General features: G+C 37.0%; 1 protein-coding gene across 1 annotated transcript; it reads right to left on the reverse strand.

The window, feature by feature from the left end:
- Nucleotides 1-44,969: 44,969 nt before the first annotated feature.
- LOC140878947 (uncharacterized) lies at nucleotides 44,970-46,612 on the reverse strand. The gene is made up of 4 exons (XM_073282572.1): nucleotides 46,118-46,612; nucleotides 45,623-45,683; nucleotides 45,424-45,508; nucleotides 44,970-45,339 (listed from the first exon to the last, which is right to left on the reverse strand). The coding sequence occupies exons 1-4, from the start codon at nucleotides 46,610-46,612 to the stop codon at nucleotides 44,970-44,972; spliced, it is 1,011 nt and encodes a 336-aa protein (XP_073138673.1).
- Nucleotides 46,613-72,089: the final 25,477 nt, after the last annotated feature.

A 72,089-nucleotide genomic window follows, 5' to 3' on the forward strand; every position in this document is an offset into this window, starting at 1 on the left:
ACAATGTATCCCAAGAACACTAAACACAGGGCGTGAGCGACAACGCTCAATACGAAAGAAATGATATATAAACTAATATGCAGCAAGCAAATTATTTTAAAATCCTGGGTAAAACAGTCTGCTCAGGGTGCCACCGAATATACAGTACCATGCCAAAGGGCGACTCCACTAAGGTACTCGTATATTTACCCTATCAACTATAGCGTCAACTCCACCGTCTTGGTCGCTTCTAGTAATGGAAGAACCAGGGGCTGAGCCTCCCCAAAACCAGACACGAATCCAAAACAGGACACAAAGATCACATGGAAACTGACAATACCTGACTCGAGTCCATGATGAGTTACAAGCTCCCTATGGAAACTGTCAATGACTCTCATCTCAAAAGATGTAATCCCGTATAAAACATGATGCATGTGCTAAAGCAGTAAATCATGGAAAACATATAGCACATACTCATGAAACATATAAGCATATATATCATTCCAGCTATTTTGGTTTGTACTTACGTACCTCTAACACTGCTGGTCAAAGCCTAGCTCCACTGGCCTAGACTCCAAGCCTACAAGCCTTATTGCGACTACAATGCAAACACCCATGCATCATTAAATAAGCTCTAAAATCCTTAACTAAGCTATTACATACTCCTAAATATTTTTAGGAAGCCAAAGCTATACCTGCATCCGTTGTCAGCCCTTTGCTGCCGCTTGCCTCAAAACTAGGCCACAGCTCAGCTACAACGCCTGGACCGCTATGCCACTTCCGGATTCCTCATAGGATGCCTAGAACTCCCTAGATCTTAGTTAGAAGTCCTAGGAATCTAAAGATAAGAGAGGAAAGGTGCGAGTAAAATGAGCTCTCGGACCCTCTATATATAGACACAGAACGGAACGTCTGTTCTCCCATCGTTGCATCTGTTCTTGAATGGAACGTCCGTTCGACCTTCGTTGCGTCCGATTGTCACATCACGGTCGTAAAAAATGATGTCATCTTGATGATGTCACGGATGAAATCAGATGACCAGAACGTTGCATCTGTTCCCCAACGTTGCTTCTGTTCCACTCAACCATCCGGGCCATTTCTGATCATTTTGAGTTCGTTTCCGTAGTTCTTAGACTCATCTGAAGCTTCCTTAATCCCGTTTTCTTGATAATGACTTAGTGATTAATGCTTAATCACTTAATTTGGGTACGGGTTACTACATTCTCCCCCACTTAAGAAATTTTTTCCTCCAAATTTAAGTTTAGAGGAAAACACGAAAAATCAAGCAAATGTTCTTTATTACAACTGAACATTACATAGTACAAATATTTCTTACAAGGAAAAGTACAAAACATCAAAATAACTCTGGATGCTAAGCTCGCATCCGGCTCTCCAACTCCCAAGTTGCCTCTTCAGTTCCCATACGCTGCCACTACACCATCACTAGAGGTATGCGCTTGTTGCGAAGCACCTTGTCCTTCCTGTCAAGAATTCTGAGAGGTCTCTCCACGTAGGACAAATCCTGATCCAATTGCACCTCAGTCGGATGCAAGATGTGCGACTCATCTGCCACGTACTGTCTCAACAAAGACACGTGAAACACATCATGGATACTGGAAAGATACGATGGCAAGGCTAAAAGATAAGCCACGTCTCCAACCTTCTCAAGAATCTCAAACGGACCAATAAATCTCGACGACAACTTTCCCTTGAGTCTAAATCTCATCACCTTCCGGAAACGTGACACTCGCAGGAATACATGTTCCCCTACCTCAAAATGTAACGGTCTGCTGTGAGTGTTAGCGTAGCTAACCTGTCAATCCTGGGCTTCCTTAACCCTCTTACGGATCATCTTCTGCATCAGTCATCTGCTGAATCATCTATGGACCTTCGACTTGACGTTCGCCAACATTGTCCCAAAACAAAGGCGTACGACAGCGGCGTCCGTATAAAGCCTCAAATGGTGTCATACCAATGTTGCTGTGGTAACTGTTATTATAAGAAAACTCCACCAATGCCAAATGGTCATGCCACGCTGGTCCAAAGTCCATAACTGTCGCTCGAAGCCCATCCTCGAGAGTACAGATAGTCCTCTCACTCTGTCTGTCAGTCTCCAGGTGGTAAGCTGTACTCAAACTCAGAGTAGTGTCAAGAGCTCGCTGGAAGCTACCCCAAAACCTAGAGGTAAACCTCGGATCTCTGTCGCTGACAATACTCAACGGAATCTTGTGTAGACGAATAACCTCTTACACGTATAGACGTGTCATCCGATCAAAAGTAAAGTCCCGATTATACGGAAAAAAATTCAAGGACTTCGACAATCGATCAACAACAATCCAAATAGCATCACAATTCCTAGAAGACATCGGAAAGTGGGTGAAAAAATCTATCGTCACATTCTCCCACTTTCACTCAGGAATCTCTAAACTCTGGAGCAATCCACTGGGTCTTCGAAATTCTGCCTTGACCTACTGACATAAAAGGCATCGTGTCACAATCTGATACACACTGCGCTTCATTCCTTTCCACCAGAACCTCATATGTTGATCTTTGTGCATTTTCATGTTGCCTGGATGCACATAAAATCTACTACGGTGAGCCTAAGACAAAATCTCTTCTCGTAGTGTGGAATCATCATGAACCACCACACGTCCAGAGAGACACAACAGACCGTCATTCTGCAAATGAAAACCAGAAGTATTTCCATCCTGAGCCAATCGGGCTAACTTTTGCATCTTTGGATCAACGGCCTGCGACTCACGTATACGAGTATACAGCGCTGGTTCGGCAAGTATAGATGAAACGCAAATTCCATGCTGTTCTTTATTGTGTCAAAAAGTGAAGCCCAAGGAACAACACTCCTCTACCACTCGCGCAATTAAGCTGGTACGAAGCGAACTCACATACACTTTGCGGCTAAGAGCATCCGCAACTGGATTAGAAGAACCTGGGTGGTACTTGATCTCACAATCTTAGTCCTTCAGCAGATCCATCCAACGACTCTGCCTCATGTTCAACTCAGCCTGAGTGAACAAGTACTTCAAACTCTTATGGTCAGTGAAGATCTTGAACCTCTAACCATACAAATAATGACGCCATATCTTAAGAGCAAAGACAATGGCCACAAGCTCTAAATTGTGTACGGGATAGTTCTCCTCATGAGTCTTCAATTTCTTAGAGGCATAGGCCATCACATGACCTCTCTGCGATAACACACATCCCAAACCCTGGAGAGAAGCATCGGTGTGAACTACAAAGCTACCTGATCCAGACGGTAGAGCCAACACTGGAGCTATAGTCAGACGGCGTCGCAACTCATGAAAACTCTCCTCGCACTCCGACGTCCAAACGAAAGGAACATCCTACCTCGTCAACTGTGTCAAAAGCTTAGAAATCTGAGAAAAATTCTCCACGAATCTTCGGTAGTAACCTGCCATCCCAAGGAAACTACAAATCTCTGAAACTGTCGTCGGACGTGACCAATTCAAAATGGCTTCCGTTTTACTAGGATCAATGGAAACACCGTCTCGTGAAATCACATGACCAAGGAAAACAATTCGGTCAATCCAGAAATCACACTTGCTCAAATTAGCGTACAAATGCCTCTTTCTCAGTAATTGCAATAATGTGCGGAGATGGAAAACGTGCTTGTCAATACTACGAGAATACAAAAGGATATCGTCGATGAACACTACCACGAACTTATCCAAAAAATTTCAAAATACTCTGTTCATCAAATTCATGAAGACTGCTGGAGCATTCGTCAAACCAAACGGCATCACCAAGAACTCGTAGTGACCATACCGCGTACGAAATGCTGTCTTAGAGATATCCTCCTCTCTAACCCTCAACTGATGATATCCCGAACGTAGATCAATCTTCGAGTAAACAGAAGTACCCTGCAATTGATCAAACAGATCATCTATCCGCGGAAGAGGATACTTATTTTTCACCGTCGCTTGGTTAAGCTGTCAATAGTCTATGCAAAGACGCATCGAACCATCTTTTTTCTTAACAAAAATGAATGGGGCTCCCCATGGCAAGACACTCGGCCGAATGTAGCCCTTATTAAGAAGATCTTGAAGTTGATTCTGCAACTCTCTCATCTCAGAAGGTGCTAAACGGTACGAAGCTCTGGAAAAATCGGTGTTGTCCTCGGCACTAACTCAATGCCAAACTCGATCTCCCTCACTGGTGGTAATCCTGGAATCTCCTCCGAAAACACATCGGGAAAATCATGGACTACGGGTATCTCCTGGATGTGTGGTCCCTCCAAGGATGCATTGATGGCCTAGATAAGGTAGCCTTCCCTGCCAGACTCTAAAGCACGTCGAGCTTTCAGAGCAAAAACCACTAGCATCAAAGGTCGCGCTCCCTTACCATAGAAATACCATTCCTCGCCATCCTCAGGACGAAACTGAACAAACCGCTTATAGCAATCCACTATAGCTCTATAGGTAGTCAGGAGATCAATCCCAATAATACAGTCGAAATCCTCCATAGCTAGAACCATCAGGTTAGCACTAAGCTGATGTGTAACGCCTCACTGTATCAAGACGGGTCTTTTCAGCGTGCTTATTTCCTCACTCACACGCACCCTGGAAAACTTTCCAGGGAGTCACCCATCCTATAATTGCCCGAAGTTAAGCACGCTTAATTTTGGAGTTCTTATGTGATGTGCTTCCGAAAAAAAGATGCATCTTCTTGATATGAATAGTACATATAAAATCTTTTAAGCCCTCCTCAACCATGTAGTCCCATACCTACACAGTCTCAGAATCCCTCTCATTCCGGCATGGGATCGGTTCATTCATGTCTCCCTCCGCCTAGAAGCCTACCAGGAGCCGCTCATTGTTCGTGCAACCTCTTGGCACCGGCGATCACTCCCTGTCTCTTCAGCCCCGGGCGTCACATGATGCCCCTCAAAATCCAAAGAGCAACCAACCACTAGACGCTTAGCAAAAACCTCGCTATCCATCGGAGTAGAGACCAATAACAACACATCTAAAGGAACAAACGGCAATCTATACCTCTTAGCAAAACATGCTGATATGAATGAGTGTGACACACCCATATCAATCAAAACATACGGAGGAAAACCACATAAACTACAGGTACCTGCATTCATACGGTCAGTGTCTGCCTCCGCCTGCTCCTGGTTCAGTGCAAAGACCTGCCCCTGAACACGTGGTCGTAAGGAAGAATGACCTTAAGAAGATGTCTGTCGCGGCAATGGCTACGACTGCTGATGCTGATGCTGCACAGATGCCTGAGTGCCTATGGATCCACTCGCTGCTCCTACCAGAGTAGGACAGTCCCTCTTCATATCCCCCTCCTGTCCGCAATGAAAACATGTGCTGGTCACTCAAGGACACTGACCTGCAAGATGCCTCCGTCTGCACTGCTGACAACGGTTCCACTTCTGACCAATAAATCAGTTCACTTCGCCGGATCCAGAGGAATAAGAAGAATTCCCTCCCTGTTTCTTGAAAGACAGGCCTTTCGGCCCCAAAGAGCTGGTCGGTCTGAAAGAAGAAGAACTCATGGCCCTGTTCCTCCGAATGCTGTCCTTTGCCTGGTGACAACGGCTCACCAAGTCCTCATAAGTCAGATCACCACCCACAGTGGCCATCTGGTGAATCTCAGGGTTAAGACCCTGAAGGAATAGAGTATACAGTGTCGTAGAGATACCGGCGAACTGTGAACAATAAGGGAGAAGCTCGATGAACTTCTGCTGGTACTTGTCGATAGTCATCGTCTCCTGCCGCAAGCTCAACAACTCGTTGGCCTTCGACTGCAGTAGGGCTGGAGGAAAATACAACTTCTTGAAAGCTGCCCGGAACTCTGCCCAAGTAGCAACTCCTCTGGCTGCTATGATCAGTTTAGAAACAGTTCTCCACCAATTTTTGGCATTGCCTTCTAGTAGGAAACCCAACGTCTTCATCTTCTGCTCCTCGGTACACTGATACTGTCAAAATCAATTCTCTAAGCGCTCAATCCAGTCCTCGGCGACTCCAGATGCCTTGCCACCTATCAAAGGTTTCGGACCCATCTAAAGGAATCGGTTCATGTTGAAACTCCTTCGCTCCTTGCGATGTCTAGGACGATCCCGTCTACGGTCATGACGATCCTCCCAGTGACCGCTTCCACTGCCATGACTCTCATTGTAATATGCCATCTGTTCAATAATAATAGATAAGGTATTAATCCACTTTTCTTAATTCCCAGTTGCAATGCGCTCTGATACCAATAAATGTAGCGACCCTACGATCCACTACCTAATCAGAGCTAATAAAGCGAATGCAATAATATTAAAATCTTGAATAGCGGAATACATCAAAATACAACAAATCTGATCGTCAGAAGACAACCGACGATAACAAAAGTGTATAAATACTCTTATACAAAAAAATCGAAAGTTCATAGGGTCGTAACCCTACCACTAACTCTCGCTGCCTCCAGCACCAGCCTCACTCCTGATGCGAGCCTCCTGGACTGTCTAGCCTCAAACCTGCCTTGCCACAAGGTATCCCAAGAAAACCAAACAAAGGGCATGAGCGACAATGCTCAATACGAAAGCAATTATATATAAACTAATATTCAGCAAAAAAATGACTATAAAATCTTGGGTAAAACAGTCTGCTTAGGGCGCCACCGAATATACAGTACCTTGCCAGAGGGCGACTCCGCGGGGGTACTCGTATATTCACCCTATCAACTATAGCGTCTAATCCACCGTCTTGGTCGCTCCTATTGATAGAAAAACCAGGGGCTGAGCCTCCCCAAAACCAGACACGAATCCAAAATAGGACACAAGGCTCACATGGATACTGACAATACCTGACTCGAGTCCATGATGAGTTACAAACTCCCTATGGAAACTGTCAATGACTCCCATCTCACAAGATGTAGTCCCGTATAAAACATGCATGTGCTAAAGTAGTAAATCATATAGCACATACTCATGCAACATATAAGCATATATATCATGCCGGCTATCTCGGTCAATACTTACGTACCTCTAACACTGCTGGTCAAAGCCTAGCTCCACTGGCCTAGACTCCAATCCTACAAGCCCACTCTATTGCGACTACAATGCAAACACCCATGCATCATTAAATAAGCTCTAAAAGCGTTAACTAATCTATTCCATACTTCTAAATATTTTTAGGAAGCCAAAGCTATACCTTCATTCGTCGTCATCCCTTTGCTGTCGCTTGCCTCAAAACTAGGCCACAGCTCCGCTACAATGCCTGGATCGCTATGCCACTTTCGGATTCCTCATAGGATGCCTAGAACTCCCTAGATCTGAGTTAGAAGGCCTAGGAATCAAGAGAGAAGAGAGGAAAGGTGCGAGTGAAATGAGCTCTTGGACCCTCTATATATAGACATAGAACGGAATGTCCGTTCTCACATCGTTGCGTACATTCTCGAATGAAACGTCCGTTCGACCTTCGTTGCGTCCGATTGTCACTTCACGGTTGTAATAAATGACATCATCTTGCTGACATCACGGATGACATCAAATTACCAGAACGTTGCATCCGTTCCCCAACGTTGCTTCCATTCCACTCAACCATCCGGGCCATTTCTGATCAATTTGAGTTCATTTCCGTAGTTCGTAGACTCATCTGAAGCTTTCTTAATCCCTTTTACTTGATAATGACTTAGTGATTAACGCTTAATCACTCAATATGGGTACGGGTTACTACAAATGCAAAGATAGGTTCTTTGTAAATCAAGGAAAATACATTAAATAAATTCTGAAGAATTTTGGCATGGAGAACTCGAAATCTTCATCTACACCAATGAGCGCATCAATCAGACTCGACAAAGATGATAATGGTAAACCTATAGATCAATCTTTATTTCATTGTATGATTGGTTCCCTACTCAATGCTACTGCTAGTAGACCTGACATTATGTTTATTGTTTGCTTGTGTGCATGATTTCAATAATGTCCAAAGCAATCACATTTATTTGCCTTAAAATGCATTTTTAAATATCTTTAAAATACTCCAAATCTCGTCTTATGGTATTACAAAATTCTTTCTTTGATTTAAGAGCTTACTGTGATGCCGACTTTGGTGGATATAAGGTGGATAGGAAGAGCACTAGTGGAACCTGTTTCTTTTTAAGAAATTGTTTGTTGTCTTGGTTTTCAAAGAAACAAAATTGTGTTGCGTTATCAACTACTGAAGCCTAATATATGGATGTTGGTAGTTATTGTGCGCAAATTCTTTGGATGAAGCATCAATTGTTTGACTATGGTGTATCGTTTTTTTCTTAAATTCCTATTTTTTGTGATAACACTAGCTCCATATGTCTATCAAAGAATCCTATTCAACAATCCCACACTAAACATATTGATATTCGACATCATTTTATTTGTGATCACATCGAACGAAATGAAGTTGACCTTCAATATGTTGACACCAAAAATCAGCTTGCTGATATTTTTACAAAACCACTAGATGAAAATACTTTTATTTGTTTGCATGGTGAACTTGGTATAATTTAATTGTAATCGCATGCAGACATAAATTAAAATTAATGTCAAATTAAGGGGGAGCTTAAAAATAAATTCGAGCAATTTAATTCTGGATAATACAAATTAATTGTATTTATTCAAAATTATAAGCTCACATATATGTGAATTAATTGTTTGAGGACTTAAGTTGCAATTAATAAAAACTAAGGGTCAATCTTCAAAATTCTGCATTCAGGTAGTTCGGAGCCTCCGAACAACGTTCGGACTGTCCGAACTGCATGCCGCCAATTCATTCAAACTTTTCAAATTTACCTCCAAAATATCCAGATCGGATCGTCCGAACTAGCTTCGGACCATCCGAACCTTAACGCGGTAAAAATTCAAATTTCAAACTTTTCACCGCCCAATCTTCATACCGTCTGATCCACTTCAGACGCTCCGATCTTCTAAATTTTATCAGATCCAGTCAAGCTTCATTTATTTCCTAGGGTTTATAAAAAGTTCGGACGATCTGAACACCTTCGTATGATATTCGTCAAAATGTTATCAGATAGGGTAAAATCTTATCCCTCAGTAAATGGGATCGGACCGTCCGATCCCATGCCTATATAAAGAGCTCAGACCCTCCGATTCTATTCACTCCAAAATCTCAATTATTCCTTTCTTTTACTCAAAAAATTCTCTACTAAATATGCCTCGTCACAATTTAGAAGTTGGTGGGTCGATTCGCAACATTCGACCACGACTCGAATCTCAGCCCATGATCCTACCCAACCAGCCGTCTCTCGCCCTATCCCCGATGAGTACCCCGAACGTCCTATTTTACCTGTCCGTAATCTCGATACTGCCTACCTTGCCACATCTCATCTCCTACTGTTGACGTTATCACCTCTCAGCATTGGGAATCCTTTTTCCTACCTTCTATTCCCGATCTTATTTTCCCTTCTCTTATTTTTGAGTTCTACGTCAACCTTGAACTTGAACTTGGCAGTGATCTTCACATTGTCACAGTTGTTCAAGGTCGGCATATTCGCTTTTCTTCTGTCGATCTCGCTGAGTGGTTCAACCTTCCTAGGGACAGACCAAGTCTCTTCTTTTCTCAGCTTTGACCTCAAAATGATCCTACTTTTGATCGTGACGAGGTCTTATCTACTATTCTCGATTGATCGGCCACTGCCGCAGACGATCGTTTCCTATCAAACAACTCTGTCCCGATTTTCAAATAGTTCAAAAACTTATCACCACTTCTATCATTCCTCGCATTGGAGACACATCCACTTGCAAATATCTTGATTTATAAGTTCTTTTTCATATTATCTCTTCCCGTACTTTCAACCTCCATCGCTTTGTTATGCAAGTTATGCATAGCACTGCTGTGAGACCTCGGTTCTAAACAACTAATCTCGGTATTAAACAACAATTAGGCAATCAAGAACCAAGATTAAAAGCAATAAAAATTATTAATTTTTTTTTAAAAATGAACAGTGCTCCGCTCGATCAGCAAGATCTTGCAGATCGAGCGAGCCAAAAATCTCAAGCCTCTGTCCGAGGCAAAACAGCCCTCGCTCGATCCGCAAGATCTTGCGGATCGAGCGAGCCACAAAAATCCTAAAACAAAGGACTGAACGTTTTCTCTCGCTCGATCCGCAAGATCTTGCAGATCGAGCGAGGACAGAAACAGGGCAAAAAAAGAACAGCATAAGCTAGCTGAAACTCAATCTCACACATTCAATATACAATCATGCATCAAAACATACTATCTCCAATTAATACATGAAGTTCTAGAGTCGATCAACTATGCATATGGAAATAACATGAAATCGAGGAGCTCGCATAATCGATACAACATAAACAACGAAGTTCGAGATCTAAACATGTTCTAACATAAACTAGGTAGACATGCCGACACGACTTCTAAACCGAGTCTCACTTCTACATCTTTCCCTCGAAGCTAACCATGCCTCTTCTGACTTGGTCTTGCCCCACCTGTTTCCAAGTACACATACAAAACAAAGCAACAGCCGGATAACCGGTGAGAATGATAATCCCAGTAAAAGCAACATAACAATTAATAAATAAACAACATGCTATCAAGACAACATATTCAAGTCAAGGTTAATGATATGCATGTCTTAAAAAAACCAGGATATCGATTCTGATAAACAAGGGATTGCTGCAACGCTTTTGGGATCCCGAGGATGAGATCATGTAACGACTCACCAACTCTCCCAATCGAGGTGATGCCACGTATCCCACTCCTCTAGACTTTGAGCAACTATAATGAGTATGCTAGCACCAGGAGAAATGACTACGACCCAGGCCACTCAATCATAGTTCCCAAACGTCTAAACAAAAAGGGCGGTTCTGCCCGCTGAAAGCAATATTGGCTCAAGATGAATGCATAACAGAAACATAACATAAGCCACATAACCAAAGTCCAAGAAATCAACAAGACACAAGTTCTTCATGCTAGAACAAGTGTACAAACAAGTATGTGATTTAAAAAGGGAAACTCAAGAACTAAGCTGTCTCGAGTATGCTATCCCGCTACGATGACTGCTTTTACCTTTCAATGCAGTAGCTCCAACTCTGGCTAAGCTCCAACAAAAGATTGTATCAAAAGCTATACAATCTAAACAACAACAACGGTTCAAGGCGAATCTCTTTACCATTCTTCGTCCAATCTCTTGACGATCAAAAAGCTGATTAACACTGGCTTCACAAACTCCAAACGAATCTGTACGGAGACAAAAAGTGATCAACAACAACGTTCAACTCAAGCAAAAGTCCAACAACCCAAAAACGGTTCAAATCTCTAAAACTCAAACCGGCGACATAACGGATATAACTGAACAAACCGACAACGCAGACAGCAGTTCAATAGCGATATAATCTCATAACAATGCTAATACCACAACAACAAGGCCATCCCAACAAAACTCAAAACTCAAACTTTCGAAAATGGCTTCCAAAAATCATAACAATTCCGAACGTCGCTCTATTTCAAAACCGACAGATAATAAACGATCAGAACACTGTAGAAAACAACATACTCGAATCTATAATGATTCTAACAACATCCAAAAACTAGAATGCGTCGGATCGAAGGAGAACTTACGATATAACGAAGTTCTCGTTGCCGTGATCGCTAATCTGCCTTCAGAAATAATTTCCAACGGACGGATCGAGCTCGGACTGAAATCCCAAGGCTTGGAATGAGAAGGGGGCGGCTCTAATGGAGGAGGCGAGCAATGAGGAAGAAGGAGAAGACTTCTCCAATCAAATCCAAGTGTAGATAATATAGAAAAATCAATATTTGCGTTTTAGTCCCTGAAATTTCCAAAATTTGCAAAAAGGACCCTGATCAAAATCAAACCGGCTCGAGACTCTGTAATCTCTGATTAACTCAAATAAACTCATTTAAGATAAAAACAGGGCGTTACAACAGCTAAATCATCAAAACAGGTAACTCTTCCTTTTGCTCATTTTATTAATCTCATTTTGACTCACTTTGACATTTCTTTTGATGGCATGGAACACTTACCCATTCCTGATTTTCACATCTTCAATCATTCCACTATCACCAAGATGGATATATCTTGGAATCCTGTTTTCTCTCGTTGGGTCGTGCCTTTTCCAAGTTTCATCCCGTTACTGATTTCTTCATTTCTTATTCAGATCTTCTTCCTTCTGTTCAGTCAAAGGGATTTCCCAATGGACCTCATATCGAAGACGTTCCTTCTTTTTCTAGTTTTTAGTCCTTTTTGGGTAACATTGGCGATCTTCCTTTTCAGACTCCTGAGGTCCCTCCAACCCCACTAAACCAATTTTCTTCCGATCGAATTTATGAGACTCTTCATCGTCTAGAGACGAATGTTGGTCTCATTGAGGGGAGCTTAGTCAGCCATTTTGCCACTTTCACAGCGTCTATCGATGCTCTGACTGCTAGAGTTGCTAGGTTGGAGACTCGATTTGACCACTTTATTGCTCATCGTCCGCCGCGTGACGAAGATGATCTTTAGATTTTTTTTTTTTGCATTTAAGTTGTAATCTTTTAAATTTGTAAAGTAATTTCTTTAATTAATGAAATTATTCTATGTTTTATTTCTCTCTGATATTTTATTAATCTTTTTGATTATCGCAAAAAGAGAGAGAATTAATAAGGTTAAATAATAAAATAAGTTGTTAATTTGAGGGGGAGTTACATAAACATTTATTTAAAATGATATTTTATTTTTTTTCATGATCTAAATGTTTAATTGTTATTTAATTCAATTTTTTATGATTATTCATATTTTATTTCTCCTATTTAACCAAGTTTTGTGATCATCAAAAAGGGGGAGATTGTTACGCCTTAAATGCATACAAATCTCGTGTTGTGATATTAATGTTTTTAATGCTTTAACAAAATTTCAAATAATATGTTTTGATGATTACAAAACTAGGTTAATTTTACTAATATTTTAAAGTGAGAAATTGGCAGATATTAAAATTTCTTGACTAAGAAAAATATTGGAATCAAGAACCGATAGCTAAATATTGAAGAAAAAATTAAAGTGTTTGGAATTGCAAGGGTTCGGACGGTCCAAAGTATGTTCGAACCGTCCGAAGAATTTCCAGAATTTAATATTGTTCGGAGATGGATCAGAGGCTATGAATTCAAGGACTTCGAACGATCCGAAGTGTGTTCGGACGGTCCGATCTCTTTATGGCATTGATAGATTTTGTCGGAAGAATTTTGACAGACAGTGAATTTAATGCAGCCGATCGGACGATCTGAAGTGCAATTCGGACGATCAGAACAGTTCCACAGCCGCATATTTTTGAATTTGAATCAGTTGAGTTCGGACAATCCGAAGCCAGTTCGGACGGTGCGTTTGCACCCGAATCTGCACTATAAATAGAAGGCATTCCAAGGCCATTTTCACTCAAGAAACTCAAATAATTCTCTTCTCTCATTCAAGTGTTCAATCAAGAGTTTCTATACATATTCATTCAATTAGAGAGTTGATTGTAAAATCATTTGCAAGTTATTGAGCCATTTTTGTATACTCGAGTGTGAAGCCGAGTGTGTTTTTGAGGCTATCTTTGGAGCCCTTAAGGCCAAGTGTGTGAGTTGTATCGGCTATCCTTGGAGCCATCAAGGCCAAGAGACGCGGTGATCATGTTGTTGTATCGGTTATACTTGGAGTCATCAACGCCAAGTCAAAGTGCTAGTGGATCCTTGGTTAATCGACCTTAACCAAGAAGGGAAGACATAGACGATTTATCGTCAAACTTCCATAAACATATCCTCTCTTATCTATCGTTTTATTTACTAATCTCATTTATTTACTTATAATTTCTTTGATTATTTTGATTTCTTTAAATCTTCGGCGTGCGTATTTGCAAAATCATTTTAAATTGCTAAATGGGCCAATAAAACCTAAAACCCCCCCCCCCCCCCCCCCCCATTAGGTTCTAACATCATAGCTGTTACCAAGTCCATAAAAAAAATTATGGTTAAAAGGGATGATAGCGGAGCTTTGTTTAAAACAAGATCAAGTAGTAGTACACTGTGATAACCAAAGTGCAATACACTTGACAAAACACCAAGTCTATCATGAACGTTCGAAACACATAGATGTGAAAATGCATTTTGTCAGAGATTTCATTGAAAAAGGAGATGTGATCCTTGAGAAGATAGCATCAGAAGAAAATCCTGCAGATGTTATGATGAAGTCACTGCCGTATGCTAAGTTCAAGAAGTGTTTGGACTTAGTTAATGCGGTGATTGAAAATTAGCCAAAGGAGGCTAGGATGGAGAGCATCAGTCAAACTGAAAGAATCAAGGTGGAGATTGTTGGAGTATGTTTCTGTCAGCTCGACTGGAAAGGAAAGAAGATGAGATCAGATCAAATAGTTGAGGTCAGATGAGCTCAGTGATCAGATGAGTTCATGTCCGATCGAGTACTGGGGTCAGATCGAAGTTTATGGGTAGATGATTTCTTCAGATGAGTTCAAGCAGATCGAGTGCTTGGATACTATGAATTGGTTAGAAGTCAGATTGATTGACCATAAAGTTGAATAGAAGTTTGAAGGCAGATCAAAGTGAGAGTATATCAGATTGATTCATATCAGAAGGAATTTATCGGAGTTGGGCCTTGTTGACTTTAAGAGTGGCCCGAAGAAAGTTGTTGACCTAAAAGCCCAAGATGAAAGTCGATGTATTCTCTATATAAGCAGATGGAAGCTGACATAATATATTTACGAAATCATAACAGAATCTTCAACCTCAAAAAAAGATTTTGAGAAATAGAGAAAGAAGAGAATTCCGAGAGAGAGTACTGGGGCGCAGATTGTGACAAGATTATTCAAGGATTTGAGTCTTGAATTGAGTCTGTATCTAGCGTTAGAGTGATCTAATCTGAGTTGTAATAAGCTCTGGTTTGAGCTTGGATTTTTTCTCTTGTTCATGATCAATAAAAGTATTGTGTTGCTCTCCCATGGATGTAGGCAAATTTTTTGCCGAACCACGTAAATACTTGTATTGTTTAATCGCTTTCGCGTGAGTTGGAGTTTGATCTGTGTTGTGTGATTTTATTCAAAATACGGGATTGTGTTCTTGAGTTTGCTGTGTGCGTGGTGAATTATCAGAATATCGAATTTGTTCTGATTGATTCCTAACAATTTCTCTAGTCCATTTGAGTTCACAATATCGGTAAAAATTATTGACATTTTGTACTTTTTTTCAGTAGTTCAGTCGTTTTTAATAGTTGAGAAAAAATGTCTTGTATAGCTAAAAACTTTCAAGACCGACTCAAGAAATATTTGAATTTTGCATGAAAATTTTAAAGTGTTTTGTCAGTACCCTTCCCTCTAACACGTTATCGATCATAATAATTTAGTTTATGCTTTATATTTTGGGATGTAAGAATATATTTAATTATGTAATTATATACTGGTTTTTGGTTAAATTATATACTATGAGGCTTGTTGATTTTAATTTTATTTGAAAGCAATGTCGATATCACCGGCTCCGGTCGCGGTGCTTGACATCCGAGTTTTCCTAATTCAGGTGACTATTTTATATAGTTTCACACACACACACATATTAGCGACTCAACACACACGTTGTGTATGTATTATAATATATGAATATTATGTGTAACACATATTTTGTTTATCAATTTTAGTTTATTATTTTAAAAATTAAATATGATATGAGATTTTAGTAAGATGGTTTTTCTATAATTATGAAATATGAAAATTTAACACATTATAATTAATATGAATTAAAAAATTATAAAAAATAATAATTTAATAAATAAAACGCAATCATTTTTCTTATTTGAAAGAGTTAAGTGAAGAACAAAATATACATAATATAAATCAACCGAACCAGAGCCGGACCTGAGGGGAGGCTCAAGCTCTTACTCCGGCATAAAACAGAAATCACCTATCAAGTATACGTGTGTGTATCATCTATCTGTATATTATTCAGAGCCGGACTTGAGAGGAGGCCCAAGCTCCGCCTCAGGCCCAAAAAAATTAGGGCCCAGAAAAAAGTAGTTATATATTTGTTAAGTAGCTCCAAAAAATTTTAATTTTTTTTATTCCCAAGAAACCTTACTATCCAACTATATTGAATGTCCGAAAAAGTGTTATTGTCTTAGGTGCTCACAATCTACTCCACGTGGTTATCTGCCAAATGCTTTATATTTTGAAGAAAGTGTACTTTTTCATATTTATGTGTTAATTTTTTTTAAGTACTAACTAATTAATCTAGTTTTGTATATATGTTAGTGTTTCTTTTGTTCGATAAGATTTAAGAATTTGGTATTTGTGGGCAATCCAGAGATTACAACATTGTTACTTAATTGACTTGAAAGTACTCGAGTTTTCAAAAAATGCTAGGAAAATAATTGATCACAAACTTTTATTTTATTTTATGAATTCTAATTTATTTAGCAGTTGCAAGTACATGCACTATAATAATTCATTCATATATTTATGTTTAATAATGTGTTTATGACTCGAGTTAGAGTCCTTAAAAAAAATCGAATTAGACTTAAAGTATTTGAGTTAATTGTTTACTGAAAATTAATTCAATAATTTATGTATTCTAATATATTTGAAATTTTATATTTGTATATGTTTTATTTTAAAGAAACGTCTTATTAATTAAAAAACTCATCTCAGACCTAAAAAATATCAGGTCCGACCCTATATATATATATATATATATATATATATATATATATATGCACGTAAGTGACACGTGGATAATTAACCATTTAAACATGAGCAAAAAATTAGATAATATATATATTTCAATTAATGGTGGACTAACAAAGAAAAATATGAGGGGTTTCATTAACACATAATATGAAGAAAATGAAGGATACAAGATGAAATTCATAATTGAGTGATATATTTATATGTAGTAAAGTAATCTTAGATATATTCCAATTAAAAAAGTAACTTGAAAACAACAGAAAGAGAAATTCTACCTACAAGAACTTGAAAAGGGCCGTGTCTATTTTTCTACGTCTTGTGTCTCTTTTTCTTGGTCCTTTTTTTAAAAACAAGTCGGCCATGTTTTAGCTTATGTAATCTTTATATTCAAAATTTGATGAGATAAAATGAAAATAATTTTATAATATACCGACAACATTGATGACATCGAATGCCTGTTTGAAAGCAAAATGTTCGTGCATGTATGAAGATTTGTTATTTGTCTAAATGTCTTCGTTAAATGTCTGCTACACACTTCACATCTTCGGTTTTAAATAATATATCTCGAAATCGTTTTTCCATATATTTAGGTGTATCACCTATATTTTTTCTTTTACTAAAATGATTCAAAGAATTTATTGGATATTCTCGCCATCTCAAATATATAAGTTTTTTTTGTTAAAAATTAAGAATATCATTGAAAAATCCAATTATACAAAAAATTTCATATTTTATCCTTGTGAATTAACTACATAACATACCCATGAGAAATCTCTCAATTGCTGAAACCACAATGACTACTAACTTCGTCTTGTACATACGAAACCCTGAAAATTTGAAAACACGTACAGACAAGAGTGTGTATATATTCAAAATCTGAAAATCTTGGGATGTGTGTTCTCAAGATAAAAATACAAAGAGTTAGCTTAAAAAAAAAAAAATACAAAGAGTTAATAAATCATTTTTTTATGAAGAGTTTTTAATAATAATAAAATTAGATATAATTAACCCTAATTATTATTATATACAAAAGTCAAGAAATTCATCTGCATGCTCATAAAGAACTAACCAGGGGCGGATCCACCATAGGACCTCGGGGGCCACGGCCCCCCCAAAAATTAATTTTTTTTATTACTATATAACTAAAATTTTTATGAAACTAAATATATATCAACAACTCCACTTAACAACAACGAAAGTTTTGTAGCTTAGTGATAAAAGACTCCTTAAATATCCCTTACCTATCAAGGTTCTAATCATCCTCCCCTCAAATTTTCTTGTCTTTTTTCTCTCTTTTGTTTTCCTTCTTCTCTCTCACATCCTATTTTGTTTTCTTATTTCCTTTCCTTTTTTAATGTCACCAAATATCTAAATTATTATTATTATTTAACCAATAATTTTCTTATTTCCTTCTTCTTTTTTAAAGTCACCAAATATCTAAATTGTTATTATTATTTCACTAATAATAAATTATTTATTTACTTAAAATTTATTCTCAAAAATTATGTAAAATATAATGACATTATAATAACAAATAAAATAAAAAAAGATATCATATTAATCGAAAAAAAAATTTTAAATATCTAAAATATTTATATATTTATTGATATCTTTAAAATTTATCTTCTAAAATTACACTATGTTTCTAATATAATCAATTTTTTTATATTTTTTTCTAAAATATATAAACTGGTACAATAATTAATAATATTTTTTCCGCTTTTTTTCATTAAAATGCTCGTATAATTAATTAGACTTTCATTAAATATATAGATTACTTTCAATAATTTTTTACACCATATAAGTATTCATTAAATTAAACTTGAAAAGTTATTTACAAAAAAAAATTGTTGATATTTATGAAAAAGAAATAAATATATATATGGGACGAATTGAGTATAAAATAAAATGATATATATATATATATATATATATATATATTTAAAAAGCAATAAAAAACATATTTGAAATAAATAAAACGAGGATGATTTTTTCTTGGATGCATTGATGATATGTATTGAACGAGAAATTGCTAAAAAAAATTGTATTGATGTTATCATCGAAACTTTAAAAATTCTAATGAATCTCGAATTTCTTAATTTATAAATATTTTGTTCAAAACATAAATTTGATACTTAATTAGGTGAATATAACCGATACTGTGATTTGTCTTTTCTGTTTAATCTTGTGTCTAGCTTGTTGGCGCCCCCATGACCGAAATCCTGAATCTGTCCCTGAAACTAATGACTATGGTATAATAAGCATAACGTATCCGACGCCCAAGTGTGTGAAATTCTTTATGTTCACCTAATAAAAATAAAATTGTATAAAAAAAATAAAAAATAAAATTGTGCTAATTAACAGTTACAATCTTTATCGAAAATATAAAGTACTTTATCTGAATTACGCGGATGTCTAAACTCTAAAATCCGACCCATCATATCCCCTTATGGTAGCCTTTGATCATAATGTCACAAATATATGAATTCAAAATCTCTTCACACAAAGGATAAACGATCGCACACTCTTTTTTTAATATTATTCACCCAAAAAAATTATATATATATATATATAGCTTATTTACCCATTACGGGAGAAAAATGAAGTACAAAATTCTAACAATTGGAAATAGTTGGTAGAAAAATGAGCCTTAAAAAAGTCGCAAAGTACTCTCAATATGTTGTGAGTTGTGACGTCCGTGATTTGGATTAATTTTGTCTGATTTTTATTGTTTATTTAGGTATTTAGTTATTTGCTATTTCGTTTGCCGACAACCTTGTTTGTCCTATTGTTATATGTTATCTTTGTGTTGGTTAATGATAGAATGAGACACCAAAACGGACTAACATAAATTGAGCTCCAATATGATTTAATAAAATACTTTCGGAGATTACACTTAATTATATTGGTGATTTTTGGTCCATAGTGTAGCGATGATGTGAATGCAGTACATATTGAGGGATTTTAGTGTTAATATTTTAAATTAGACTAATTAATTTAGTGTATGTTCGATGACACGGGATATGAAATGAATGATGAAATAAATTGAATTAGGAATCTCACAAAGAATTAATGCATTTCACTTGAACTTATTATATTTATTCATTTTTAATCAGTTAATTTGTTTGAAATGACTAAAATTATAGTTTAAATAAAAAATATTTTTTTTACGCTCAAGCGTACGCTTAAGCTCGTAGTAATCGTGCTTAAGCTTAAAAAGCTTGAAGTTTGGCTCCTCCTCCAACGCTTCGATACGATTCACGTTTTTTAGAACCTTGATTAGTGGTATAAAAATAATAATTATCAAAGAAACCGATATACGGTTTCTTGTTTGAATTTATTTATTTTTTTAAAAAAAGACACTAGATTATTAAATAATAATAATAATAATAATAAGTCTACCATATTTTCAAACATTAAAAGTCAATAATATGGCCAGAACATGGCCGTTGAGTGTCAAGCGCAAGTAGCTCATGCATTTGTTCATTTAATCCAATTTCAAACGTTTGTTGAGCAACTCGAACCATAAGGTTTATTTATTTATTAATTATTATAAAATATTATTATTTAAATTATATTATTTATTCATTTTTTGATAATTAAACTCGAACATAAGGTTTGGTTGATATTACGAAAATGACAAAATTGTGAATCAAAGTCAAATTCATGATAGACTATATTATACAAACGACTTTGAGTCGTTTTCGAGGTCGATCGAGAAATCCTGATTAGTATAAGCAATAATAATGGGAAAAAAATTTTCTTGGTGGTTTTGGATTTGATGGGATTTAAATAAATTCAAGTTTAATACAATAACAAAGGAATTTTAAATCCAAAATACCTATTTATATACTAATTGTTGCGGAGTTGATAGTGTGTAATTGTCTCAGATAAGTTGGATAGAGTTTTTTAGAGTTTTATATATGGATTTAGACAATCTTCTCCGCATAAGATTTTTTTTTTGGGGTTGAGTTAAGACAAATCCGCCTTTAATTATAAAATGGTATCAGAACTCAGGCCCCCCGCTAAGTGTTGGACTGTCCATAGTCGAGCTATCCGTTAATGTCTCTAGACTATAGATGTTCATTTCTGAGCATGAGAGTGTGTGTTAAGATGTCCCACATTGACTAGATATAGTTCATGGAAGTTTCATATATAAATTTGGACAATCCTCCTTTTAGGGTTAGAGTTAGGTTAAAGTTTACAATTCTCAACATGGTATTAGAGACTAGACTCATAGTTATGTGTTGGAATTCCTATAATTGGGTCACCTGTTAATGTCTTCACGCTCACGTGAGGGGTGTGTTAAGATATGTCATGTCTCACATCGACTGGATAGAGTTGGGCCACCTGTTAATATTCATGCTCCAAATGTACATTCATAGACATGAGAGGTGGTGTGTTAAGATGTCTCAACATCGGTTGGATATATTTTGAGAGTTTCATTTGATAGAGTTGGACAATCCTCCCCCTTGACCAAGCTTTTGGGGTTGGACTTTGGAGTAAGTTCAAAAGTCTACAATTCTTAACATGGTATCAGATACCAAGTCCACCATTATGTGTTCGACTACCCATAGTTGAGTCACCCATTTATATTTCCACACTCCAAATTAATGTCATACCTAGACTTGGATAAATCCTCCTCCCTTAAGCTAGATTTTGGGGTTGAGTTTAAACCAATTAATCCACCTTTTTAACAAGAGCAATAATTGTTTTCGATGGGAGAATAATCAAAACGTGACGTTTGAACTGTTTAACGGTTTAAAATATTGGAGTTTCACTATACGAGATATATCTTATGATACATCGACAAATGCTTAATCATGTACAAACTTTTTCCAAACTTTAAACTCATGACTACGTGTGGGCCTCATTTGACGTTTTACATAGATCTTCTGTGAGACGATCTCACGTATTGAGACTGGTCGAGTGGATCCATATATGGTCCCTTGTGAAATCAATAACAATTTGTGTTAGATCGAGTAGAAGATATGTCTCTCAAAATAACATGTGAGACAGTCTAATGTGAATTTATTGCGAAAATTATTATAAAAGTTTATATAATATAATAATAAATATATATTCAACTTATATAGTCAAATATTAAATAAAAAAAATTAATTTACGTTACATGACTCCAAGTACGGTGCAGTACACCTTTTTTAAAGGCATTGAGTGGCCTGCAATAAACCAAGTGCCGCTGACTTTTGATTTCGGGAAATTAAATAATCGTTTTACTTGTTATTATGACGTATCATATTATCGTTGTTAAAAAATCACATTGATTAAATATGACTTTCGAAAATAATGGATTTATATATATACATTGATTAAGTATGACTTTCGAATATAATGGATTTATATGTATATATATATATATATTTTGTAGATCCGAAATTTAAGACAAAAAATGAAATTTGAAACTCAATTATAAAAATTTTCTCAGGCTACTGCGCTACATACGAACCGTATTAAAAAGATTCTACAATGTATGAATGCTATTTGGCAATCAGTAATAACCATATAACCATTCAATCTATTTTCTTCATTTATTTTTATTTTTATTTTTCCTTTTCCTTTTTTTTTATTTATTTTTTGCCTTTAATTAATTGCTTTATTTTATAAATACATTATTATTATAGATGATTATCTCATTAAAAATATGTTATCAAGATAAATATGTCAAGATAATATTTATAAAGATTTGTATCTTGTAATATTTTTTTATAAATAGGGGTGATTGTGTTCAATGAAAATTGCACGTGAGTATTGACTCATATGAATTTTTTCTACTCATCTCTCTTTATACTTTTATGATTTATAACACGTTATCAGCACGATGCTGCTGTAACCAACTGAGAACAAAAATAATTCTCGTTTTATTGATGCTATTGGAATAGCACAACATGTTGTCAATACTCAATTTTATGAGAGATATATTTATTGGTGCTCTAGAAGTTGCACAATGATAATGATTGATATATTAGTGCCCATTAAATATCATGAATATGTTGTGGCTCTACAGTAGCATAACATGATTTTATATTGAGAATTTGAAGAAATTCATGATCATGATATAATATATTGATAATTTTGAGAGATTCATGATTACAATTTTGATATATCGAAAGATATTCATGATTATGATATAATATATTGAGAATCTAAATAGATTCATGATAAAGATATGATATATGATTTCGTATATCAAAAAACTGAAGAAATAATGATTGATATATGATATGATATCCAAGATCTATAAATATCATTGAAAAAATAGATCTCATGTCAAAGTGTATCAATATTGAAATATTGATGAAAAGATGTAAGATTTGATAATATTCTTGAAGAATATTAATATAAGATCCAATATTTATCAATATTCTTGAAGAATATTAATTTAAAGTGTCTTTGGTTGAATGATTTTTTGAGGATCTTATAAATAAATAAATTCATCGAAATTTTTTAAAGAATATCGATGTGTGATCTAAAATTGTCAATATCCATAAGAAAAAGTTATTAAAGATATATGTGAGATATATATCAAAAGATATTGACTTGATATCGATTCAAATCATATATTCGTTCTTAATGCTCTAGAAGAAGCATGATCTATTATTTGTCATTATTTTTATAAATAGCGACTTGATATTCAATGATGAACTGCATAGACTATTGATTGAAAATTATGAATGTGCGATAGTAAGATCTCAACACTATCAACCGAAAAAGAAAAATAAATGTTAAACCCAATGAATTGAACCATCATCTATATTGGGCAACGACGATGATGGATTGATGGTAGCCTATGTATGATAATGTCAATGGGTTGATTTATGACTAACTTCAAGTCATTTTATTTATTTATTGAACTAATTTATTTTTGGTAAATTAAGTTTGTATTTGTTTAAACTAAATTGTGGAAAACTCTAGCATGTGTTTTGTTTTGATTCACATAAATTATTTTGATGATATAAAATAAGATCTATAAAATTTGTGAATCTATTCTATTGGTTAATAAATTGCATGAGATGTCACATTAATTGAATATTCAATTTGATGATAATTTTTTCTGATTTAATAATTTTATAGTTTAAGGATATATTGGGTTGTTAAATATTTATGCCATAAATTTTGATTATGAATTTTAAATTCCTCAATTTTGATTGTGGATATAAATTTTGGATTTTTTTCAAAATCATTTGATTAAGCTATTACTTTTTTAAATGAATGATAAAATATTTTTATCATATGTTATTATCTTACATGTTTTGCAAATGTAGGAATACAATTCAATGTGAAATGATATTCGTGATAGATCGAATGTTATTGTTGAAAGTAAAAGCTCAATTTGGTGCATACAAGAATTTGAAATAAGATACACTTGATTTTTCAATTTCAATTCTTGTAATATCTTATTTATGATATTTTGTTCAAGGAAAAAAATATGAAAGATGTCTGATTAATGTTGTCCATTTTTTTAAAAGAATGTGGCAGTGCGAATGAACACAGTTGATACACTGTAGAATAATGGAGGCTGGTCGTTGTGACAAGGAATTAATGTCCTGCAGGACCATATCTTATATTACTTGCAAGTAAATGGAAAGGACGCTAGAAGCGTTAACGACCAATTATTTCAATGAATCCAATTTGGATTATGTTATTTTTGAAGAATAACAAGTATATAAAAGATGAGAATTCACAAATTATTTGGGATCGAAATGATATAATAATTCGTGGGTTTTGCTATTATACAAAATAATGATTATTTTGAACAACAATTTGTAGAGATTGTCAATAACAAATTATTGACGAGTGACATGTTGCATATGAGCAAATATTAGCAAAGTTTCTCAAAATATTTCAATTAGATTATGAGAAAATATTTGCACTTGTCATGAATGCACTGATTTAACGGTGATATATTTAGAAACATCATCGAAGAATTTGATGCTCAAAATATTGTTTTTGTCAACTTGAAGAAGAATAAAATATATTTAGTCTTGAAGTACCATATCTTTCACAAAATCAGCATCTGAATCAATTTTTGGCAAATAAGTGCATAAGATTGAAATATTAATAGTTAATAATTTCAAGTGATGCTTGCAAGAGGGGGAGCAATCAAAGTTGTACTTTTTTCCCTTGTCTATGATTTTTCCCACGTGTTTTTCATAACAAGGTTTTTAATGAGACAATTAACAAGTATCGCGAGAGATGTTGTACTCTTTTTCCTTAATTAAAATTTTTTCCATTGAGTTTTTCCTAATAAGGTTTTAATGAGGTGCATCTATCGTCGGAAAGACATCCAAAAAAAGTATATGTTGTTGTACTCTTTTTCTTTCGTACAGATTTTTCCCAAGAGATTTTACTGTCAAGGTTTTAACGAGGCAACACTTGAGTTCTGATGAAGTTCCCGAGCATCCATCTTGCCAAATAGAGATTTTGAAGAATTGGTTACTTGTGCAAATAATCATTTAAGGGGAAGTGTTATAAATACATTATTATTATTATTATAGATGATTATCTCATTAAAAACATGTGATTAAAATAAATATGTCAAAATAATATTTATAAATATTTGTATCTTGTAATCTTTCTCTATAAATAGGGGTGATTGAGTTCAATGAAAATTGCACTTGAGTATTGACTCATATGAATTCTCTCTTCTCTCATGAATTCTTTCTAATCATCTCTCTTTATTCCTTTATGATTTATAACACTTTAAGAATGTTTACTGTTTTATAAATAATCATCATTATTTATAGCAAGATAACTAAATTTTTTTTGTTGTGTATCGTGTCAATGTTCTGGCATGTAGAATTCGAATCTTCATATATTTTCAAAAAAAAATTATCAGAAAATGTTATCAAAATTTTAAATTATTTGATTGATACAAAATAGTATGTTTGTAATTATAACAAATAAAATTAAATATTAGATATATTGAATTAATTGTTTAAATAAATTATATAATTTATTTTTACATAATTTGAATATGTAATATATTGATAAATTTAAAGATATTTGATGTAACATAATAATTTCTCAAAAAAAAAAAAATTAAATTATGTATCTTGTGAGACGGGTCAACTTTGATCATGTTTAATTACAATAAAAAGCAATGTTCTAAAAACTCGTAGGTGACAGGTGAGAGGTCACCCATAGAGATGACAATGGGACGGGATGGGGACGGGGATGTCTTTCCCATCCCCAACCCCGAATACAAAACCCGTCCCCATCCCCGTCCCATTCCCGTTACCCGCCGTGTTTCGAATTTTTTCTGCGGGTCCCCAAACTCGTTGGAAAAATTGTCATCCCTAGTCACTCACCTCCTAATTCCTAAACGCTTAGACTGTCGCATAAGCGGGATCTAGGAGGTTTTTTTTATCCCAAATATATAATTTTCCTAGATGGTTTTTAGCATAAATATATAATTTTCGTAGATGATTTTTTATTTTTATTCTGGATATCTAATTATTCTTATTCATCTTAATATTTATCCAATAATTTATTTTTATTGAATTCAAACTCAACGTTCAATCGCATATTTATCATCTTCATCTGATACGTACAAATTGATCAGAAAATCTGTCAAATAATAGTTTTTAAAATTTAAAATTTGAAAAATATATTATATATTAATCTAAGCTGTCACCTAGACGGATTTTGAGCCTCCTAAGAGAAAATTAGGCGGTCTAAGCGACCGATTAATGAAATAGCACCCAGAAGCGTCCACTGTCTAAAAATTGGGATGATAGGCAACCGCTTAGCTCCTAGGTGGTCTAGACATCGCCTTTTAGAACACTGATAAAAAAAATAATACTTTTGATATAAAAAATAATATTTTTTCATGGATGATCAAATCACAAAATTGACATGTGAGACCGTGAAATGAGTTTTTTGTGAAATATATATATATATATATATATATATATATATATATATATATATATATATATATATATGAGTATTCTAAAAATATTCAATATGAATTTTATTTTGGGTGGAAAAACATATTTATTTTGATATAAAACATAAGCTAAATAAAAATAATATCTATATCATCAATCTATGTATATTATATACACTAGTGGAACCCTTTAAAAGGAAGACATCAAAAAACAATTTTTTTTCAAAATTTTTCTTATGTTATATAAGTATATAAATTTTATTTTATGTATAAATATTTTTCATATTTTTCTCAACTAACTATTATAAATAAGATAAATGACCTTTTAATTTATTATACATTACTTTAAAAAAAAAATAAAAGGTCAAAAAATAATAATAAACTAAAAGATACAAAATTTTATAAAACTATCTCACAAGTTAATTTTGTCAAATAGATCTTTTCTTGACCCCACATAAAAAAATATTAATTTTTTATATCAAAAATATTACAAGAGACCTAGCTACCATTTTAATCATAACTAAACGAACAATTGAAAAATACAAATATTATATATATATATATATATATATATATATATATATATATATAACATATAATTTTAAATATATTATATTATTTTATGCACATGCAACATTATGTGTGCGCAGTTATGCTATTGATTTGTAATAACTCAGGGTGTTAAAAAAATTGTTTTGGTGTTGAAATAAAACATCAAGATATACTCTATTAAAGTTAAATCCTTAATATTAAACATTTGCAATATTTTTGAAATATTTATACTTATCCCAATAACATCCAAAGTCTAACACTTTTATTTTCCCTCTATACAGTGAAGAATTTACCACACACACCGTTCTTACAGAATACGACAATCATCTTCAATATACAATGATTTTCATTTTGTAATAGGAACACTCCAAATTAAAAAAAAAATAAAAATCGACGAGCTTTAAAATGTTTTTGAACTTTCAGAAATGATGAACAAAATTGAATGCAAAAATATTCAGTGGACGAAAATAATGTATTTTCGAGTTTCTGAATGTCTAACCCTATTCCACCGTGACATGATATATTTATTGCAATCCAAGGACTGTAGGGACCTTCTCGCTAATAGTTGTATCCTTAGGCTTCAGATTTAATCTGAACCGTTAGATCTTAATCTAATGGTATAGATCACACATCTTTTGATAGGTTACAACCATTGGATCACATACCTTGATCAGATTGAATCCGATGCATCCATTTGAATTGGACTATCTAGATCACACCTCTCTGTTGATCACACTCCTTGAATGCAAACCTAGATGCACGTAGTAACCCATTCCCATTTTATATGATTACATGGTTAAACTTAATTAAGTGATTTTAATTTGATTAATCAGACCAAGAAATCGACTCCAGGACGTCAGAATGGTCTAAATGTCGAAGTGGACTTGGACAAGTCCGGAAAAGGTCCGAACGAGATCGGAAGATCCGAAGTGATCGAATCAAGCGATGGTGTTCGGAAGCTAGATCGGAACGTCCGAAGGTGAGATCGAAACTTTCAATCGAGTTAGGCCATGCTCACTTGTGACATGTCGTTGACGTTTGAACACGTAGCTGTATGCATGAGATCGGAACTTCCAAAGTAGGGATCAGAGCTTTTGATAATGACAGTTTGAAACGTGGCATGCATGCGGAGATCGGAACGTCTGATCGGGAGTTCAGAACGCCCGATCTCCGTCTATAAATAGGGGTCCAAAATTCAGATTTGTGCACCAATTTCACCTCTTACCTCTTGTTTCTTTAGTGGTTTTTAAGGATTTTAGTCTTCTTTGGCGAGGGGCGGGCCTTGGCGAGGCATTTCCAAAGTCGTAGCGGAGTTGTGCCTAAGTTTTGAGACAATCGACATCAAAGGGCTGACGATGGATGCAGGTGTCTAGATTCTTATTAGCTATTGGAAGTAGCTAATAGTCTAGTTAAGGTTTTTAGATCGATATTAGTGATACCAGATTATCTTGACTTGTAGTGCAAGACTGTAGATACTGGAATATCTAGGACAATTGATCAGCTACAGAAGTACTGTTCGAGATACCCTGACTCAGTATGCATGTATTATGTGTTGCATTATTTATATGACATGATTTTATCTGTATATATTATGTCACGATATTATGATTTATGCATATTCATATTGAGCTTTTATCCTTGAGATAGCCTGTATTAGGTGGTTACTCTAATGTATTAGTGGATGGTTGGACACATGTACTCATGATCAGGTCATTCATATCCACAGTAGGTTGTGTGAGCCACCTCCTGGTGCGACAACACAGAGTGATGCATACCTTGGCGCCGAGTCTGTTTGATCAGAGTTTCTTGACCTTGAGTCTTGGTACCCCGTACACTAGCATTCATGTTCATATAATATTTGTATACTCATAATCTCGTACTGACATTAGTCGCTCACGTCCATATTTATGTGTTTCTTGGATACCCCATTCGACGGCGCAGGCCTTATGTTGGATGGAGTAGGAGGCTCAGGACAGACTTAGTTGCAGGGTTTTGGCAGCTGTTGGGAGTTTTGTTTATTCAGAGATTGTATCAGAAATTCTCAATTTCTAGAAATTACACCAGATTCCTCTAAATTCTCCGGAGATCTTAGAGAAATTCAAAAGACGATACAATTTTACAACAATCAGCTGTATGAAATACCTCGGCATATTGAAAAAATTCTTAAGGAACAAGAAGAAATTCTTGGAACTCTAAAGGATCTTCAATCAAAAATCATAAATCTAGAACACACTTCTGGTTCTAGAAAAAGTAATACGGGAGGAAGGTTACCACTCTCGTTTGGTACTGAACCTTTGTTACATCAGAAAGGTAAAACAAAAATGGTACAAAAACCTTTAATTGATGATGAAATGATGATTAATCTTATAAAAGCAGTATCATAGAAAAACACTATCTGATGACTACTTTAGAAAGATTAAATCTCGAGGATCTACAAGATCTTGCGGATTCATTTGCGAATCTCAAAGTAGTAGATCTGAAAATGAATTCCCCTGAGGGTGAACAACCCATCGGGATTCCCCCAAGATATGTGGTTAAAACAGAAGAACCACATAGAGAGTTCCATGTTGGGGAAAATTCATATCCAGCAGAAACCAGGTCAAGAAGGAAACAGACATTCAAATTCAAGATAAGCCGGTTCTATACAGAGACCTTAAAATAGAACCTCGAAGGTTATCTTTCCAAGGAGACCGAATGACAAGTCGAAGGTGGGAAAAATCTCCTATTCAGGAAATTCCACCCGAAGAAAAGGAGTTTTCTATAATAGGAAAACTTAGATCTCCAAAAGGATGGAAAGAAGTCAAAATAGTATTCGAAATTACAATCCACAGGAACCAATTTCCTTGTAACTCGATATACTATTAAGAACATTAAGTAAAAGGGACTTACAAAGGATTAATAAAGGTTGATGAATAGGAAGTTCAAATTTCGGGGATCCCGGGAAAAGAAATAGATCAACTAATTCTTGGCTTAGAATTCCTAGAAGATCATAAACCATGGAAACTCCTTGGAAAAGGAATAGAGTTCATGGCAAAAGAAAAAACTTGGAGAATTCAATAAGAATCCTACGAGATGGAAAAACAAGAGAATTGGATAAGAGACAATCCCTTAATCAGATTCGAAAACTTTGTTCACAAACAGAGGAAAAAGCAACTTTTGAAATTAGTAAGTCATGAACATGATTTACTAGGACGCATTGAAGAAGTAGAAAAGAGTAACACTACTCTACTACTGAGGCTTTAGAAACATTAAGACTAAATAATCTTAATCGGATTACAGAATTACAAAGCAGTTTATTAAAAATTCCAGGACCATTTAGTAATCCATTCAAGTAAAATTACAACAATCCCTTTCTCCATATACATTCCAATTGGGATGTTGTACAAACAATATAAGGCTGGATACTTTGCAGCTTATATTGATTCAGGATCAGGAATTTGTACAGCAAAGAAAGAAGTCTTTCCTGAAGGATGTGGAGAAGAGTTATCAAAAATTGTTGGACGAGATTTCTCTCGAAGAATTTTAATTCTTTTCAAAGGAATCAAACAAGCAGAGATTCTTATAGGAGGAGCAGGTGAGACACCATGTTATAAGGTAAAGACACCTCCAATATATTTTCATGATACAGGAGCCGATATCCTGTTGGGAAACAATTTCTTACAAATGTTTAAGAAGTACACACAAGATAATGAGTTAAGAAGACTTATGTTCACTACAATTTGTGATCATAAAATTATCGTCCCAAGACTCAAGATTGCTTTTTATCGACAAATGTCGATAATGTTCCGCAGCCAGCGTGGTGATAATAAAGGACAACTTTTTCACCCAAAGATGAAAGATTCAAGAAGATTTGGAGAAATCATGTTGAAGATAACAACAGAACAAGAACTCCAAACATATGATATGGAGCTTCTCAAGGTAACTCTAACCAAAGAGATATAGAGTTAGAAAATAAGGTATCCCTCAAATATGTCAAGAAAAGGCTCAAAGAAAGTTATAATGAGCATCCTTTGGCATGGTGGGATTGAAATCAACTCAAAGCCAGACTTACTCTAAAAGAAGGCAAAGAGTATGAATTCGTTAGATATAAGTCTATTCCGATGAACATAACAGATCAAAGGGATATGAGGATGATTATCAAGGAACATTTGGACCTTGGTTTAATCAAAGAAGGAGTTTCACCATATAGCAACCCAGGTTTTTTGGTCAGAAATCATGGTGAAATAAAAAGAGAAAAACCCAGGTTAGTTATTAACTAGCAAGGAATTAATAAAATCCTGAAGTTTGATGGTATGAAGTATTTTAGATAAAGTCCAAAAACAAATCCATGAGAATTATACCCAACATAGATAATATTATACCATTGTGAATAAATGTGGCTTTCATCGTATAACAAGCGATATCAGAGCTGTGGACTAGATCTAGTCAAACATGTGGGTGGAATGCTTGGATACATAAATGAAATATGTGACAGATCCAAGTAAATCCGTGATGATCTCTAGAGACAAATGGTGTTTCAAATATTTCATTTAAGGCGTGTTCTCTCAAAGCAATGGAGGTGAGTGGCCTCAATTGGATTATATGATCCTACAAGTGAAAAGAATGGATGGATAGGGTTGAGGAGAGGCCCCCTGATCTTGACAATAATGGTGGTCTTTTTCTTGAAGGAATGATTGTTGAGAATACAACCAAAGTCCCACATTGAGAATACTTGAGGAATATCGTGAGTTATTAAGATGGAGAAATATCTCAATTGATATGACGTCTGTAGCGACCCTACCCAAATCCACTACATAATCAGAGTTTAATTAGCGGATGCTTTAATATTAAAAGCGTAAAGAGCGAATAATTAAAAATACATCAAATCCAATCGGCAGAATACAACCGATGACAACAAAAGTGTATAAATACTCTTATACAACCAAATCGAAAGTCTATAGGATTACAAGCCCTACCGCTAAACTCTCGCTGCAACTGGTAAAGAACTTAACCCTGCTGCTAGTCACATGGACCATCCAGCCTCAAACCTGCCCCGCCACAAGGTACCCAAAAAATACCAAACACTGGGGCGTGAACGACAACGCTCAATACGAAAGCAATGATATATAGACTAATATGCAGCAATCAATGGACTTTAAAATACTAGTTAAAATATTCTACTCAGGGCGCCATGAATACACTGTACTGAGCTAAGAGAGCGACTCCGCGGGGTACTAGTGTATTTCCCTATCCACTATAGAGTCTACTCCACCGTTGTGGTCTCTCCTAGTGATAGCAAAACCAGGGGCTGACCTCCCCAGACACGAATCCATAAGGAGTAACTCATCACCGATGGAAACTGTCATGACTCGCATCATACCAGATGCAGTCCAGTGTAAAAACATGCATGTGCTAAAGAGGTAAAACATGGTAAAACATATCGCACATACTAATGCAACATATAAGCATATATATCATGCCGGCTATCTCGGTCAGTACTTACGTACCTCTAACACTGCAGGTCAAATCTTAGCACCACTAGTCTAGGTCCCACGCCTACAAGTCCACACTAAGATGTCTACAATGCAAAAACCCATGCATCATTAAATAAGCTCTAAAATCCTTAACTAAGCTATTTCATACTCCTAAATATTTTTAATAAGCCAAAGCTATACCTGCGTCCGTCGCCAGCCCTTTGCAGCCGCGTGCCTCAAAACTTGGCCACAGCTTCGCTACGACGCCGGGATCGCTATGCCACTTCTGGATTCCTCATAGGATGCCTAGAACTCCCTAGATCTGAGCTAGAAGGATGAGGAATCGAGAGAGAAGAGAGGAGAGGTGCGAGTGAAATGAGCTCTCGGACCCTCTATTTATAGGCGAAGTTCGGAGACTCCGAACCCGACTTCGGATCCTCCGTTCTTGACTTCGGAGCCTTCGATCCTGTTCGGAGCCTCTGATCCTGACTTAGGATCCTTCGAATTCCCATCAGCGTTGTCACCAATTACGTATTATTCTCGGACAGCTGGCCATGAAAGTTTTGAGCCTCCTAACCTGGTTCGGATCCTCCAAACCCTCCGAACCCTCGGAACCTTCCCTACCAGTTTTGAGTGTTTTGGACCCATTTTTGAACTCCTTAGGTCCTTTTGGAAATCCCTTAATCATGTTTTACTAAATCTAAATATGATCACTTGATTAATTACTCATTAATTATTTATTCTGGATACGGGTCACTACATTCTCCCTCCCCCCCCCCTCCTTAAGAAATTTCGTCCTCGAAATTTAAGTTTAGAGGAAAACACGGAAACTCAAACAATGTTCTTTATTTCAACTGGACATAGTACAAATCTTTTTTACAAAGAAAGTACAAAACATCAAAACAACTCTGGATGCTCAGCTCGCATCCAACACTCTAGTTCCCATGTAGCTTCTTCAGTTCCGCTACGCTGCCACTGCACCATCACAAGAGGTATGCCCTTGTTTCGAAGCACCTTTTCCTTCCTATCGAGTATCCTGAGGGGTCTCTCCACATAGGACAAATCCTTATCCAATTGCACCTCATTTGGATGCAAGATGTGCGACTCATCTGCCACATACTGCCTCAGCAAGGACATGTGAAACACATCATGGATACTGGAAAGATACGGTGGAAAACCTAAACGATAAGCCACGTCTCAAAATTTCTCAAGAATCTCGAACGGACCGATAAATCTCGGCGAAAACTTTCCCTTGAGTCCAAATCTCATCACCTTCCGAAAAGGTGACACTCGCAGGAACACATGTTCCCCTAGATCGAAATGTAATGGTATGCAGTGAGTGTTAGCGTAGCTAGACTATCGATCATGGGCTGCGTTAATCCTCTTACGGATCATCTCCACTGCATCAGTCATCTGCTGAATCATCTGAGGACCTTCGATTTGACGCTCGCCAACTTCGCCCCAAAACAAAGGTGTACGACAGCGGCGTCCGTACAAAGCCTCAAATGGTGCCATGCCAATGATGCTGTGGTAACTGTTGTTATAAGAAAACTCCACTAACGCCAAATGGTCATGCCACGTTGGTCCAAAATCCATCACTGTTGCTCAAAGCATGTCCTCGAGTGTACGGATAGTCCTCTTACTCTGCCCGTCAGTCTCCGGGTGATAAGATGTACTCAAACTCAGAGTAGTTCCAAGAGCTCGCTGGAAGCTACCCCAAAATCTAGAGGTAAATCTCGGATCTCTATTGCTGACAATGCTCAACGGAATCCCGTGCAGACGGACAACCTCTTGCACCTACAGACGTGCCATCAAATTGAAAGTAAAATATTGATTATAAGGCAGGAAATGCACGGACTTCGACAATTGATCAACAACAACCCAAATATCACCACAATTCCTGGAATACATAGGTAAGTAGGTGACAAAATCCATCATCAGGTGCTCCCACTTCCACTCAGGAATATCTAAACTCTGAAGCACTCCACCGGGTCGTCGAAATTCTACCTTGACTTGCTGACACACAAGGCACCGAGACATAAACAGATAAACATTGCGCTTCATTCCTTTCCACCAAAACCTCGTACGTAGATCCTTGTACATTTTCATGATGCCTGGATGTACAAAAAATTTACTACGACGAGCCTGTGACAAAATCTCCTCTCGTAACGTGGAATCTTTGGGAACTACTACACGTCTAGAGAGACACAACATACCATCATCCTGCAAATGAAAACCAGAGGTATTCCCATCCTGAGCCAAACGAGCTAACTTCTGCGTCTTCGAATCAACGGTCTGCGACTCATGTATACGCGTATACAACGCTGGTTCGGCAAGTACAGATGAAACGCGAATTCTCTGTTGTTCCTTCTTGTGTCGAAAAGTAAAACCCAAGGAACAACACATCTCTACCACTCGCGCAACCAAGCTGGTACAAAGCGAACTCACATACAATTTTTGGCTAAGAGCATCCGCAACTGGATTAGAAGTGTCTGGATGGTACTTGATCTCACAATCGTAGTCCTTCAACAAATCCATCCAACGACGCTGCCTCATGTTCAACTCAGCCTGAGTGGTCAGTGAAGATCTCGAACCTCTCACCGTACAATTAATGATTTCATATCTTAAGAGCAAAGACAATGGCCGCAAGTTCCAAATCGTGTAAGGGATAGTTCTCCTAACGAGTCTTCAATTGCCTAGAGTCATAGTGTAACGCCCCGTTTTTATCTTAATTGAATTTATTTGAGTTAATCAGAGATTACAAAGTTCTCGAGCCGGTTTGATTTTGATCAGGGTCCTTTTTGCAAAAATTGGATTTTTCAGGGACTAAAACGCAATTATCGGTTTTTATAGATATTTATAAGGATTTTGGACCCACTCTCTTCTCCATCACCTTTCTCTTCACGCCTCCCTCCTCCATTGTTGAAGAAATCGATTCTTCAAGCTTCCAGATTTCATCCCGAGCTCGATCCGGCCGTTGGAATTTATTTCTGAAGGCAGATTATCGATCACTGCAGTGAGAGCTCTGTTATATTGTAAGTTCTTCTACGATCGGATACATTCTAGTTTTTGGATGTTGTTAGAATCGTTCGAGATTCGAGTATGTTGTTCTAGACAGAGTTCTGATCGTTTATTATCTGTCGGTTTTGAATTAGAGCGACGTTCGGATTTGTTATGATTTTTGGAAGCCATTTTCGAAAATGTGGATTTTTAGATTGATGGGTTTGCTTTGTTATTGTTGTTTTGGGCATTGATATGAGTTGATATCGGTATTGAACTGCTGTCTGCATTTTCGGTTTGTTCAGTTTATAGCCGTTATGCCGTCGGTTTGAGTTTTGGGTTTTCGAATCGTTTTTGTATTGATTGAAGTCTTGGCGTGTGAGTGATCGTGGTAGTTGATCAACTCTTGAATTCTTACAGATTCGTTGGAGTTTATCGAGCCCTGTGTTAGCAGCATTGTTCGTCGAGAGTTGGACGAAGAACGGTATAAAGAGTTTTCCTTGAACCGTTGCCTTGTTGTTGTTAGATTGTGTAGTTGTTTATACAATCTCTTTTGTAGCTTATCCAGAGTTGGAGCTACTACATTGAAAGGTAAAAGCAGTCATCGCAGCGGGATAGCATACTCGGGACTGTGGTTCTCGAGTTTTCCCTTTTGAAATCACGTACTTGCATCTACACTTGTTCTAGCATGAGGAACTTGTGTTTTGTTTGATTGTTTTGGCTTATGTTTTATGTTTCTGTTATGCATTCATCTTGAGCCAATCTTGTTTTCAGCGGGCAGAACCGCCCTTTTTGTTTAGACGTTTGGGAACTATGATTGAGTGGCCCAGGTCGTAGTCGTTTCGTCTGGTGCTAGCATACTCATTATAGTTGCTCAAAGTCTAGAGGAGTGAGATACGTGGCACCACCTCGATTGGGAGAGTCGGTGAGTTGTTACGTGATCTTACCCTCGGGATCCCAAAGGCACAGCTGCAATCCCTCGTTATCAGATTTATTATCCCTGTTTAAAGACATGCATTCATTACGATGTTATTGATTTTGTTATTGTATTGAAAGCATGTTTGTTACTTGTATTACTTGTTATGTTGCTTTTACTGGGAATGTCGTTCTCACCAATTATCCGGCTGTTGCTTTGTTTTGTATGTGTACTTGGCAACAGATGGGGCAGGAACAAGTCAGAAGAGGCATGGTTAGCTTCGAGGGCAAGTAGTAGAAGTGAGACTCGGTTTAGAAGTCGAATTAGCATGTTTATCTAGTTTAAGATTGGAGCATGTTAGAACTCGAACTTGATATGTTTTGTATTCGAACTCTTTCTTGTAATTGAATACTTCGTTGTTGAAAAGTGTTAGTTGGATCATGTCGGAGCCTTTCCGGGTGTTGGATTGCACTTTTGGAGCCTTATTTTGAGCTAAAACAGCAGGCCATGCGCGCCCGCGCCTGGTGAGGAGCGCCCGCGCGTTCTGCTCCCTTTCTCGGAGGCCCGGGCAGCTCTGTATGCGCGCCCGCGCCTCGGGTGGCGCGCCCGCGCGTCACCCTGTGTAAAAAAAAAAAAAAAACTTTGCTTTTAATCTTAGATCTTGTATGCGTTATTATTGTTTATTCTGAGATTAGATGATTAGAATCGAGGTCTCACATTAAGTGGTATCAGAGCATTAAGATTCTTGGTCGAACTAGAGTGAGCGGGGTAGATTGAGTCTGTGTGCAATGACTCCTCGCATGTGTTTGAATTATTTAATTGTGTACTTAATTCCATGCGAGCATGCTTTATTGTTTGAGCATTATTTGAATTACATGGTTGTGTGATTTAAATTAATAAAGCATGATCTACTTGAGATATAACTGTTTCTGTTCTCGACTGGTATTCGGTATTCCAAGCGGTTGTAAGAGCACTGATGGTAGCAATTGAGATATCTCGTGTGCTAACCTTTGATTATCAGATGGGTCCTCGTCGAGTGATAAACAGAAACACACCACCAGTTATCCCTGCGACTGAGCAAGCTAGCACTGAGGTTGATCAGTTGGATGCTTCAGCGACTCCTATGGAAACCTTGCTGAAGAGGTTTCAGTCGTTCAATCCGCCATTGTTGATGGGTTCAGAAAATCCAGTGGACTGTGAGAGTTGGTTGGATGATATGGATCAGTTGTTTGATTCCATTGACTACACAGATGACCGCCGAATCAGGTTAGTAATTCATCAGCTGCGTGGTGGTGCTAAGAGCTGGTGGATCATGGCAAAGAAAGCAATTGAGAGTAGAGGTACAGAGGTTACTTGGACTCTTTTTAAATCTGAGTTTTATAAGCGGTTTTTCCCTATCTCGTATCGTAAGGATAAGGGAGCAGAGTTTGCAAATCTGAGGCAAGGGAATCTGAACATTGAAGAGTACGTGGCTAAGTTCGATAGTCTGTTGCGTTTTGCACCGCTAATTGCCGGAGATGAAGAAGCTAAGGCAGATCAGTTCATCAACGGGTTGAACCCCGATGTCTTCACGTTGGTTAACACCAACAGGCCTAGCAACTTTGCGGATGCCATGAATTACGCAAAGGGAGCAGAAGCAGGCTTATGGAGGCAAAGAGGTAATCAGGGGGCACCTCAGCAGCAAAGGCAGTATCAGAACCAACCATCTCAGTACCAGAATCAGCCACCTCAACATCAGAACCAGCAGCAGAGGTATGAAGGTGGAAACAATGGGGGAAACAGAAAGGATCAGTACAAGGCAAGAGGTAAACAGTTCAAGAGACAGGGGAACAGTTCGTCCAGTTCCAGTGGTTCGAAGCAATTCGGTTCAGGACCGAGTTCTGGGTCATCATCCCTGTACTGCAGCAAGTGTGGAGGAAGACACTCACCGGATCAGTGTGTGGGAGTCTTCGGAAATTGTAACACTTGTCAGCAACCGGGACACTTCTCTAAAGTGTGCCCTCAACGTAATAGAGATAGAGCTCAGAGTGGGAGTTCGTCTAGACCTGCAGCTCAGCCGGAGAGGCAGTCGTCTGCAGTGCACTCTTTCCAACCCCAGCAACAGCAGAACAGACAAGGAGGTAGCTCTAGTGCAAATCAGCCTCCGAGACAGCAAGCACGAGTCTTTGCATTGACAGAGGATCAGGCTCAGGCAGCACCTGACGATGTCATAGCAGGTAACTGTTCGATTTTCGGTCATTCTGCTCATGTCTTGATAGATACAGGTGCTTCCCATTCCTTTATCTCTGAGAAATATGTGTTATTGCATGCTTTGCCAACTGAATTGTTGCCTACTGTAGTAGCTGTTACTTCACCTTTGGGTGGAGGAATTGTTTCTGTCCGACTAGTCAGGAACTGTGAACTTTGTTTTGAGGGAAATTTGTTAGAATTCGACTGTATTGTACTTGGACTGTCAGATTTTGATTGTATTTTCGGGATAGATGCTTTAACCAAGTACAGGGCGACAGTTGATTGTTTTCTGAAGGTTGTCAGGTTCAGACCTGAAATGGCAGACGAGTGGAAATTCTTTGGTAAGGGTTCTCGATCTAGAATTCCTTTGATTTCAGTGTTATCTATGACTCGTTTGTTATAGAGAGGTGCAGAAGGATTTTTGGTTTATGCGGTTGATGTACTGAAATCTAGCCCAGCTTTGGTTGACTTACCAGTGGTTAGAGATTTTGCTGATGTGTTTCCGGAAGATGTTCCTGGATTGCCACCCATTCGAGAAGTCGAATTCAGCATTGACTTAGTGTCAGGTACTCAACCTATTTCAAAAGCTCCTTATCGTATGGCACTTGTTGAATTGAGAGAGTTGAAGGAGCAGCTTGAGGATTTGATTGCCAAGGGATACATCAGACCTAGTGTATCGCCTTGGGGTGCTCCTGTTCTATTCGTTCGGAAGAAGGATGGTTCTATGCGGCTCTGTATCGACTACCGCCAATTGAATCAAGCTACAGTTAAGAACAGATATCCTTTACCCCGAATAGATGACTTGTTTGATCAACTGCAGGGTTCTTCTGTCTACTCTAAGATTGATCTGAGGTCAGGCTACCATCAGCTGAGAGTGCGAGAGGAAGATGTTCCTAAGACCGCATTCAGAACGAGGTATGGTCACTTTGAGTTTATAGTCATGCCGTTCGGTTTGACTAACGCTCCAGCTGTTTTTATGGGTTTGATGAACCGTATCTTTCAGCGTTATTTAGATGAGTTCGTCATTATTTTCATCGATGATATTCTTATCTACTCGAAGAATCGTACTGACCATGCAGAGCACTTGAGAATCGTCTTGCAGATTTTGCGAGTTGAGCAGTTGTTTGCCAAGCTATCGAAATGCGAATTCTGGTTAGATCGAGTTGTCTTTCTCGGTCATATTATTTCTGAAGATGGGATTTCTGTCGATCCCAGCAAAATCGAAGCGGTTATGAATTGGCCTAGACCGACATCAGTACCTGAGATCCGAAGCTTCATGGGTTTAGCTGGTTATTACCGTCGTTTCATCGAGGGTTTCTCGTCTATTGCCAAGCCTATTACCCAGCTGACTCAGAAGAATGCGCCTTTTGTCTGGACTCCAGATTGTGAGGCTAGCTTTGTTGATCTAAAGAGGAGACTGACCAGTGCTCCAATTCTTTCTATTCCGAAGGGTACTGGAGGGTTCACAGTCTATTGTGATGCTTCTAACCGAGGCTTGGGTTGTGTTCTTATGCAGCATAAGCATGTGGTGGCATATGCATCAAGGCAGCTGAAACCGCATGAGACTCGTTATCCGGTCCATGATCTTGAACTAGCTGCGATCGTCTTTGCTCTGAAGATCTGGCGTCACTATCTTTATGGTGAGTCTTTCGAAATCTTTTCTGACCATAAGAGTCTTAAGTACTTATTTTCTCAAGCAGAGCTGAATATGAGACAGAGGAGATGGTTAGATCTGTTGAAGGATTTCGACTGTGAAATCAAGTACTATCCGGGGAAGTCTAATGCAGTTGCAGATGCCTTGAGCCGAAAGCTTTGTTCTTTATCTCTTTCTACTATGGGTGTTTCCCAGCTGATCGATGATTGTTGCATTTCTGGTTTAGAGTTTGAAACAGATAGGGGGACTATCAGAGTGTTTGCTATTCAAGCCGAGCCAGAGTTGTTTGTTGCAATCAGAGAAGCACAGAAGTCTGAGCCGAGCATCCAGATTTCAGTAGAGAAAGTCAGATCGGGCCATCAGTCTAAATTCCAGGTTAGAGATGATGTTTTGTTCGTGAATAATCGTATTGTTGTGCCTGATATTTCGGAGTTGAGACAGCGTATTCTCTGAGAGGCTCATTGCAGTCGGTTTAGCGTTCATCCTGGAGGTCGTAAGATGTACAACGATCTGAAGAGTCAGTTCTGGTGGAAGAGAATGAAGGACGATGTTGCGAGATTTGTATCTCGGTGTTTGAATTGTCAGCAAGTGAAAGCAGAGCGGAAGCAACCAGGTGGTCTTTTGCACAGCCTATCTGTTCCTGAATGGAAATGGGATCACATTTCTATGGATTTTGTCACGAAGCTACCACGATCCGTTCGAGGATGCGATGTTATTTGGGTAGTGATCGACCGATTGACGAAGTCTGCGTGTTTTATTCCGTACAGGATGACGTATCGTCATGATCAGATGGCTGAGTTGTATGTTAGCAATGTTGTGAGATTGCATGGTGTGCCGAAGTCGATCGTTTCAGACAGAGATCCTAGATTCACTTCTCACTTCTGGCACAGTCTTCAGGGGGCACTTGGTACTCGATTGCATCTGAGTACAGCTTATCATCCTCAGACAGATGGACAGTCAGAGCGGACTATCCAGACGTTGGAGGATATGCTGCGAGCGGTAGTGCTAGACTTTGGCACTAGTTGGCAGGATTCTTTGCCTCTTGTCGAGTTTTCTTACAACAACAGCTTCCAAGCGAGTATCGGTATGGCGCCTTTTGAGGCTTTGTATGGTAGAAAGTGCCGATCTCCATTGTTTTGGGATGAATTGTCCGAGTCACCAGATTTGGGACCGGAGATGCTTAGAGATATGGCAGAGCAGGTTAAGATCATTCAGACCAGAATGAAGTCAGCTCAAGATAGACAGGCGAAGTATGCGAATGTCAGACGTCGACCTCTGAGTTTTGAGCAGGGAGACCGTGTATTCCTTAAGATTTCTCCGTTCAGAGGCACCGTCAGATTCGGTAAGAGAGGAAAGTTATCTCCGAGATTCATCGGTCCGTACGAAATTCTCGAGAAAATAGGCGATCTTGCCTACAGACTTGCACTTCCTCCGTCTTTATCTGGTATTCACGACGTTTTTCACGTCTCTATGCTGCGAAAGTATCAACCAGATATTTCTCATATCCTTCAGCCTGACGAAGCCGAGTTAGACGAGACCCTGAGCTATTTTGAACGACCGATTCAGATCCTTGATCGGAAAGAAAAGCAACTCAGAACCAAGTTGATTCCATTGGTGAAAGTGCAGTGGAGCCGTCACGGCGTTGAGGAAGCGACTTGGGAGACAGAATCTGACATGAGACAACGATTTCCGGAGTTATTCGGATGACGTGAGTTCTTCTTACTGTCTTTAGTTCTTTATTCTATCTTATGAGTTATAGTTCTTGTGGATTCGAGGACGAAATCTCTTCTTAGTGGGGGAGAATTGTAACGCCCCGTTTTTATCTTAATTGAATTTATTTGAGTTAATCAGAGATTACAGAGTTCTCGAGCCGGTTTGATTTTGATTAGGGTCCTTTTTGCAAAAATTGGATTTTTCAGGGACTAAAACGCAATTATCGGTTTTTATAGATATTTATAAGGATTTTGGACCCACTCTCTTCTCCATCACCTTCCTCTTCACGCCTCCCTCCTCCATTGTTGAAGAAATCGATTCTTCAAGCTTCCAGATTTCATCCCGAGCTCGATCCGGCCGTTGGAATTTATTTCTGAAGGCAGATTATCGATCACTGCATTGAGAGCTCTGTTATATTGTAAGTTCTTCTACGATCGGATACATTCTAGTTTTTGGATGTTGTTAGAATCGTTCGAGATTCGAGTATGTTGTTCTAGACAGAGTTCTGATCGTTTATTATCTGTCGGTTTTGAATTAGAGCGACGTTCGGATTTGTTATGATTTTTGGAAGCCATTTTCGAAAATGTGGATTTTTAGATTGATGGGTTTGCTTTGTTATTGTTGTTTTGGGCATTGATATGAGTTGATATCGGTATTGAACTGCTGTCTGCATTTCCGATTTGTTCAGTTTATAGCCGTTATGCCGTCGGTTTGAGTTTTGGGTTTTCGAATCGTTTTTGTATTGATTGAAGTCTTGGCGTGTGAGTGATCGTGGTAGTTGATCAACTCTTGAATTCTTACAGATTCGTTGGAGTTTATCGAGCCCTGTGTTAGCAGCATTGTTCGTCGAGAGTTGGACGAAGAACGGTATAAAGAGTTTTCCTTGAACCGTTGCCTTGTTGTTGTTAGATTGTGTAGTTGTTTATACAATCTCTTTTGTAGCTTATCCAGAGTTGGAGCTACTACATTGAAAGGTAAAAGCAGTCATCGCAGCGGGATAGCATACTCGGGACTGTGGTTCTCGAGTTTTCCCTTTTGAAATCACGTACTTGCATCTACACTTGTTCTAGCATGAGGAACTTGTGTTTTGTTTGATTGTTTTGGCTTATGTTTTATGTTTCTGTTATGCATTCATCTTGAGCCAATCTTGTTTTCAGCGGGCAGAACCGCCCTTTTTGTTTAGACGTTTGGGAACTATGATTGAGTGGCCCATGTCGTAGTCGTTTCGTCTGGTGCTAGCATACTCATTATAGTTGCTCAAAGTCTAGAGGAGTGAGATACGTGGCACCACCTCGATTGGGAGAGTCGGTGAGTTGTTACGTGATCTTACCCTCGGGATCCCAAAGGAACAGCTGCAATCCCTCGTTATCAGATTTATTATCCCTGTTTAAAGACATGCATTCATTACGATGTTATTGATTTTGTTATTGTATTGAAAGCATGTTTGTTACTTGTATTACTTGTTATGTTGCTTTTACTGGGAATGTCGTTCTCACCGGTTATCCGGCTGTTGCTTTGTTTTGTATGTGTACTTGGCAACAGGTGGGGCAGGAACAAGTCAGAAGAGGCATGGTTAGCTTCGAGGGCAAGTAGTAGAAGTGAGACTCGGTTTAGAAGTCGAATTAGCATGTTTATCTAGTTTAAGATTGGAGCATGTTAGAACTCGAACTTGATATGTTTTGTATTCGAACTCTTTCTTGTAATTGAATACTTCGTTGTTGAAAAGTGTTAGTTGGATCATGTCGGAGCCTTTCCGGGTGTTGGATTGCACTTTTGGAGCCTTATTTTGAGCTAAAACAGCAGGCCATGCGCGCCCGCGCCTGGTGAGGAGCGCCCGCGCGTTCTGCTCCCTTTCTCGGAGGCCCGGGCAGCTCTGTATGCGCGCCCGCGCCTTGGGTGGCGCGCCCTCGCGTCACCCTGTGTAAAAAAAAAAAAAAAAAAACTTTGCTTTTAATCTTAGATCTTGTATGCGTTATTATTGTTTATTCTGAGATTAGATGATTAGAATCGAGGTCTCACACATAGGCAATCACATGACCTCTCTGCGATAACACACATCCCAAAACTTGGAGAGAAGCATCGGTGTGAACTACAAAGCCATCTGATCCTGACGGTAGAGCGAATACTGGAGCTGTAGTCAGACGGCGCCGCAACTCGTGAAAACTCTCCTCGCACTCCGGCGTCCAAACGAAAGGTACATCCTTCCTCGTCAACTGCGTCAAAGACTTAGCAATCTGAGAAAATTTCTCCACGAATCTCCGATAGTAGCCTGCCATCCCAAGAAAGCTACGAATCTCTGAAACTGTCATCGGGCACGACCAGTTCAAAATGGCTTCCATCTTCCTAGAAGTCACACTTGCTCAATTTAGCGTACAACTGCCTCTCTCTCAGTATCTGCAATACTGTGCGGAGATGGAAAATGTGATCGTCCATACTGCGAGAATACACCAGGATATTGTCGATGAACACTACCACGAACTTATCTAGAAAGTCACGAAATACTCGGTTCATCAAATCCATGAAGACTGCTGGAGCATTCGTCAAACCAAACGGCATCACTAAGAACTCTTAGTGACCATACCGCGTACAAAATGCTATCTTGGAGATGTCTTCCTCTCTAACCCTCAACTGATGATATCCTGACCGCAGATCAATCCTCGAATAAACGGAAGTACCCTGAAGCTGATCAAACAGATCGTCAATCCGTGGAAGAGGGTACTTATCTTAATGGTCTTCTAATTGAGTTGTCGATAGTCTATGCAAAGACGCATCGACCCATCTTTCTTCTTAACAAAAAGGACTGGGGCTCCACATGGCAAAGCACTCGGCCGAATGTAGCCCTTATCAAGAAGATCCTAAAGTTGCTTCTGGAGCTCTCTCATCTCAGTGGGTGCTAATCGATACGGATCTCTAGAAATCGGTGCTGTTCCTGGCACTAACTCAATGCCAAACTCGATCTCTCTTACTGGTGGTAAGCTTGGAATCTTTTTTGGAAACACATCGGGAAACTCAAGGACTACGGGTATCTCCTGGATACCTGGTCCCTCCAAGGATGCATCGATGGCATAGATAAGGTAGCCTTCCCCACCAGACTCTAAAGCACGCCGAGCTTTCAAAGCAGAAGCCACTGGCATCAGGGGTCGCGCTCCCTCACCATAGAAATACCATGCCTCACCATCCTCAGGACAAAACTGAACAAAACACTGATAGCAATCTACTATCTCTCTGTAGGTAGTCAAGAGATCAATCCCAATAATTCAGTCAAAATCCTCCATAGCTAGGATCATCAGGTTAGAACTAAGATGATACCCTTCAAAATCCAACGAGCAATCCACCACTAGACGCTTAGCTAAGACCTCGCTACCCATCGGAGTAGAAACCAATAACATCACCTCTAAGGGAATAAACGGCAATCTATACTTCTTAGCAAAACATGATGAGATGAATGAGTGTGATGCACCAGTGTCAATCAAGACATACGCAGGAAAAAAACATAAACTACAGGTACCTGCAATCATACGGTCACTGTCTGTCTCCGCCTGCTCCTGGTCCAGTGCAAAAACTTGCCCCTGGACACGTGGTCATAAGTAAGAATGACCTCGAGAATAAGTATTTCGCTGCGATGGTTGCAACTGTGGGCGCTGCTGATGAGAAGGCTGCTGCTGATACTGCCGTTGCGGCTGCTGCTGCACAGATGCCTGAGAACCTCCAGAACCACTGACTCTTCCCATAAGAGTAGGACAATCTCTCTTTATGTGACCCTCCTATCCGCACTGAAAACATGCTCCAGTCGATCAAAGACACGGGCCTGGTGGATGCTTATGCCTACACTGACAACATCGGCTCACTCCCTGGATACTGAAACGATGCACTCTACCAGATCCGGAAGAAGAAGAAGAACTGCCTCCCTGCTTCTTCAAATACTGACCCCTCGGACCCAAAGAATTTGTCGGTCTGGAACGGAAGAAATCATAGAACTATTCCTTCGAAGACTGTCCTCTACCTGGTGACAACAGTCAACCAAACCTTTGTAGGTCATATCACTCCCAACAGCAACCATCTGGTGAATCTCAGGGTTCAGAACCTGAAGGAAATTATCATACTTGGCCAAAGAACTCTCCGCGATGTGTGGACAATAAGATAGAAGATCAAAAAACTTCTGCTGATACTCCTCAATAGTCATCGTCTCCTGTCGCTGTCCAAGCAACTCACTAGCTTTTGCCTGATGAAGGGCTGGAGTAAAATACAACCTCTGGAAATCAGTACAAAACTTTGTACAAGTAGTTGTTCCTCTCGCTGCTACAAACGGTGCGGAAGTAGATCTCCACCACTTCCTCGCTCGACCCTCTAGCAGAAAACCAAGAGTCTCCATCTTTTCCTCGTCTGTGAAACAGAACTCTCTGAAGAAATGCTCCATCATCTCTAGACAGTCCTCAGTAGCCTCCGGGGTCTCGCCTCTTGCTAATGGCTTAGGGCCCACTCGCATAAACCTAGGCATGCTAACTTCCCTCCGCTCTTTGCGGTTACCACGACAATGTCAACGACCATCTCCGCCGTCCCAACGACCATCACCTCCACTGTCGTGGCTCTCGTGGTAATCTGCCATCTGTCAATTAATAACATATAATGCATTAATTCGCTTTACTAATTCCCAATTTCAATGCGCTTTGATACCAATAAATGTAGCGACCCTACCCGGATCCACTACCTAATCAGAGTTTAATTAGCGCATGCATTAATATTAAAAGCGTAAAGAGCGAATAATTAAAAATACATCAAATCCAATCGGCAGAATACAACCGACGACAACAAAAGTGTATAAATACTCTTATACAACCAAATCGAAAGTCTATAGGGTTACAAGCCCTACCGGTAAACTCTCGCTGCAACTGGTAAAGAACTCAACCCTGCTGTGAGTCACCTGGACCGTCCAACCTCAAACCTGCCCCGCCACAAGGTACCTAAAAAATACCAAACACAGGGGCATGAGAGACAACGCTCAATACAAAAGCAATGATATATAGACTAATATGCAGCAAGAAAATGACTTTAAAATACTGGTTAAAACAGTCTACTCAGGGCGCCATGAATACACAGTACCATGCTAAGAGAGAGACTCTACGGGGTACTCGTGTATTCCCCTATCCACTATAGCGTCTACTCCACCTTCCTTGTTGCTCCTAGTGATAGAAAAACTAGGGGCTGAGCCTCCCCAGACATGAATCCATAAGGAGTGACTCATCACCGATGGAAACTGTCATGACTCGCATCATACCAGATGCAGTCCAGTGTAAAAACATGCATGTGCTAAAGCGGTAAAACATGGTAAAACATATAGCACATACTCATGCAACATATAAGCATATATATCATGTCGTCTATCTCGGTCAGTACTTACGTACCTCTAACACTACAGGTCAAATCCTAGCACCACTGGTCTAAGTCCCATGCCTACAAGTCCACACTAAGGTGTCTACAATGCAAAAACACATGTATCATTAAATAAGCTCTAAAAGCCTTAACTAAGCTATTTCATACTCCTAAATATTTTTAAGAAGCCAAAGCTATACCTGCATCCGTCGTCAGCCCTTTGCTGCCGCATGCCTCAAAACTAGGCCACAGCTCCGCTACGACGCTTGGATCGCTATGCCACTTTTGGATTCCCCATAGGATGCCTAGAATTCCCTAGATCTGAGTTAGAAGGCTAAGGAATCAAGAGAGAAGAGAGGAGAGGTGCGAGTGAAATGAGCTCTCGGACCCTCTATTTATAGGCAAAGTTCAGAGCCTCCGAACCCGACTTCGGATCCTCCGTTCTTGACTTCGGAACCTTTGATCCTGTTCGGAGCCTCCGATCCTAATCCGAAGTCTCATCAATGACATCACCAATGACGTATTATTCTCGGACAGCTGGCCATGCAAGTTCGGAGCCTCCGATCTCATGTTCGGATCCTCCGAACCCTCCGAACCCTCGAAACCTTCCCTGCCATTTTTGAGTGTTCTGGACCCATTTTTGAACTCCTTAGGTCCTTTTGGAAATTCCTTAATCATATTTTACTAAATAAACATGATCACTTGATTAATTGCTCATTAATTGTTAATTCTGGATACGGATCACTACAACGTCTTTTAGGTAAAGTTCTAAAACAAATACATGAAAGCCCAAAGTGGAAAATATTATATCATTATAGAGATATGTGAGTTTTATTATACAAAATTTTATAAAAATCTTTGAGCATAAGAGAACAACTTCATTTTCTAACAACTTCAATGTCTACAGCAATTAAAGATCATTGAGATCAATGTGAAGCAATATGTTGATGCACCACTTCCTCAACCTCCACACCAATGCTGTTAATAGAATGAACTGGAATTTTAGTAGAAGTTAAAATGAATCTTCATGCTTGTCTGGAAGATTAAGTGTAAGTCAGTTGGGGCATTTTATTTTTATGATTAAGTATATATAACGTTTTTTTGTAAAATTCAATTGGTATCACAAAATCTGGTTACTAAGGTTTCCATGCTATATATATACACCTAGATGCATGATAGATACATTCAAAAAAAATTCTTGTTAGATCGTATTACGAGTTAATTTGTGAAACATATATCATATTTTGACCGATCCATTAAAAATTATTATGTTTTATGCCAGAAGTATCACTTCTCACTCTAAGTATGGATCAGATCGACCCATTTCATGGATATAGATCCCTGAATCCGTCTCATAGGAGACCTAACCATACATTTAAATATAACATTATAAGATTACTACTGTAGTTAACAAAATTCCATTTTACGCGATTAAAATGTCAATGAATTTTTATTTTAAGGTAATAAAACATGATTAAGGAGTCCTTATTTGGGATAAATAAATAAATAAATCAGCTTCAAGACGTCCGAAAAATATTTCAGAGGGCATCAAGGGTCTGAGTAGTTCGGATGGTCCAAACAGGTTCGGATGGCAAGGGTGTAGTTCCGAAGAACAAGGAAGCTCGGAAGGTCCGAACTCAGTTAGGCCATGCACATTAGTGAGTGCCAACAGTGTACAGACACGTAGGAGTTCGGAAGGTCCGAACCCAAGATCTGATGGTCCGAACTCAGCTGTCCCCCGAGGTGTCAAAATGTTGTTGACACGTGGGAAGCAGAAGAGTTCGGACCTTTCTAACTCACGATCGGTGCTTCCGATCGAGGTCTATAATAGGGGCCAAGACTTCAAATTTTAGTGTGTGATTTGTGTGTGTGGGTCATGAATTCGGTTTAGTATTCTCGAGGGTCGGGCAATAGCAAAGTGCTACGGGTCTGTAGCAGAGCTGTGCTTGGGACAGGGTATTCGACATCAGCGGGCTGACGATGGACGCAGGTTTAAGTATAGACTCTTAGTATGGTGGTATGTTATTCACTTGACTTTTATGCTTGGACTATAGACAGATGTACTGCTAGACCAGTGAGTTGAGGTAGAAAAGTATTATCCAAGATATCCTGGTTGAGTATGAATGATTATGTGTTGCATTATATATTATATGTCATATGATGCAAGATATTTCTATTCATGATTTGTATGTGGCATTGGCATACCATGTTGAGCGTGTTATTCTTTAGAGATAGCAAGTTGTTCTAGGGTCGCTCAGTCCTAGTGTTTTCCTTGTGTGTTGGGTGCCATGAGACACCAACTAGATCTATGGGGCAATGTGTGTGATTTACCCAATATGGTGATAGTTTAAGATCGGGTTCAATATGTGTGGTACCAACTGGATATTGCGGAGGCAACGTGCACATACTGAAGATGCCTACGTTTTTTGAGCATGATATTTCAGATCTTGATCCCAGGGTACCAGAGCATTCATTTTTCATGCTGCATGCATCATGTAGACTGTATAATCTTATTTATGTACTGAGCATTAGTGCTTACGTCTCTTCTTTTATCTCGAACAACCCATTCGACGGCGCAGGTTTTCAAGTTGACTAGGAGCTGATTCAGTGTTCGATCGCTGACCAAGGCTTGGGAGCAGGGGTTTCCAGTGGTTTTAGTTTAATCTTTTATTCGGTATTATTTTTTATTCGATTGCGTTGTATATTATTTTATTCTTGGGTTTTCAGTTACTTGTTCCAGTTGAATCCTTTCATATTAGTATTTGTTTAAGTTGCCACTATTTCATCTGATTATGGTTTTGTTAAGTTAATTGCATACTAATAGTTTTGTCAAGTAGGTGATCCAGGCTGGGTCAATACAACTACAATTAATTTAACGCATAATTTATCAATTTTCAGTTAAATTATTTTCTCAAACAAGAATTATAATTTTGGGTTAATTACATATGTTACCCCTGTAAAATTTCAAGAGTGTTGATATAGTAACCCGATTTCAGAAATAAGAGATTAACTATCTAAGAATGTATAGAATGTTTAAAATATGATTAAAAAATTCTCATATGATATTATTTAGTATAAAATCGGATTCAGAACGTTCGAAAATGGTCATGGGTTCCAAGTGTTTGAGCAGTTCAGAAGGTCCGAACTTAGCTAGGTTTAGATCGGTGGTTCTGATCCCTTCGGAAAAAAATTTTGAGTTCAGTATCTCCAGGCAGCTCGGAAGCTCTGATCCTGAGTTTGGAAGATCCGAACATTTCCTTGGTAGGCAGATATGGGCTTTATGAATGGTGACTTGACTTGATTGAACAAGGTGGAGTTTGAAAGCTCCGATCTCCTAGTTTGATAGGTCCCAACTCAGTAAAAAGCTTAGTTGTCCTATAAAAGGACACACATTCGATGGAGGAAGCCCGAAATAATGATCGGAAGTTCCGAAGTGCTTTCGGAAGGTCCGAACGAGAGATTGTACGTTCCGATCGTGGTTTATAAATAGGGGCCGAGAGTTCATTCTCCTTGCACATTCCTTCTCTTATCTCTCTTGGTCAAATGTTCTTATAGTGGGTTTTTAGTGTTTTAGGCATCTTATTGGAGGCCAGTCGATAGTGAGGTGCTATCTAGATCGTAGTGGAATTGTGCTTAACTTTTGAGGCCATCTCCATCAAAGAACTAACGACGGATGCAGGTATATTTCTAGACTTTGATTAGCTTCTGTGAGTAGATATTTGTCTAGTTAAGCCCTTTAGTAAGCGATAAATGATATAGTAGTGATTATCTTCCAATAGGCTTGGACTTGAGTACCCCAAGTGGCTAGGTTGCTTGATTTGAGATACGGACGTACTATCCGAGATATCCTTGTTGAGTATTCATGTTCTATGTTTGCATAGTTTATATGACATGGCTTATGTGCATTTATGATGCCATAGTTATTACTGCTACATGCATTATCACATTGAGTCTATACCTTGATGTTACCATGAGAGGAATCGCTCGGCCCCAAGTTATTTTGTGTATGGATTCCACGAATTTTGGTCCTGATATTTCCATAATTTATGGTATGGGAGCCACATCATGTTGCTACGGACGACCCAACGTGCTACATAACATGGCGCCTTCAGATTGAGCTATGATTTTACTGTGATAGGTTTTTGGTACCCGTTCATTTTTATTTGAATTCATAGCATGTGTATACTCATACCTTTGTGTCGAACGTTTTTTTGCTCATGTCCATGTATTATCCTTGGACATCCCATTTGACGGGGCAGTTGCAGGTTTTCCAGGTTCGGGGACTAGTGTGAAGATTGGAGATGGTGACAGCAGAGCTAGTTAGGATTTACCCTCTTGTGCATTGGGGTTTTCTATTAAGTTGTATATTTGGGTTGCAATTATTTACCGATTGTATTCTGACGGGTTAGTAATTGATTTAAGTTCCCGCAGTTATCTCTGATTATTGTTTTTTAAGTTTTAATTGCTTGCTTAAATCTCTATTAGTAAGTGATTCCGGAGCGGGTCACTATATTTATGGTATCCGAGCATGAATTAAATATTTTGGATATAGAAACTTCTGTTAGGCTTGATTTTCATTGGGACATTATAATTATGGATAAACTCGACGATGAGAGTATCCATGTTAGTGAAAAATGTTGGGGTGATGACCAGAGGCATCATTAAGACCGTCCTCACCTGAAAGATCGTTGTAGATTTGATCTGCATAGATCTATCCGGTTGAGGCCTAGACCGTTGGTGGGAAATGAGACACTGGAGGTTGCAGAGGATTGGTTTGGATGCATGGAGTGGTGTTTCCAATCATTTCCAGATCGGAGGAGAAACCTGTGAAATTTCTCCACAAGAAGTTGGAGAGATTGTCATGAAGATCCTGCCTTATCTACCAGATAAAGGACCCCAAAACATTGGAAGGATCTGGTATGGTATGGTCTTGTAGATCTTGGGAGGACGAGGTTGTACCAAAAGTCTTCATGGACGCTTAGTAGAGGCATACATAAACCTCACGTTCAAGATCAGTAGATACCAAGATACGACAGTAATTTATATAGGGTATCATAGACGGAATGTAAGATTTCTGCATTTTGTCGGATTTTAAGTATTTTTGTTGTAAGAAATTGAATCATTTGTATTATTGATTCCATACTTTTCAACATTTCCTAGTGGTTGTAACTAAGGAATTGTAAAATGATTGTATTAAACATGGTTCAGTGGTTTAATGTTTTCAGTGATGGATTATTGGGTTGATTCCAGTAATTGTTTCTAGTTGATTAGTGTTCAAATACTGTGACTCATAGATTATTTTAGTAATTTGGTTGTAAGTAGTTTCCATGTGATTAGTTCTAGGCATTTCTCTAGAATAATTGGATATGTTCGTGATCTTGAGGATGTTGCCAAGAGATGATGTGTTTTCATCAGGAGGCATGATTAATACCGATTTGCGGTATGGTTTGATCTGGGCAGTTTTCCTATACCAGTTAATTTAGTTTGAGACCTTGTTGGTTGTCGCCAGGGATGAAGAGTTCATCAGGGGCGTGGTGGTTTGTACGAGGTTTTGTAGACTGTGTTGGTTTTTGATTGAGATGGGTGAGGAGGCGCGACCCTATTTTTGGATCTCGGTTCTCTCGTGCCCGGAAATGCAGCGGGAAGTTTAAATTTTTTATGTAAAAACCAAGAATTTGTGTAGCATTCAAAAAGATTAAACATTCATAGGGTGTTTAAGAAGTTTTTACCTATCAATCTTAAAATATTGATGATGACTCCAACAAGTCGTGAACAACTTAGCTCTTGAAAGGTTAGACACTATCTACAAGCTTCCAAGAGCACACCTTGGTCAAAAATGGAACAAGCTTCCAAGAGCACACCTTGCTCAAAAATGTACTCCTCCTTCAAATTAGGTCCACGACTAGTCAAACTAGATCTACCCTAAATATACACTAGAATATCTAGAGCATTTTTCATTGAGAATTCCTTTTCCTTTTTCACACAAGATGAAAGACAAAAATTGAGAATTACTAGGAAGGAGTGTTCGTCCATATGAGCTAAAATTTAAGTGAGGAGTTTCCTTGTCTTGGTACGTAAAAATTTATTATGACAAAAGTTAAAGCATGCATAAAAAAAGTTAAAGTATGCATAGAAAATTGTGCATTTAGTCTTGTAACCCTTCACCTCCACTCTCTCATATATTCTTTCTATTTTTAGGTCAAACATATACATACATTGTGAGGATCTCGTTTCTAATCATCTAATCAAGAATAATTCATTCAAACATCAACAAATAAGTCAAAGCATAAAGCAGAGAATTTTTTTATAAAAAAAGCATGCACGGACTCCGTGCACACCTTCGTGCTCAGGTCTGTGCATTAACCTATAGCCAAGGATCAACAGATGCAAGGTACACGGACCCCGTGCCACCTCCGTGTCAAGGTCAGTGCTAATCAAATACACTAAAAAGCCAACTCTCTGTTTTCTGCACAGACTCTGTGCCCCATCTGTGCTCGGGTCCGTGCACAACATATCAAAATTTCCAACTTACTGCCACAACAAAAACTCACACGGACCCATGCACAGATGAATGTACGAGGTTCGTGCATGAACAAAATAAAATCCATCTCAAATGTGAAGGTACACGAACCCAGGCACAGATGTAGGCACGGGGTCCGTGCCCTGCTAAAACTCAGAAAAATAACTAAGGCATTTAGGTCTGAAAAGTACAACACAACTCAAAATCTCATACAACAACATGAATTAATACATTCAACTCGCATTCTACAATACATGAAGTATTAAGGGTACTCAAAATTTTGGAACATGCATCGATTCATAGTTGCTACATTTCAAAATACAATCAAGTTTGAAATACAAATTCAACTTCTAAACCAAGTTCTCACTTCTATCAATCACAACCCGAACAGGTCATGTCGCCTTTGACTCGATCCTGCCCCACCTGTTGCCAAGTACACATACAAAAACAAGACAACAGTCGGATAACTCTGGTGAGAATAAAATTCCAGTAAAAGAAACATAACATGAAATATCAAGTAATATATCAAAAACATGATATAAATTCTATATAGATCAAAGATAAATAGAATAATGCATGTCTTTAAAATTCGGGATTATCTAATCAAAAAATCAAAGAAAAACTCGGTTCTTCCGTTGGGATCCCGAGGAAAAAATATCACAACAACTCACCGACTCTCCCGATCGAGGTGGATGATGCATATCTCAATCCTCTAGACTCTGGAGTAACTATAAGGAGCATTCTATCTCTTGGAAGAACGCAACAACCAAGGCCACTCAATTATAGTCCCCAAAATGTCTAATTCGAAAAAAAATCAAATAATTTGTCTCAAGATGAATGGATATATAAATCGTAATACGTTTAACCTAATTCAAGTAACTCAAATAAACATGCAAGTATGTGATTTTAGGGAACTCGAAAATCAATTCGGATTCAAGTATTCGTCCCATTCAACTTGATGTCAACTTATACCTTAGTCTCGATCAAAGGCTCCAAATCCGGAAATCTTCAATGTCAAAAGATTTAAATCAGAGTTCATTCAATCTCAAATCAAACAATCAAGGTAAACTCGTTAACAATCTCGATCACTTCGTCAATGATTCAAATTATGAAAACTCTGAATTCACCAACTCACAAACCAATATGAAATGAAGTATAATAGGATCAATATCAACATTCAAACTCAAACGAAATACGGCTCAATCAATTCAAACTAATCGATATCAAAACATGAACCGACGACGTAACGACTAATAAACGGCTAACCGAAAATAAAAAAAACATCCTCATAACCTTCTAATTCAACTCATATCATCGACAAATCATATAATCAACTCAATATAGACAATATTCCAAACCCCCATTTTCGAATTCACTCAAAACTTCATAACAAATCCGAATGCCATTATATTACCGAACCGTCTTTGATATACTATCACAGCTAGCTCAAGAACTTTTATATCCAATAAAAATCATAATTCATCAATATCCAAAAAATAAAGTAGATTGGATTGAAATAAAACTAACGGTAGAACGAAGCTCTTGCATCTATGATCACGAATTTACCTTCAGATTCAAAATCTATTGGACGGATCGTAAAACCGAAGAAATCAAAAGCTTGGAGAAGCGTCCATGGAGGAATCGGTCTTGGAGAGAAAGAGGAAGAGGATGACACGCCTAGTCATAAATAAAGAGTCCATGTGTTGTAAGAAATCCAATGTTTGCACTTTAGACCTTGAGTTCTTCAAAAATTGCTAATCAGTCCCTGATCAAATATCAATTCATCCCTCGAATTTCATAATATCAGAATATAAATATCAATCTCTTATAATCTCAATTAAGATAATTTCGGGGCTTTACAATTCTCCCCCTCTAGGAATTGATTTTGTCCTCGAAATCGTAAACGAATCAAAGATATAAGATAAAAGATAGAACCAAAGACTGAAATAAGAACTCACGTCATAGAAATAAATCTGGAAATCCTTGTCTCATATCGTGCTCTATCTCCCATGTTGCTTCTTCGACTCCGTGTTGGCTCCACTGCACTTTCACTAATGGTATCGACTTGTTTCTGAGCTGCTTCTCTTTTCGGTCAAGAATCTGAATCGGTCGTTCGAAGTAGCTCAACGTATCATCAAGTTTGGCTTCCTCTGGCTGGAGAACATGAGAAAGATCTGGGTCGTATTTCTACAACATAAAGACATGAAAGACGTCGTTAATACCCGAAAGATACGGAGGACGTGCAATTTTGTAGGCAAGATCGCCTATCTTCTCTAGAATCTCATACGGTCCGATGAATCTCAGAGAAAACTTCCCTCTTTTCCGAAATCTGACAGTGCCTCTGAAAGGAGAAATCTTCTGAAATACTCGGTCTCCCTGATCAAAATACAGAGGTCTGCGTCTGATATTTGCATACTTATCCTGTTTGTCCTGAGCTGTCTTCATTCTTAACCGAATAATCTTCACCTGCTCAGCCATGTCTCTAATCATATATGGTCCCAAATCAGATGACTCAGAAATATCATCCCAATACAGAGGAGATCTGCATTTCTTTTCGTACAAAGCTTCAAAAGGTGTCATCTCGATACTCGTCTGATAGCTGTTGTTGTACGAAAATTCTACAAGAGTTAAATAATCTTGCCAACTAGTGCCAAAGCCCAGCACTACGGCTCGTAACATATCCTCTAAAGTATGAATCGTCTGCTCTGACTGTCTGTCGGTCTAAGGATGATATGTTGTACTCAGATGCAATCAAGCACCAAGTGCCTCCTAAAGACTGTGCCAAAAGTGAGAATTAAACCGAGGATCTCGGTCTGAAACCACTACAAAAAAATTGCCTATTTAGCCACGGTTTTAAAAAAACCATGGCCAATTTAGCCACGGTTTTATTAAAATCGTGGGTAAATAGCCACGGTTAAATAAAACCGTGGTTATTTAGCAACGGTTTTTTTTAAAACCGTGGTTAAATTAACAACGGTTTTTAAAAACTGTGGTTAAATTAACCATGGTTTTAAAAAACTGTTGCTAAATAACTACGGTTTTTTTAAAACCGTGGTTAAATAGCCACGGTTAAATAAAACCGTGGTTATTTAGCAACATTTTTTTTAAAACCGTGGTTAAAGTAGCCACAGTTTTTTAAAAACAGTGGTTGAATAACTACGGTTTTAAAAAACCGTGGCTAAGTACTCACAGTTTAAAAAAACCGTGGCTACATTTAACCACGGAGTTTTTAACCGTGGTTGAATAACTACAGGTTTTATTTAAACCGTGGCTAAAAATTAGCCACGATTTTACTAAACCGTGGTTAAATAACCACGATTTTATAAAACCGTGGTTAAGTGTAGCCACGGTTTTAAATAACCGTGGTTATTTAGCCACATTTTTTTTAAAACCGTGGTTAAAAATAACCACGGTTTTTATTATTATTATTATTATTATTATTATTATTTCTAATTTATTTAATGAAAATGAATGTATTAAAACTGTAAAAAAAAACATTGTTAATGAATGCTCCACTATATTTATTATTTTATTAACACAAAAAATATTGTTTTAATATCTTATTCTGATATAATTGTTATTATAACCAGAAAATTTATATTTATATTTTATTGTTAAAGCAATTCATTATTATATTAAATATGTTATTATAAATATTTTTCGATAAGTTGATCGTTTTCATCATTGTCCGTTGATATAACTGTGTTACTTATTTTATATAATTATTGTCAAAGTTATTGTTACAATCATTAAATTATTATGTGGAGTGTTATTTACACCTCATATAATTAATCAATTGTTAGACTAATTTACCTTTACATATACTTTTCTTAAATTATGAAATCATGATTATCTACAAAAAATCTAAATATAAAATATTTCTACATTACATTTTATTTTAAAAATCAAATAAAAATTTAATATTTTAAGAAATTTCCATACTTTTTACAACATAGAATAAAATATTTTTTATTATATACAAATAAAATATAAAATAACAAAAAGAATTATACCGATACACATAAAATTTTGGTAATGTAACATGACAATAAAATATATATATATATATTTACATTATATTTTAAATCATAGAATAAATTTTTTCTAAAACTTTTATATCAATTTTTCTAATTTTTTAATTAAATTATATATTTAACATGTCGAAATATATAAAATATCGATTTTTTTTCAACTAAAATTTTTTTGTTCATGTTCAAACAACTTTTTAGAATTAATTGTTTATTGCAAAAATTTAAATTCCAATAATGAAAATAGAAAATATGAATATTTAAAATGTGTACAATATAAATATTATTTTAAAAAATTGATATATTTGACATATTTAAATTTTTAAATATTTATAATCAAGTTAAATTAAAAAAATAAGAAGATGTGTTTTAAAACCGAAAGATGTGTATCAATTTACCAACAAATATATAAAATTCAATTGGTCAAATTAACTACTAAAATTAAAACAAATTTATATGGCATATCAAATTTATATTTGTTAAAATATAATTTAATTAAAAATTTAAAAAATTATGATACATAAATTTTTTAGAAAAAAATTATTCTAAGATTTTAAATAGTATAATTTAGATATATATCTTTTTAAATTAGCAAAATTTTGAATGTTCAAAATTTATACGTCTCATACTATAATATATCTTGAATAAAAAATTAACCAATATTTTATGTACATCGGTATAATGTTTTAGTTATTTTAAATTTTATTTGTATATAATAAAAAATATTTTATTTGTATATTATAAAAAATATGAAATTTTTTAAAATATTAAATGTTATTGTTTTTAAATAAAAGTTTTAGTTGTTTTTTTTTGATAAAAAAATCTTTAGTTGTTAATGTAGAAATGTTTTATATTTAGTTTTTTGTTAATTAATCAAGATTTAATACTTTAAGGAATTTATATGTAATTTAAGGAAAATATATGTAAGGAACAATTGATTAATTATATGAGGTGGAGTTTTATTAACACTTTTTGGATTGTAAATAACACTTCTTAATTATTATTATTATTATTATTATTATTATTATTATTATTATTATTATTATTATTATTATTATTCCATATTTATTTAATAAAAATACATGTATTAAACTGTAAAAAAATATTGTTAATGAATGCTCCTTTGTATTTATTATTTTATGAACACAAAAAATGTTGTTGTAAAATCTTATTCTAAAACGCGCAATAAGCTGAAGTTTTGGGAATTCAAGCTGATCGTTTGGATCATTGTGAGTTGGTATAGCTGTGTTATTGTAGAACTCTGATATTAATTATTCGATAATTTGATATAATTGAAATATTTATTTATGTCAAATAAATTGCAAAAATATTTGTAAAAAACATATTTTAGAATATAAAAAATTAAATGATTTGAAATAAATATTTGAGGTAAAATAACACACAAAAGTTATTATGGACAGACATATATACATATATCTTCTTCTCTCTCCTTCACAATCTCATTCCTGCGTCCCCTTTAATTTTTCCCCCAACCCTAGCCGCCTCCATCGATTCGCCGCCTCTAGTTGCCGAAAATCTACCCTATTTGCCATCATCGAAGAACCTCGGTATCATCTTCATCGTCATCTTCCCAGTTGTTTTTCCGATCGTTCTTGTTTTTTAATTAATTTTCAAAGTTTTCCTTTACTTCAAATCGCCGTAACTTTTCTGTCGGTGATCACTTTTCGAAAGCGAGCATAGTTTCGGATTCCTGGCGACGAGAGATAACTAGTGATACCTATTTTACAAGATTTCCTCATAACCTATTCGAACCCGTTTTCGGCAGCCTTCCGTTCGCCGCCCGTTCGTCGTTGCCGACCTCTTTATAGTCTAGGAGAAGGTCGTTTATGTCGAGTTGAACTTGTTTCAAAGTTTTTGAATTATAATTTCAAACTAGGGTTTCAAAAATTAGGGGATTTCGAGTTAATTTAATTCCAATGATTGATATTTGATTTATTCGTGGTTGTAGGTACTATATTGAAGCCGATTGAAGGTTTTGATTAATTTTCAGATTTTATTTGGAATAATTTTGAAATTCCAGATTTGTTAACTTGGGATTTTCGAATTTGATAGGTTTTGAACTCAATATTTGAATGTATAGACATGTTAGAATTGTTCTATATTAATCACGAATATACATGCTGCCCGAGTAAGGAATTTTACTCACTTTGATTTAATTAGTTTAGTTTATGTTGATTTTATAGATTCATTATTGATTGTTATTCAGATTTATATTGAAGGTTATATGGATAGCATAATGTAGTAAATCATTGGCATAATAATATCTTTGTTTATTTTTGTCTAAATTTATCAAATCACGGTTCACATCGCTGCGATCGAAATGATGAAGGCAATCTTTTACAGATGGGAAGAAGAGATTGACTCAAATACCAAGTTATAGATGAGTGTACGCTTGAAGTAAATGTAGAAGTATCTTTTGAGGCGTCAGTTAGACCATTCTTGATGGATGTGATTTACGGCTGGTCAAAGGTATGTTGCATTTGACTGTCATCTTGCTTTTTTTTCATCATATAGCATGTCAAACTACAAAAAATGTACTGTTTAAAATTTCTGTGGACTTATCATATTGGGTATTGCCACTTGCTGATAATCATGTCATTAAATAATTATTTCTGAAGGTAGGTATCTGTGTATTTTCTCTCTTTGGGTTTTTCTCGTTAAGTTTATTGTTGCAAACAGAAATACCACCTTGCCAAAGTATCTTGCATTTCGTTACTTATGCATATTGTGATTTATAGTGGAGTAAATGTCATATTTTGTGTTCTCTCGAGTAAATCATAAAAATTTTTGAAATCTAGTTGACAGTAAAAAGAAAAAAAAATCGATCTTGGTTATTTTTTCTTGCTCATGATATATATGGTTAATTTTGAAATTCCAATAGGTCATCAAGATGGAAATGTTCTTGTTTACTAGCAAGATATGTAAGCACTTGGATTTTGATTCATCACTTGGTATTTTTGAATGAATGGACTGAGTTTTACTGAATTATAGTTGATGTGGTTAAAGTTGATTTGTTAAGGTTTAGTTCAGCATGTCAGAAATATGTTAGCTTATGGTTATGCAGTTTAGATCGAGTTTTTAGCCCTTCATTTTGGTGATGTATTTGTAATTTTTGTTTCATTGACTGACTTTATAATATAGATTGACTGGGACATTCAGTGGGTATTCGATTGAAGGTATTTCATATTTTCATAATTTTTCGGAGCGTAATTTCGAATTTCCAGAATATTTGAATTGAGATTTTTGAATTTTAGTTGCTGATTATATTCATTTTTTTTGGATGTTGCAGAGGAGAATGATTCCACGTAGGATTTGTGGTTATATGCTTAATACAAGTGGTTTAAAAGTTACTACCTGTGTTGTTTTATGGAAAGATTGGAGATTTTAGATTTATTGTAAAGTAGTACTAATTTCTATATATTTTGCTCATTAAAACTATGTCTATTGGTTTGAATTCTTTGTTTATGAGTTAGAATTAAATTTTGACTGGTTATGAGTATGCGTATGCCGCCTAGGAATATTGGTTTTAATTAATAGAGTATGTGACAAATGAAATTCTTTTGTAAACTAGCCAAAGTTTTCATGCCTCGAATGTTTGGTTCCCATGCTCGATATTCCTTTTGTTCTTGCATTCATGAACATTGTCTTCCTTTGTGCTCTGTGCATATTTCCCTTAATTTTGCTTCTTTATTTCGTAAGTATGTAGTTTTTCTTTGGCTGCGAGGATAGTAGATGAGTTCTTGTTGAAGAAGAAGGCTGTAGGCAATGGACTTTACTCATATGAGTTCAAAGACCGGTTTTTTTAAAAACCGTGGTTTGAACATTTTGGATTCATGAATATGCTTTGAATATGTTTATGAATTATTTTTTAAATGATAGGTATTTTCAACAATTTCGGAATAGGAGAAGTTAACCATGAGTCCATGAGTTTCATTTCATTATATTTATTTGGCTACAAATGCAATTGTAATTTTTGGTCGTCATCGTTCGATTTCAGCCTGTTATTCTCTTAGGATTTTCAGAGTATTTTGGATTATTTAAGGTATGTATGGTTTTGATGGTGTGGGCCCTATGCACCTATGAGTTTATTGTTTATGGTTTTTCGATTAGAACTTCAAGTTCGAGCTTAAGTTGTATTATTTTCTTTTGGTTCCAGGATATCTGCCAGAGTTCCTCTTGGTTTTATGTATTCTATTTTCTTTATTGAATCTTGAGTTTAATTCATTTGTATTGTCATTCATTTGCCAATTTGAAGATAATTCTATTTATTTTTTTTGTGTTCTCAGTGACCTAGCATATATGTTCGTTGTATATCTGAGTTGGATTCGAAGCTCTTCGGATCTGTAGTCATGCCTGTAGTAGCTTCATCTATTTACTTCCTCAATTTTCATGGCAATGTCCTCGTCAATCGTCTCTATTGTGACGATGTTGGGTTAGGCTTTAAGAATTTGTGATCTCCATGCCGCCTTCCTTCGCACGTTCATGTATTTATTATATGCTTAATAATTTGGGTATTCTGTTTTTGTGTTATGAGATTGAAGTGAGCTGCGGTGAGGTATATGCCTTATTGGTTGAGTAAATTGTTGATTTTGAGATTCATTGTTTGATGTTTTTTTTATATTGAGCAGCGATAACAAGTTTACGATCAACACCTATTCTCATACTCGAGTTGTAAGTATTTTCTGAGCATTTGTGGTGTTATTTCACGGAGCTAGCTTCAAATTCTTTTTACGGGTTTCTTTATTTAATTTTGGAAATAGTTAGTGTATAATATGTTCATGTTGTTTTAGCTAGTATTTGGATTTTTAATTGTTAAATGATATAATTTATATATGTTTTAGTGTTTGTTGTGGTATTAATTTTATTGGTTTCTATATTTTTTAATCTTTCGTGGCTAAATTAGTCAAGGTTTTTTTTAAAAACCGTGGCTAATTTAGCCACAGTTTTTTTAATATCGTGGTTAAATTAACCACGGTTTGATTAAAACCGTGGTTAAATTAGCCACGGTTTTTTTAATAACCGTGGTAATATTAACCACGGTTTGATTAAAATCGTGGCTAAATTTTTGAAAGACTCGGTTCATAAGACCCATAAAAACTGCTGGAGCGTTCGTCAATCCAAACAGCATGACTATAAATTCAAAGTGGCCATACCTCATTCTGAATGATGTCTTAGGAACATCTTCCTCTCGAACTCTCAGCTGATGATATCCTGACCTCAGATCAATCTTGGAATAAACAGATGAACCCTGGAATTGATCAAACAGATAATCTATTCGAGGCAATGGATACTTGTTCTTTATCGTAGCTTGGTTCAATTGACGGTAGTCGATACAGAGTCGCATGGATCCATCTTTCTTTCGCACGAAAAGAAATGGAGCGCCCCAAGGTGAAACACTAAGTCTGATGTAACCCTTGACAGTCAAATCCTCAAGATGTTCTTTCAATTCTTTCAATTCAACAGGTGTCATTCGATAAGGAGCTTTCGATATCGGTTGAGTATCTGACATCAATTCAATGCTGAACTCGATCTCACGAATAGGAGGTAATCCAGGAATCTCATCCAGAAAGGCTTCAGCAAACTCCCTAACCACTGGTATATCAACCAATTCGGGGCTAGATTTTAGTACATCAACTGCATATATCAAGAATCCTTCTGCACCTTTCTGTAACAAACGGGCCATCGACAAAACAAAAATCAAAGAAATCTTGGATCGAGAACCCTTGCCAAAAAATTTCCACTCGTCTGCCATTTTGGGTCTGAATCTGACCACTTTCTGAAAACAATCTACGGTAGCCCTGTACTTGGTTAAAACATCTATTCCGACAATATAGTCAAAATCTGACAACCCAAGAACAATACAATCGAATTCAATCACACTCTCTTCGAATTGAAGTTCATAGTTTCGGACTAATCTCACAGAAACAATTCTTCTACCCAAAGGTGAAGTAACAACAACTATAGCAGACAAAGGCTCAGAAGGAAAAACATGCATCATAACAAATTTCTCAGATATGAAAGTATGGGATGCACCCGTATCTATCAATACAAGAGCAGGATAACCAAAGATCGAACAGTTACTTTCTATGACATCATCAGGTGCTGCCTGAGCCCGATCCTCTGTAAGATCAAAGACTCGAGCCTGCTGCCTCAGAGGTTGATTCACATTCTGGTTACCTCCCTGTCGATTCTGCTGATGTGGATGAAAAGAGTGAAATGCAAAAGCTTGCCTTTCAGGCTGAGCTGTCGGTCAAGAAAAACTCCCACTTTGAGCTCGTTCCGAACCACGCTGAGGACACACTCTGAAAAAGTGTTCAATCTGATGACAGATATTGTAGCTTCCAAATATTCCTCTACACTGCTCACTGAGGTGGCGACCTCCACACTTGCTGCAAGACATCCTTGAATAACCAAAACTCTGTCCTGAACCAAACTGCTTCGAGCCACTGGAACTAGAAGAACTGCTCCCTGGCTTCTTGAACTGTTTCCCTTTTGGTCGAAAGTGATCTTTTCTGCTACTCCCACTGCTTCCTCCCTCATACCTCGGTGGTTGATTCTAATACTGAGACAGCTGATTCTGAAACTGTCTCGGCTATTGAGGTACAAACTAAGCTCCTCTCTGTCATCAAACCTGCTTGGCTCCTTTGTCTTGATTCAGTGCATCAGCAAAATTATCGGGCCTTCCAGTATTTACCAAGGTAAAGATATCGGGATTCAAGCCATTTATGAACTGATCAGCTTTTTTTTCCTCGTTATCGTCTATATGTGGCGCAAATCTCAACAGACTATAAAACTTGGCCACATACTCTTCAATATTCAAATTCCCTTGCCTCAAATTAGCAAACTCGACCCCTTTATCTTTCCTATAAGAGACTTGGAATAAGAGTTTATAAAACTCAATCTTAAAAAAACTCAAGGAAATAACCATACATCGGTTCTCTAGGGCTTTCTTCATCGAAATCCACCAAATTTTTGCAATACCATGAAGCTGGTGAACAACTAACCGGATTTGACGGTCGTCGGTGTAGTACAGAGAATAAAAAAACCGTTCCATGTCTTCCAACCAACTTTCGCAATCAACTGCATTTTTCATGCCCTTCAAAGTCGGTGGTTTGAAAGACTGAAACCTCTTCAGCAAGGTTTCCATCGGTGTCGCAGTGACATTCATCGCCTCAGTCTCAGTACTACCCTGATCATTCGAAGGAGTTACTGTTGGTCGTTCCCTGTTCAAAACTCGACAAGGAGCCATATCTGATATTCAAGAGGTTAGGACACAATATCTCAATTTCAGCAATTCCGTGACCAACAACCTCTGATCAACATACTGATTCGACCTCAAGAGTATTCAAATTCAAATCAGGAATCAATTACAATTCATATCTCAAATAATTCATGCTTAACAATATAAATCACAACATCATGTAATTCAACTAATTCTCAAATAATAAAGCATGCTCGCATGGAATCCAAATAATCAAATAAGGACTTCAGTCACATGCGAGAAATTAAATCAAGAGAACTTGATCTACCACGCTCACGTCTAATTCAGTCCAAGAAACTTATCGTTCTGATACCACTTAATGTGAGGACCTCGGTTCTAATCATCTAATCAAGAATAAATCATTCAAGCATCAACAAATAAGTCAAGGCATAAAGCAAAGAATTTTTTTTTAAAACATGCACGGACTCCGTGCACACCTCCGTGCTCAGTTCCGTGCATTAACCTGTAGCCAAGGATCAACGACTTCAAGGTACACGGACCCCGTGCCACCTCGATGTCAAGATCCGTGCTAATCAAATACAGTAAAACGACAACTCTCTATTTTCTGCACGGACTCCGTGCCCCTTCTGTGCTCGGGTCCGTGCACAACATATCAAAATTTCCAACTTACTGCCTCAACAAAAATTCACACGGACCCATGCACGGATTCATGTACGGGGTTCGTTCATGAACAAAATAAAATCCATCTCAAATGCAAAGGTACATGGACCCAGGCACAGATGTAGGCATAGGGTTCGTGCCCTGCTAAAACTCAGAAAAATAACTAAGGCATTCTGGTCTGAAAAGTACAACACAACTCAAAATCTCATACAACAACATGCATTAATACATTCAACTCGCATTCTACAATACATGAAGTATTAAGAGTACTCAAAAGGTAGGAACATGCATCGATTCATAGTTGCTACATTTCAAAATACAATCAAGTTCGAAATACAAATTCGAATTCTAAACCAAGTCCTCACTTCTATCAATCACAACCCGAACTAGTCATGTCGCCTCTGACTCGATCCTTCCCCACCTGTTGACAAGTACACATACAAAAACAAGACAACATTCGGATAACTCCGGTGAGAATAAAATTCCCAGTAAAAGCAACATAACATGCAATATCAAGTAATATATCAAAAACATTATATAACTTCTATATAACTCAAAGATAAATAGAATGAAATGCATGCCTTTAAAATTCTGGATTATATAATCAGATAATCAAAGAAAAACTCGGTTCTTTGGTTATGATCCCGAGGACAAGATATCACAACAACTTACCGACTCTCCTGATCAATGTGGATAATGCATATCTCAATCCTCTAGATTCTAGAGCAACTATAAGGACCATTCTAGCTCTTGGAAGAACTCAACAACCAAGGACACTCAATTATAGTCCCCAAAACATCAAATTCAAAATGAAATCAAATAATTTGGCTCAAGATGAATGTATATGTAAATCGTAGTACATTCAACCTAATTCAAGTAATTCAAATAAACATGCAAGTATGTGATTTTAGGGAACTCGAAAATCAATTCGGATTCGAGTATTCGTCCCATTCAACTCGATGTCAACTTATACCTTATTCTCGATCAAATGCTCAAAATCCGGAAAGCTAAAATGTCAACATATTTCAATAAGAGTTCATTCAATCTAAAATCAAAAAATCAAGGTAAACTCGTTACCAATCTCGATCACTTTGTCGGCGATTCGAATTTTGAAAACTCTGAATTCACAAACTCACAAACCAATATGAAATGAAGTATAATATGATCAATATCAACATCAAACTCAAACGAAACATGGCTTAATCAATTCAAACTAATCGGTATCAAAACTAAAACCGGCGGCGTAATGGCTAATATACGGCTAACCAAAAATCAACAAACATCCTCATAACCTTCCAATTCAACTCATATCATCAAAAAATCATCAAAATCAACTCAATATCGACAATATTCCAAACCCCCATTTTCGAATTTCACTCAAAAATTCATAACAAATCCGAACGCCGTTATATTTCCGAACCGTCTTAAATATACTATCACAGCTAGCTCAAGAACGTTTATATCCAATAAAAATCATAATCCATTAAAATCCAAAAAATAAAGTAGATTGGATCGAAATAAAACTTACGGTAGAACGAAGCTCTTGCAGCTGTGATCGCGAATATATCTTCAGATTCAAAATCTATCGGACGGATCGTGAAAATCGAAGAAATCAAAAGCTTGGAGAAGCGTCCATGCGGGAATCGGTCTTGGAGAGAAAGAGGAAGAGGATGACATGCCTAGTCATAAAGAAATAGGCCATGTGTTATAAGAAATCTAATTTTTGCACTTTAGACCCTGAGTTCTTCAAAAATTACAAATAAGTCCCTGATCAAATATCAATTCAATCCTCGAATTTCATAATCTCATAATATCAATATAAATCTCTTATAATCTCGATTAAGATAATTTTGGGGTGTTATATACATGGCCCATGAACTTAACACTTAATTAATTATTAAACTCAAACCCATTTAAACTCCATCAATGAATTAAATCCTACTTGAACTCTTCAAGTCCACTAGTAGAATAGTTATTCAACACTATTTTTATTTGGGCTCTATAAGACCCAATAATGTTTAATTCATCTCTTGAATTAATTAAATTAAGTTCGTAATAATAGTTTAGAAAATCACCATTTTCAAAAAATAGATATTTATTCAAGTCAACTTTTAATTTTGCAACAATTTCACAAATTAAAAGTTACTTTCCCCTTTATTCTTCTTTAGAAGTCATACCTATGCAAACTTGTCATATCTTGTTGGATAGGCCGTGACAATTTGATAGGAGGATGATACATGATAGTTTTAAAAATCGTTATTCTTTTACCTTGAGAAAGGAGTCTATTGTATTGTTACCTATGACTTCAAAGCAAGTGTTGGAGGACCATTTAAAAAAAAGAAAGAGAGAAGAGGTCGAAAAAAAGAGCGAACAAAAAAGTGAGGTGGTCTTAAAAAAAAGAATGAGAGGGAAAAATATGAAAAAAATTGAAAGAAAAGAGGCCGAAAAAAAATATGTATGGGCCAAAAGAGTGAGTTGCGAGAGATTTTACATATGCATACTCCACTTGTGTTAATTTTATATAAGGAAATTCTCCTTAACACAAGTGATATAGCCGGAAATCTTCCGAGCAGTGTTATTTCTCTCTTGCAGGAATTTGAAGAATTATTTTTGGAGGATTTACCTCAAGGATTACCACCTTTGAGGGGAATTGAGCATCAAATTGATCTTGTGCCCGGAAGTGCATTGCCGAATCATCCAGCTTATAGGAGTAACCCGGAGGAAACAAAAGAGCTACAAATGCAGGTAAGTAAACTTCTTGATAAGGGATTTGTGCGTGAGTCTATGTCTCCTTGTGATGTACCTGTTTTGTTGGTTCCTAAGAAAGATGGTTCATGGAGAATGTGTGTGGATTTTAGAGCCATTAATAACATTACCATCAAGTATAGGCATCCTATTCCTAGACTAGATGATATGTTAGATGAGTTGCATGGTTCTAGCATTTTTAGTAAAATTGATCTTAAAAGTGGTTATCATCAAATTAGAATGAGAAAATGTGATGAATGGAAAACTGCTTTTAAAACAAAGTTTGGGTTGTATGAGTGGTTGGTTATGCTCTTTGGGTTAACTAATGCACCTAGTACTTTTATGAGGTTGATGAATCATGTTTTGCGTGCTTACATTGAAAAATTTGTGGTGGTTTACTTTGATGATATTTTGGTATATAGAAAAAGTTTGAATGAGCATGTTGAACATTTGAGAATTGTGATAATCACACTAAAAGCTGAACACTTGTATGCTAATTTGAAAAAATGTGTATTTTGTACAAAAGAACTTTTGTTTCTTGGTTTTGTTGTGAGTACTCAAGGTGTCAAAGTTGATGAGGACAAGATAAGTGCAATTCAAGATTAGCCAACGCCTACTTCTATTGGTCAAATTCGGAGTTTTCATGGTCTTGCAAGTTTCTATAGGAGATTTGTTAAGGATTTCAGCACTTTAGCGGCTCCTATGACTGCGGTGATCAAAAAGAACGTTTCATTCCATTGGGGCGAGAAGCAAGAGAAGTTGATGTGATGGTATTTTCCTATGTTTGATTGAGTTAATTTGTGATGATTAGTTGTATTTTTATTGATTAAATTAATGTTATAGTTTCTAATCATGGTATGTAATTTGATATAGGAAAAGTAAAGAAAACGAGCTAAAGATGGAAGGAAAGAGCGATATAAGAGAAGAATTACGGAGCAACAATGATCCAAAAATCGTTTTTAATTTTAGAACGTTTCAAATCCGATCTCCACCTTGCAGAATGAAATTCAAGATGTTGTTAAAGTGCTGTCCAAATTTTAGCTCAATCCGACGGCTAGATCTCCGGATATGAATTTTTCAAAATCGCTGCTCGCTGGAAAAAAAGCTGCTCGCTCGATCTGCAACATTTTACCGATCGAGCGGCCAAAAAAATTATGAAAACAGTAGCTGGAAAAAATATTCTCGCTCGATCTGCAACATTTTACCGATCGAGCGAGCGGGTCTGTTCGGGAAGAATTTTTATTTTTGGGAACTCTTTTATTTTAGACTCTAGACTTTTATTAGGTCTTGATTCCGATTTTTAGACATTCAATCATCAGTTGGGAGGCTTAGAACGTGGAAGAACTTTCTTGGCAGCTAGGTTTCTTCTCTCTTTCCTTAGATTTAATTTTCTTTCATGAATTTTTCTAGAAATAGAAAAATTCATGAATCATTGTGGCTAAGTTTTAGTACTTGTTGAGGAAGACGAACCCTTGAGTTATGTAATTTGTGAGATTCAGTTTTCATTGTTTAATTCAAAATTGCGTACAAGAGTTGTTTTGGATTGATTGTCATGCTTGTATGTGAGATCTTAGGATTGATCACCTTAGGATTTTGCTATACAATCTATTGCTAAATTAGAACTCAAATCCATAATTGTTTGAATCATCTGATTTGTGAAACAACTATGATTAATATTTTCTGCTTTTGAATTTGTTAAATCGTAGGAACAACAATTGACTAGATTAAATACATCTGCTGGTGCGTGTGTTGTCTAGATTCATCAGTTTTACTCCTTTAAATGCTACCGTTGATTTAAATCTAATCGCTGGTATTGGGTTAATTTATGGGGTAAGGGTTAACTTAGAACGCTGGTGTCTAGTTAACTAAAATTAAGGTGAAATAGGAATTAAATTTCCAATGATGAATATTCAATGTGAATTAATTATTTTTAGGGAATCGATGATCGAATGAATAATTTCAAGGGTGTAGTCGACCGATACCAAGTCTCGTTTTTTATTTGATCTTTCTTATTTTAATTATTGCATAGTAGTTTATAAAATCCAACAAACCCCTTTTAATTATTTTAAGTATTTTTAAGAACACAAATAAATTTCACTTTCCTCGTGGGAACGATCCCTACTCTCGCTACTACATGTTTATTTAGTTAATCTAAGTTGGGTTAATTTGGGCGCGATACGACCAAGCGCTACCAAATTTTGGCGTCGTTGCCGGGAAAAGCGTTTAATTTATTTGTGTTCTTGTTTTTATTTTTATTTTTATATTCTTTCCCCAGTGCTTCTTGGGTTTGTTAATGCTTACAGAAGAATCTTCTGAAGAATAATTCCCCTACGATTCAGAGATAGAGAGAACACTCGGTAGAAGAAGGAAGGAGGCTCGTGGGAAACAAGAAAAGGACGAGCTACGGACTGAAATTCCTGAGGAAGATATGGCTGCTAACGCGAATCTGAGTCTTAGACAATTGGGCACTCCTGATCCCAATCAACAACCTTTATGCATTACTTTTCCTACATTAGAAAATAATGCTACTTTTGAGCTTAAGTCTGGATTGATTCACTTATTGCCTTCTTTTCATGGTCTTGCAGGTGAGGACCCCTAACAAACACTTGATGGAATTCCATGTGGTTTGCACAAGTATGAAACCCCATGGAGTGACAGAGGAGCAGATTCAGCTGAGAGCTTTTCCTTTCTCTTTGAAGAGTGCTACTAAGGATGTGCTATATTACTTACCCTCTGGATCCATCACGACTTGAACTGAGATGAAAAGAATTTTTCTGGAGAAGTACTTCCCAGCTTCTAGAGCCGCAAATATCAGGAAGGAAATCTATGGGATAAAGCAATACACAGGAGAATCACTTCATGAATACTGGGAGCGGTTCAAAAAGCTTTGTGCTAGCCGTCCGCAACATCAGATAAGTGAAAACCAATTAATTCAATTGTGCTATGAAGGTTTATTGTCTCATGACAGGAATATGCTGGATGCGGCCAGTGGAGGAGTTTTTGTGGATAAAACTCCAGTCCAAGAAAGGAATCTGATAGAGAACATGGTCGCCAATTCTCTACAATTTGGAACCGTCAGGAGTGATCCAACACCCGGAAGGAATAATGAGGTAAATGTTTCTTCCCTTGAACAGCAACTGATTGATCTGACGTCTCTTGTGCGTCAAATGGCTGTAGGGAATGGACAAAATATGAAGGTTTGTGGAATTTGCACTGCAAGGGGACATGCGACTAACATGTGTCCCACACTTCAAGAGGGATCGGCTGAGCAAGTCAATGCAGCAGGAGGATTTCGCGGACCGCCACAACGAAAGTATGATCCATACTCCAACACATACAATCCTGGTTGAAAGAATCATCCAAACCTGAGATATGGGAACCCGCAAGCAATTCAAGCACCACCGCACAA

Source organism: Henckelia pumila, chromosome 2 (assembly GCF_033568475.1).
Source record: "Henckelia pumila isolate YLH828 chromosome 2, ASM3356847v2, whole genome shotgun sequence".
Lineage (NCBI taxonomy): Eukaryota > Viridiplantae > Streptophyta > Magnoliopsida > Lamiales > Gesneriaceae > Henckelia > Henckelia pumila.

What these genes read in the sequence shown, in the direction of transcription:
- LOC140878947 (XM_073282572.1), bottom strand. Translation starts at nt 46,612, where the DNA reads ATGCCTAGGTTTATGCGAGTGGGCCCTAAGCCATTAGCAAGAGGCGAG. An exon ending in TGGTTGACTGTTGTCACCAG is followed by an intron (nt 45,684 to 46,117) that starts GTAGAGGACAGT and finishes CCACGTGTCCAG; the next exon opens with GGGCAAGTTTTTGCACTGGA. An exon ending in TGCTCGTTGGATTTTGAAGG is followed by an intron (nt 45,340 to 45,423) that starts GTATCATCTTAG and finishes GACTACCTACAG; the next exon opens with AGAGATAGTAGATTGCTATC.